General features: G+C 42.5%; 1 protein-coding gene and 1 pseudogene across 9 annotated transcripts; one reads left to right on the top strand and one right to left on the bottom strand.

Annotated features, from left to right (window-relative positions):
• Nucleotides 1-25,427: 25,427 nt before the first annotated feature.
• Nucleotides 25,428-30,755, bottom strand: LOC309857792 (thrombospondin type-1 domain-containing protein 1 pseudogene; annotated as a pseudogene). The gene is made up of 2 exons: nt 30,709-30,755; nt 25,428-28,545 (listed from the first exon to the last, which is right to left on the bottom strand). The product of its transcript is annotated as a thrombospondin type-1 domain-containing protein 1 pseudogene (transcript).
• An 8,786-nt stretch (nt 30,756-39,541) lies between these two features.
• On the top strand, nt 39,542-70,087 carry LOC309857793 (mitochondrial ornithine transporter 1-like). Of its 8 annotated transcripts, none has more exons than XM_082750554.1 (8): nt 39,544-40,196; nt 42,349-42,473; nt 59,058-59,434; nt 62,313-62,482; nt 63,433-63,591; nt 64,662-64,817; nt 69,379-69,446; nt 69,944-70,032. In XM_082750554.1, the coding sequence occupies exons 3-4, from the start codon at nt 59,229-59,231 to the stop codon at nt 62,431-62,433; spliced, it is 327 nt and encodes a 108-aa protein (XP_082606680.1). In that variant the 5' UTR covers nt 39,544-40,196; nt 42,349-42,473; nt 59,058-59,228; the 3' UTR covers nt 62,434-62,482; nt 63,433-63,591; nt 64,662-64,817; nt 69,379-69,446; nt 69,944-70,032. The 8 variants fall into 8 exon arrangements, 5 of the variants coding, with proteins under 5 accessions (XP_082606684.1, XP_082606680.1, XP_082606682.1 ...); XM_082750556.1 differs by having other exon boundaries at nt 42,349-42,643; XR_014307913.1 differs by lacking the exons at nt 69,379-69,446; nt 69,944-70,032 and adding an exon at nt 68,579-68,696 and having other exon boundaries at nt 39,543-40,196; nt 64,662-65,896.
• The last annotated feature ends 1,324 nt before the right edge of the window (nt 70,088-71,411 follow it).

Genomic DNA, 71,411 nt, shown 5'->3' with positions numbered 1-71,411 from the left:
TGCCTTAATCTGCTTGGACAAGAAGTTCCAGTTGGAAAACATTTACTGTGGGGATCATGCTAGAAGGACAGGAACATCTGGACTCTTCAATAGTAGAGTACAAACAGATGGTGACTTCTCAGAAGAACTGTGGCCCTTCGACTACCGAGAACTAGTCGTCCTATGTTTTTTCCCTTGTTTTCCTAAGATAAAGAAATATATAATTAGGAAAACAAGAAAACTTTCAGTGTCCCTATTGGCTTCAAAAATATTTTACTTTTCTAGAACTCTAAAGAAATTGTGCATTTGTATTATAGGGTGCCATAGCAATAAAGAATTGAATGTCAGTCAAAATAGCATTAAAGATCATATTAGTAAGGTGCCTAAGTGGCTCAGTCAGTTGAGTGTCTGGCTCTTGATTTCAGCTCAGGTGATAATCTCGGGATCGTGAGATCGAGCCCTGTATCAGGCTCTATGCTAAGCGGGGAATCTGCTTCTCTCCCCGCCCTACCCCCTCAAATAAATAAATAAATCTTAAAATCCTAAAAAAAATATCACATTCTTAGCTTTATGCCATGAATATTTCATTGGACTTTGAATGCCAGCTAGTGCTTTATTGGCTATCTCTCACCACCCTCACCCCACCTTAAAGAAAAGGCAAATAGCTACAACATAGTTTATTGGGTACATATGAACTTTGGAGCCTGACTGCCTGGATTTGAATCCTGATTTAGCCACTCACCAGCTATGCCCTTGGGCAACTGTTATTCAACTTCTTTGTATCTCACTCTCTTCATCTGTAAACTGAGAATAGTATGTCTAGCGTTGATGTCAGAATGAAATGAATGAATTCAATACATGTAAGCACCTAAACATAATAGGCACTCAACAAATGTTAGCTATTTTTATTTTATTAAGATCTTGCTGTAGATCTTTCTGGAGACTGATGATTTCTAGATGATGAAGTCACTATCTTTCTTGTTGGTGTCCAGTGTGATAGGAAATCATGTGTAGCCTTGGGGCCTAGTAGAAAGGACTGGCCAAAAGTGATGCTTCTTCAGTGGGAGCAATGGCTGTGTAACCTTGAGCAGGTGCTTACTCTGGAAGCCTCCCACAGCCATGCAAAAATCAGAGAGTTGCCTTATACCTATGCGCCTTGGCTAATCCACAGAGCTCACACAGTAAGCAGTTCTTGACTGGAAAGAGGTGTATCTGTAAGATCCTCTGGGAAATTACTCATAGCTAGCCCTTCTTTTCTAAGTTTCCACAAGTTAGAGCCCTCAACGAAGCTCTTCAGATAAACTAGATAAAAAAATAATACCCACAGTTTCTGAAAGCGTGGTTAAACCAATTTTGAATTCACATCTAGGTCACTTAGGTGCCTGAAGGATGTCTTCCTCTGAGTTCTGCTTCTTCTAAGCCCTGGGTTCCTGCCTTCAGTGTTTTCAGGGATTATGTAAATGAGTGAAGCAAGGTAATAGGGAGTGTTGGGAACTGAAAAACTGGATTGTAGAAGCTTCATCAAAAGAACTCTAATTTAAACTTTTTGTCTACATTTTATCTGTAGGCCAAAGTCAATCCTCAGGCAACCAGACCTCAGCTTTTGTTTTCATTTTTTAATTAGTATACCCAGCTGGAAGAGGTATACATTAACTAGTACTTCACCTTTAGCTTTACACAATTTTTTGCTATACAACTCTTACTATATTCTGTATGTAGTATCCGGAGTTATCAGTTTTTACAATTGTAAAAACTCAAGAAGCCCCACTGGTTTTCAAAGCCAAATATTATAGAGATTCATCTTTCCAGGGCCAGTCCCCCTGTGTCTGAGTATCTAGTATGCTGTTTGCTCCTCTCCTTTCTCTGTGCTTATGGGGTCTTTCCTGTTTGTGGTTGTTCTTATCAGGAGATTTTGTCCCGACCACATCTCCACCCAACCTACCCTTTTCAGTGTGGCCTCCTCTCTATGATGAACGATGGAAAGTCGGCTCCACCAGTTTTGGGGCGTTTTCAGACTTAGTTGCTCTGATGTGACTATTATCTCATTGTGTCCTTGGGATAAGGTAAGCTCAGGATCCTCCTGTTAGGTAGAAGCTAGACCTGGGCAGCAGAAAGAATGCCCGAAGGCAGAGTCCCAAATCCTTGAAGGGAAATGCTAGGGACAGGAGCTGGAGACAAGAACAGTGATAAATAAGCTAAACATTAGATGGCAGAGGACACAACATCCTGACCTTGTGGCTTCCAAGATCTTGGCGCTGACAGATCAAGAGCCTCAGGTATGGAGCATGCACTCTCCTCTTCCGCCTCTGTCCCAGCGTAACCCATAGACTCATTAAAATACATTTGTGTTATAAGTACAGCCCCACCCTACAGAGAAAGCCTGCTATGACAGTTCTGATACAAACATTTTGGGGTCAAAAACTCCGCTTCCAGGCCATCTGTACCCCAATGTTCATAGCAGCAATGGCCATGGTTGCCAAACTGTGGAAAGAACAAAGATGCCCTTCAACAGACAAATTGATAAGGAAGATGTGGTCCGTATACACTATGGAGTATTATGCCTCCATCAGAAAGGATGAATACCCAACTTTTGTAGCAACATGGACGAGACTGGAAGAGATTATGCTGAGTGAAATAAGTCAAGCAGAGAGAGTCAATAATCATATGATTCCATTTATTTGTGGAGCGTAAGAAATAACACGGAGGACATGGGGAGATGGAGAGGAGAAGGGAGTTGGGGGAAATTGGAAGGGGAGGTGAACCATGAGAGACTATGGACTCTGAAAAACAACCTGAGGGCTTTGAAGGGGCAGGGGGTGGAAAGGTGGGTGAGCCTGGTGGTGGTTATTATGGAGGGCACGTATGGCATGGAGCACTGGGTGTGGTGCATAAACAATGAATTCTGGTACACTAAAAAGAAATTTTTAAAAAATTAAAAAAAAACATTTAGGTAGGATCTGTGGACACAGGGAAGTGGAAAAACAACAAATGTTTTTGCTGATTTACAGAGAACTTGACTGATTATAGATATGTCCATTACACTGATCATTTTTGTAGTTCTTTCAGCTTTTTATCATGATGTTATACGACATTTTTCTGAAAAATTAATTAGTTTTCCTGTGCATACTTTCTCATTTTTTCTTTAAGAGACCTGGAAATATTTTAATTAAAACATTTTTGGAAAGCCCAGTATTTCATCTGAAACTATGAATAAAAAATCCATCTACCATGAAAAAAAAAAGCTCCCCTTCCTATGGGAGGAGTCCCCCAGATGACTGGAAGCACCTTTAGAGACTACCCCACTGTATGGTCACAGCTCCGCCAGCCCAAAGAGACACAACAAATATCCAATCCCCAAACAACCTAGAGCCTGTTCCAAACCTGGGAGGAACCTGCCCATCCTCCCACCTTGAGAGTATCCTTTTGCCTTAATAAACTGTTTCGTGCCTGCTACTTTCCTTCTGGCTGTCTTTATGGGAGCATGGATCCCCATGTAGATCTTTCCACAGGGAATCCAAGGACTGAGACCTTCATTCACGCAAAATGCAGGCTCTCCCACCAGTAACACTCGTACTCCACCATCTTCCCAGAAATCCCCAAGATATTTATTCAAGATTGGCCTTCCTCCTCCTGCACTAAGAACAATGCCAACACCACACATATCTTGTAGCTGTCTCAAGTGAGACAGTATTCAGGGATATGCTCCTAACTGCTCCTAAGAGCTAATTAAAACTCTGCCCAGTGGCATAACTGGAGTCACTCAACATTCATTTAACCGGTACTTACGGAGTGCCTACTCTAAGCATAACCAAACATCACAAAGGCAGCCAGGCAGATTTTTCTATTTTTCAGCCCCTATTTTACTAAAATGATTGGGATTTAGCAAATCATGCTATCACTTTCCTTTCTTATTTCTTTTAGATAAACGGCTGCCTTCCTATTTACCAGAAGCAAAACATTTTTTCCTCTTTACTTATAAGTAAGATAAGAGCAAATCTGTTTGTAATCTTGCCATTTCTGATCCTGCTCTGAAGTTGTTCTGAATTCTGTTCAAGTTGCCTCAGCCAACATACATGAAGCCCCAGATACTCTGTCCAACCATACACAGAGGATTATAAGGCTTTTCTTCCTTATGGGGTTTGCAATCTAAAATGACCACCTGTTACTCTGATAGACATAAAATGAAGACACAGAACTGTAACTGTAACACAAAAGCATGAAATACACAGAGCTGAGTTTGGAATGGTAAAGCTGGGTTGTTATAGCAGAGCTGTGGCTGTTACTTTAGTTACACTTACATCTCTTGTTTGAATTCAAGTCATTCCTCTCCTCCTTTCATAGATGAGGAAACTGAAGCCTGACCCATTAGCTACTCTGCAAAGTCCCCCCGGAACCAAGACAGAACTCTGGCTCCTGGCCCATAGGTTGTTCTCTGCAGTGCACACAGATGGCTTCCTTCTTTCTTCATTTAGTAACAAGCAACCAACTCTGGACCATCCAGAGACTGTTTCGAGAACATGCAAATTTAAGAATATCATGCTAAATGTGAGATGATGATGAATATTCTTTTTGTTCAATTTAATAAATTTGAGCGAAATCTGTGAGCCAACCACTAATCCTAGCTCTCGGGTAATAGTCGATTTTCTTGAGGAAGACGAACAGGTGAGAAACAAATCCCACTATATTATCAGAGCTCTGGGGCAGGAGGTGGGGGTGGGGAGGGGGGTTAGTGGCACAGGGGAAGTTCCTGGGAGTCTCTGCCAAGGAGTATCAGGGAGGACCTAAGTAGGAGTTTACCAGATGGACGAAGTACGGAAAGTCATCTATGCATCAAGAATAGCATTGCAAAGTCTAGGAAATGAGAGTTGTGGCTTCTTTAAGAAATTGCAAACAACATAGAGCATATTTGGGTGAATGTAGGAAATCTGTGCCAGGTCTTGAAGGGTCTTCCAGACCATGCTAAGAAGCTTGGGTGATTTCTTCAGACAGAAGTCACTAGAGACGACTCCCTAAGGGGAGTGTCATGGTCAGATTTGCATTTTAAAAAGAAAGTTCTGGCTGCCATGTGTCACATGAATTAGAGGAGGGCAAGACAGAGGTAGGAGACATTTATGAAATTAATGAAATGGTACAAATATTTTTATAATTTAAAAGAAATTATAAGGCAGTGCAATAGAGCTCGAACAAGCAGGGACAACATTGATATAGTTTTTGATGACCTTCTGCATGCAAGAACCTGGAGAAGGAAAGAAGTTCAGTCATTCCTACATTTCTGACCTGAAAGGAGGAGTAAGTTGGGTGGTAGAGCAGTTTGGGGAGAAAAATGGATGTTGGCACCCAGATGGGATGACCATTCTAGAGGTAGAAGTAGCCAAGAACTGGAAACACACGTTTGAGAATTTTCATCTTCTGGGTGGTGGTTGAAGCCCTGAGAATGGGAAAAGCTCTCTGGAAAAGTGTGGAGAGTGACAAGAGTAAAGTAGCAAGGGCAATACCAGGAGGACCAATATTTAAGAGTATGAAGAAGAAAAGAAGCTGATGAAAGGAAATAAGAAGTGGTCTGAAAATAGGAGGCCACCCAGGAGTGCATGTGATCATGGAACACAAGGAAACAAGTGTCAAATGTCACAAAGGACCAAGTGGGACACCACCTGAAAAGGAGAGAATGAGTTTAGAGCAAGAAAGTCACGTATTTGTTCAAATTGGTGAATATGCAGTAAGCACCTATTAGATACACATGCTATTCAAGGCATTGATGTGAACAAAGAGAAAATAAAAATCTCTGCATTTAGTCTTGTTTCTAGTGAGGGACACAGACAATGCAAGAATAAGTGTGTGAAATTTTAATAGTTTGTACAAGTACTATGCAGAAAAGTAAAACAGGTAAGGGGGTTCCAGGGTTGGATCTGGTAGAGGTGTGGGAGAGGTCTGGAGAGAGAGTGGTTAAAATGGTTTGGGGAACAAATGCAAAGGCCTTGTCAGCAAAGTGATTTTTTTTTGCAATTGGTTTCACTCTCATGAAGGAAAATACCGGCCAGCAACAAATTAAAGAGTGAACAGGAAGGAAGGAAAGAAAGAGTTGATGATAGAGTAGGAAATGGAGTGAATAGGTCTTTCAAGAAGTCTGCTGCTACAGGGTAGAGATGAGCTGCTAAGCACAGGTAGAAGGGACAGGAAAAACATAGACAAAGAAGGGTCTGGAAATGGAGAGTTTTATAGGTTGGAGGTGAGGAAGGGGGGCTGCAAAGTTGCACAACTCCTGGGGACACCGTTCACTTTGTAGGACTGTCTGTAGGACTATCACTCCCTTGTGTTATGAAATGGGGTGTTCCACCTCACCTCCTCCATTAACTTTAATTTTTCTCTGAATTAGGGTCTAAGAACACCTGTTTTCAAAAGAGAGAGCACTGGGGTATCCTGGAAGGTTGCAACTGGTTGGGACATAGATTGTAAAGAAACAAAAATGCAAAATATGTCAAAAAGAGCTGATGTCCATAGAAATGAAATTTGAATCTAGGGACCAAAAATGGTGGCCAAGTGGCATTGAGAGCTTGGAGGACAGTTGGGTCACTGGATCCTTCCCTCATATCATCTCACTTGATGTTACCAACAGTCTGGCAAGAAGAGATTATTCTTGCTTTATGGATGAGAAAACTTAAGCCCACAGCCCTGAGGTAGCACACACAACTTCACACAGCTGGGAGGTGACAGTGCCAAGATTCCAGAGACACTCAGCTTTCCCCTGCAACATACTGCTGGAGATACAAAGAGGAAAGGGATGCGATCCCTGCTCTCAGCTCTCACACTCTATTGGGAATAAAAATATTTAATAACTATAAAACAATGAGATGAATGCAAAACTGGTTTATGAGGCCCGTGCTGTGGGAATACAGGCTTGTAAATTCTCCCAGGCAGCTGTATGTTTATGGTTAGCCAGGAGGAGACCAGGAATGACAAAGGCAAAATATTAATAAATTCTTGTGATGATACAATGACTATCCTTCAATGCCACTTTATGTTAAAATGTGTGTCCAATATTTATTATTTAGAATCGGCAGTTTCTCTTCTTTTTTAAAGATTTACTTATTTATTTGAGAGGGAGGTCCATAGGGAGAGGGAGAGAGAAACCACAGTAGACTCCCCGCTGAGTGCAGATGCTGGGCTCAATCTCACAACCCTGAGATGATGACCTGATCAGCAATCAAGTGTTGGATGCTTAACCGACTGAGCCACCTAGGGCCCTAGAATCAACAATCTTTCTCTTTTAAGTTTTTATTTATTTATTTGAGAGAAAAAGATAACGAGAGAGCATGAGAGGGAGGAGAGGGAGAAGCAGGCACCCCACTGAGCAGGGAGCCTGACATGGGGCTCAATCCCAGGACTCTGAGATCATGACCTGAGCCGAAGGCAGACACTTAATCGACTGAGCCACCAAGGCACCCAGAATCAGCAATTTCTTAAGATTTATATGTGGTTAGTTACTATGATCCTTACATGTAGATGTTTAAAACAGACAGTTTAAGACTCATACCTTGAAAATGAAGTGATTCAGTATATCAAAACTTTCACATTCTGGCTAAAGAATGATGGAGATAAGAATATACATGCATAGATATACATATAGATCTTATTTTTGCATAAAGAAACAAAGAAAGGACAAACAGAAACCTCTCAGGTAGGGGTATGAGGAATGGGTTAAAAGGAATACGAATAGAAGTGAGACTTTCCTGAGTATATATTTTTCTAGTTTTATTTGTGATCCATATAAATGTTTTATAGATTTAAAAAAGAAACAGGGGCACCTGGGTGGCTCAGTGGGTTAAAGCCTCTGCCTTCAGCTCAGGTCATGATCCCAGGGTTCTGGGATCGAGCCCTGCATCGGGCTCTCTGCTCAGTGGGGAGCCTGCTTTCTCCTCTGTCTCTGCCTGCCTCTCTGCCCACTTGTGATCTGTCTGTCAAATAAATAAATTTAAAAAAAAAAGGAACAAGAGAATCAAAAAATTAAAAACAGACTGAAACAGGGCCACTTGGGTGGTTCAGACATTTAAGCTTCTGCCTTCAGCTCAGGTCATGATCCCAGGGTCCTGGGATCCAGCCCGCATTGAGCAGGGAGTCTGCTTCTCCTTCTGTCCTTCCCCTTGCTCATACTCTCCCTCTCTCTCCTTCTCATTTCCTCTCAAATAAATAAAAATAACTTTTGAAAATTTTTTAAAAAACAGACTGAAAGAAATCAACCAAACTATATGTCAAATTGGGAAGATAACCACATAGAGATAAGAATTTCGAATGAATTTTTTAAACACAATACTCTATTTATCTACCTAACTGCAATGTATTCCAAGGGCAAAAGGAATTTTGAAGAGATCATAAACTTCATCTATGTACTTTTATTTTGAATTGCAATTATAAAATTTCAAGATGATTTTGTGTATATTAAGTGTATAAAGCAAACAAATATTTTGATATTCTTAGGAACCAAGGGGTTTGGTTTAAGAAAAATGGTCTACAAATATCATATTATAGGAGTTTAAAATGTAATAATCTTAAAAATTGATCTTTTCATCAAAGGACACAATCAACAGGTCAAAAGATAACTTACAGAATGGAAGTAAATATTTATAAATTATATATCTGATAAGGGATTAATATCCAGAATATAGGAAGAACTCCTACAACTCAACAACAATAAAGCAAAAATAACCTTATTTAAAAATGGGCAAAGTTCTTGAATAGACATTTTTCTAAAAAGTATATATGAATGGCCAATAAGCATATTGAAAAGATGTTCAATATCACTGATCATTAGGGAAATGCAAGTCCAAAACTACATTGAAGTATCACCTCACACCCACTAGGATAGATACTGTTAAGAAAAAAGAAGAAAGAAAGAAAATAAGAAATGTTGGTGAAGATGTAAAGAAATTGGAACTCCTGCATGCGCTGCTGGTAGACAAACTAAATAGCGTAGCCAGCATGAAAAACAGCATGGTAATTCTCACAAAAATTAAACATAGAATTATCATATAATTCTGCGATTCCACTTCTGGGTATATGCTGAAAGGAATCAAAAGCAGGTTTTTGAAAAGATATTTGCACACCTATGTTCACCGCAGTATTATTCAAAATAGTCAAGCAATTTAAATGTCCATCAACAGAAGAATGGATCAACAAAATGTGGTATATACATATAATGGAATATAATCCAACCTTAAAAAGAAGTTTTGACACATGCTGCAACATGGATGAAACTTGAAGACATTATTTAAGTAAAATAAGCCAGTTAAAAACAAATACTGTATGGTTCCACTTCTCTGAGGCACAAGAGTAGGTAAATTCATAAGGCAGAATATAGAATGGTAGTTGTCAGGGCCTACGAGGGGGGAAAGAGAGGAACAAGGAGTTGTTTACAGGTATAGAGTTTCAGTTTTATTAGAGGAAAAAATCTGGAGATTGATTGCACCATAATGTGAATATATTTAACACTAGTGAACTGCACAGTTAAAAATGGTTAAGATGGTGAATTTTATGTTATAGCTGTTTTACCGTAGTTTTTAAAAATCTGAATCAAGATAGCATTATGACCTCATGATTTTTAAAAATGTATTTCTCAGTGCTGTCCCTTGAAAGGGTCAGAAGCAAGGGGCTCCCAGACCTTGTTTTGTTAAATACTATTTCCCACCAAAAGGAACCAGAACTTTTTAAAGAAATGGCAATTTCAGCCCTGGGCAGAGAAACACAAGTTAAACCCAGACAATCTTAATGTGCCAAAAAGCAAGGATGTTCTAAACTAGAAAGACTAACAAGGATGTGCCAAAAGGACACAGGATCCAGTAAGAACAGGCTCCCACTGCACAGATCAAACAATTTGGACATCAAACAATAACTGATTATAAACTATTTTTTAAACTTTATGAGTTCATAGATACAAAAATTATTATATTAATGACTTACTTTAAAATTTGATAATTAAGTGGGGAAAATTAGGTATTTATCCTACTTTTTGTAAAGAATTCTAGTTCATTCTCAGTGGGTGAGGGGAAATGCTACTAAAAACACAATTAAAAAATGAGGAAAAAGTAATAGAAACAGAAATTCACTATTTTGCCACCTTCAACAAATTGGTTGATTTGGACAGATTATGAAAGGAATCTAAAACCACTAGGTAAAATGATTTGGGGGAACAAGATGTCGACACAGTGTCAGGGCATCAACCACACATTACTTACTAATTGCAAAGGGAAATATCAAGAACTGTGAAGTTTCTGAGTAAACCCTACTTACAAACAAATTAGGATTATATATAAAAATATATATATATATATATATTTTTTTTTTGAGAGAGAGAGAGAGAGAAAGAATGTATGCAAGTGGTGGAAAGAGGCAGATGGAGAGGGAGAGAATCTTAAGTAGGCTCCACACTGAGGGATCAAGACTCTGAGATCATGACCTGAGCGGAAATCAAGAGTCAGAATCTTAATTGACTGAGCCACCCAGGCGCCCCAAGGCAATGTCATTTTTTAAAAAAGTGTATGTGCGGGGCGCCCAGTGTCTCAGTGGTTAAGCCTCTGCCTTCGGCTCAGGTCATGATCTCGGGGTCCTGGAATCGAGTCCCTCATGGGGCTCCCTGCTCAGTGAGGAGCCTGCTTCCCCCTCTTTCTGCCTGTCTCTCGGCCTACTTGTAATCACGGTCTGTCAAATAAATAAATAAATCTTTTAAATAATTTTTTAAAAAAATTAAAAAGATTATGTGGAGGGATAATCTAATATAAAAGAAGACATAATCAAATGAGACATATGAATTTTGACTGGATTCTGAATCAGAAATAGACATTTTAGGAACAAGTGGAGAAATCTGAATATGGACTGGATACTAGATAATTTTAGGGAATAATATGGGCTTTTTAAAAGAAAGTCATTTTTGGAAGATACACTTTGAAGGGGCGTGCAACATAGTTTCAAATCGGCAACACATACACACACACACACACACACACACACACATACACACGCACACAAGATTGAACTATAGGAAATTGTTTCTATTCAACCATTTTGTATTACAGTTTCATATGGTTCAACCTAACAGATAAATAAAACATGCATGTGGCAAATGTTAACAGTTTTGAAGTCCAGTGGTGGATAGACGACCTCTACTGTACACTCTTTCCATTCTTCCCCTTTGAACACTTCATTTATAAAATCTTGGGGGGGGGGAGGGAACCAACCAAATAAGAAAAAAGATCACCGTTTGAATGAAAAGTCATAGAGGAAGTGAATTCTGCCTTTGCCACTTAGTAGCCATATGCCAGCAATGATGCTGAGAAGGTTCTTGGGAAGGGAAGGGAAGGGGCACGGGGAGAGGCTCTAGTCTATCCATACGCTCCATGGAGCCCACACCCACACCACGCCAGTAAGCACAGTCCTTAGAGCAGCCTGCTTTCCCATAAGCCTCCTAAACAGTAGATTTTGACTCTTAAAGCCCACCAGCGAGAAGATCAGTGACCTGGGCAGCGTACTTCACTTCCCCAAGGACTTAAAACTGAGTAGATCTGAAGAATGAAGAGGAAGGAAAAGTTTAGGATGACTTCCAGATTTCTGGCCAGAGTGACACCACAGGAAGAAGAGGTGTAGGCATCCCTGGGGTTGGGGAAGAATTGCAGACCAAGGGACTCCTAGAGGCAAAAGGGACTCTTCTCTTCAGAAGTGGTATGAGGACTCAGAGTAACCTCATTTTAACAAAATGGGATTTGTTTTGACCCTGAGCTGATGAAGAGGAATGGGACAATTCTACTTTTCAAGGCTTCTATGTTGAGCTTATATGATGAGCATTTCTGCACTGTAAAGCTCAGAAACACCAAACACTGATACAAGGTTTTGTATATTTTGAACTATATTTTTAATTGAGTAATTATAGGATTATTAACTAAGTATCAAATTTTAAGTGCATGCATTTTAACATATAAAATACACTTATGTTAATCAATTAAGAAAAATTAGGAATGATGCTGCTTGATGGGTTTTGGCAGCCATCGAGGAGCAACTGACAACAGCAGTAATTCCACCATCTGGGTCACCGGCAGTGCAGGCAGGGGGTGGCATCCGGAGCCGGGGCGGGCTGTGAGAGACAAGTCCCACAGCTGGGGCCAGCAGACACAGTAGACAAGGACAGGACAGCTGGAGGTAGAAACCATCCAGGTTCTCCCAGGAAGGGAGAAAAAAAACAAACACACCCACAACCCAGGGTGGGGAGGGCAGAGGTCCAGCACCAACACCAGGAGCTACTTCTGCTAATCACAGCCACAAGGTGGCTGCTGAATTAAATTTCCGGCCATCAGCCATAGGTTACCCCTGACTCTCACACAACCCTGTAAGGTAGGTTGTTATACTGCGTTGTTTTTTTGTTAGAGTTAAAGTGGGGAGGGGACAATGGTACAGGAGTAATTACAGCAAGAAGTTCCTTGATTTCACTTCCAGCCTCAGTCCTATGTCGTAAGTACAACCACTTTTACATTCCTGGCTTTTCATTCCCGTGCTGATGCTCCCAACCACGCAGATAGGACTGAGCCACTGACACCATTTACTGACTCCTGCCATGACAGATAAACACAGAGCACTGAACATCCCCACCCACCTCCCCAGCACACACACACACACACACACACACACACACACACCACAATTTTTAGTTCTATTGTTTACATTTGCGACTTTAATTTCCTTAAATTTTGCTTTCTCTTCTTTTAAATTGAGACAGCCTCTCTTGTGCTGTAGAGGAGGGTTTTTGTGAGAGGATAGTATTTGTAGGGCCTCCTACTCACTCTTTCTTTCTTTCTTTCTTCCTTCCTTCCTTTCTTTCTTTCTTTCTTTTTAACTTATTTATTGAAGTAATCTCTCCAGCCAACATGGAGCTTGAACTCACAACTCCGAGAACAACAAAAGTCACATGTTCTTCCAATTGAGTCAGCCAGGTACACACTCCCTCCACTTCTCCCTCGAACCCTTATATTAAGGTGGGCTCTGACTTAGATTTCCATGACGGAGTATTTACATTCCATTCTGTAACCATATTGTCTTCTATAGTTTGTCCTTAGGGTAAATTCAGAGTCACTTAGACGGTAAGCAATAAGTGGCATTAACACTTCTCTTCACCACAGAGACGTGTGTGATTCCTTGTCTGTACTCAGTGTCACAGCCCTGTACTGCTCAATTGCTCAAAACCATAGTTAGTTTTCTTCTTTTTCTTTCCCTAGTGTTTTCTTTTCAAGGAAAATCTTTGCCATCTTGCCCATTCTATTCCTTGGAATCCTCCAATCTATGTTCTATAAAATTCCTTCCTTTCCTACAGTCCTACTCTTGTTCACATACAAAACATCACACAGCCGATACCCTTGTTTACATCTGCGATTTCCGGTTCCGTGTCTTCCTCCTGTTACTTGGCTCTTTCATTGGACTGCGGGTTCAAATAACTTCTCAAGAAAGGTAGATGGTCAGTAAGTTTTCCAAGACTTTTCATGTCTAACAAAGTCTTCGTTATTTTGTCCTCACAACGAATCTGACTGGGTATAGGTTTCTCAAGTCGAATATAATTTTTCTCCTGGATGTTGATGCTGTTACACAACTGTTTCCAGTGGAGCTACTGGAAAATGCCATGCCAGTAGGATTCCTGTTTCCGTGCTCTTCCTCCACCCAGGGAGAACTCTTAGGATCCTCTCTGTATAACTTGTTCTAAAACTTCCAAACAATGTGTGGTCTTTTCCACTCCTCCTGATCAAAACCCAGGAGGCCCTTTTTAATTAAAAGCTCGTATCTTTAGTTGTAGAAATTTTCACTGTATTATTTCTTTTTTTAAAAGAGTTTGTTAATTTATTTGCCAGAGAGAAAGAGAGAGAGAGCGCGCGCACAAGTAGGGGGAGCACCTGCCCGAGGGAGAAGCAGACTCCCCACTGAGCAGGGAACCTGATGAGGGACTCAATCCCAGAACTCTGGGATCATGACTCGAGCCAAAGGTGGATGCTTAACCACTGGAGCCACCTAGGTGCCCCTCATTGTTTGGTATATTTCTCCCTTAGTTTCTCTGTTCTTCCTGTAATTACTACTACTCTTTTATTGGATCCCCTTTTGGATCAATCTTCTGTGTGTTTATACTCTCATATTTTATATTTTCTTGCTCCAGATTTTGGAAGATTTCCTCTAATTTATCTTACCATCTTCCTTAAATATTTAATTTCCAAGGGTTCTGTCCCTTTTTTTTTTTAAGATTTTCTCTTTTTTAAGTTATCTCTACACCCCGTCTGGGGCTTGAACTCACAACCCCGAGATCAAGAGTCACATGCTCTAATGACTGAGCCAGCCAGGCACTCCATCTGTCCCATTTTCTGATTCTTCCTTTTTATGGCATCACGTTTTTGCTTCATAGAGAGAATGTCATTTCCCATCTCTTTAGTGACAAATAATTAATTGCAGGGGGGGTGTTATTTGACTCTTCTTATCTTCCCTGAATTGTATGTTTCCTTTGGGATTGGTTCTTGTCTCTTTATCTTTTTTTCAACATACCATAGACTTTTCTCAACTGTTGGTGATTCTTAGTTGTCAGGTTGTTCTTAGGGATGAGACAGGAGCAAGGCTGACCAGGGGATCTAAGCCCATGTGTGGAACCTGCTGAGTGGCAGGCTTCAATCTGGGGTGACTAGTAAGAGGCTTGATTTGGTTTCAAGGTAATGCTGGTCTCATAAAATGAGTATAGAAACATTCTCTCCTCTTCAATATTTCGGAAAATTTTGAGGATAGCTATTAAGTCTTTTTTGAATATTTGGTAGTATTCATCAGTGAAGCTATCCAGTCCTGAGCTTTTGTGTGTTGGGAGGTTTCTGATTACTGATTCACTCTTCTTACTAGTAATTAGTCTATTCAGATTTTCTATTTCTTTACAATTAGATCTTGAAAGACTCTTTGTTTCTAGGAATTTATTCATTTCTTCTAAGTTGTCCAGTTTGTTGGCATATAATTGTAGTCTCTCATTACCTTTTGTATATCTGGTATCAATTGTAACTCCTCTTTCATTTCTGATTTATTTGAGCCTTCTATCTTTGTTTCTTATTGAATCTAGCTGAAAGTTTGTCAATTTTGTTTCTCCTTTTTAAAGAACGAGGTCTTAGTTTTATTAATCTTTTCTATTATTTTTTAGTCTCTATTTCATTTATTTTTTGCTCTGATCTTTATTATTTCCTTCTGGTAACTTTGGGGTTTGTTCTCTTTTTTTTTTCTCTAGTTCCTTTAGGTGTGAAGATAAATTATTTATTTGACATTTTTTTTCTTGTGTCTTGAGTTAGGCCTGCATCACTATGAACTTCCCTCCCTTCCCCAAAAGAACTGCTTTTTCTGCAAAGATTTTGGGGGGCTTTGTTTCCATTTTCTCTTGCCTTTTGTACTTTTTGATCCCTCCTTTGATTACTTTATTGATACATTGGTTGTTCATTAGTGTGGTGTTTAATCTTCACATCTCTGTAATTTTTCCGGTTTTCTTCTTGTAATTAATATCATTTCATATCATTGTGGTCAGAAAACATGTCTGATATAATTTCAGTCTTCATATGTTTATTGAGATTTGTTGTATGCAAGTCTTATCTAAGATATCCTGGAGAATATGCCATGTGATGGTACTCTTGAGATGAATGTGTATTCTGATGCTTTTTGATGAAATATTCTATCTATTTCTATTAAGTCAATCTGGTCTAATGAGTCATTTAAGGTTGAGGTTTCCTTATTGATTTCCTGTCTGAATGATGTGTGTATTGTTGTAAGTGGGATTTTAGAGTCCCTTACAATTATTGTATTACTGTCAATTTCTCTTTTTAGGTCTGTTGATACTTGTTGATACTTGTTTATTCAGGTGTTCCTGTGTTGGGTGAGTAAATATTTATAAATATTATATCCTCTTATTGGATTGAAACCTCTAGCTATGTAATGTCCTTCTTTGTCTTTTATCACAGTCTTCATTTTAAATTTTATTTTGTCTGATATTAGTATAGCTATTCCAGCTTTCTTTTAATTTCCATTTGCATGAAAAATTTTTTTGCCTCTTTTCACTTTTAGTCTGTGTATGTTCTGAGATCTGAAATGGGTCTCTTCCAGGAAACATGTAGTTGAGTCTTCTTTTGTTTACCCATTTAGCCATTCCAGTCTTTTGATTGGAGAATTTAGTCCATGTATTTAAAGCGATTATTAATAGGTGTGTACTTGTTGCCATTGCTAATTGTTTTCTAGCTGTTTTGTCATTCCTCTCTGTTCCTTTCTTTTACTCTCTTCCTTTGTGAGATGGTGAATTTCTCTAGTGTTATGTTTTGATTCATTTCTCATTACCTTCTCAGTGTATGCAGTAGGTTTTTGTTTTATGGTTACCATTAGGATCACATATAACAGTCTCTGTATATATCCGTCTGTTTCAAGCTGGTAGTAACTTAAATTTGAACACATTCTGAAAACTCTATATTTTCACTCCCCCATTTTATGTTTTTGATGTCATATTTTATATCTTTTTATTTTGCGTATCCCTTAACTAATTATTGTAGTTATAGTTAATTTTACTGCTTTTGTCTTTTAATTTTTATATTAGCTTTAAAAGTAGTTAATCCACTAAACTCACTATAGTTTTGCCTTTACTAGTGAGATTTTTACTTGCATATATTTTCTTGTTACTAGATAATACAGTTTCTTTTCTGCTAAAGAAGACCCTTTAACATTTTTTGTAAGACTAGTCTAGTGGTGAGAAATTTTTGCTTTTACTTGTCTAGAAAACTCTTTATTTAATATTCAATTCTGAACAATAACCTTGCCTGGTAAAGTATTCTCGGTTGTAATTTTTTTTCTTCCTTTAAGCACATTGACTGTTTTGTGCCACTCCATTCTGGCCCAAAAGCTTCTGATGAAACATCACCTGGTTATCTTAAAGGGGTTCTCTTATACACAATAAGTTGTCATTCTCTTAATATTTAAAAAATTACTTAACTTCTGACATTTTAATTATAATATGCTGCCTTGGTGTGGATCTCTTTGGGTTCACCTTGCTTGGAAATTTGTACGTCCTTGTCCAGGGTCTGGAGGGTCATGGAGGGTCTGTTTCCTTCCACAAGTTGGGAAATGTTTCAGCCATTATTTCTTCAAGTAAGTTTCTGCTCCTTTGTCCCATTCTTCCCTCTCTGAGATCCATATTGTATAGGTTATTCTGCTTAATGTTGTCCCACAGTTCCTTTAAGTGATATTCTCCTTTTAAATTCTTTGTTGTTGTTGTTGTTGTTCTGTTTGGGTGAGTTCTATTGTCATGTCTTCTAGTCACCGAAATGTTCTACTTCATTAATCTGCTGTTGCACCCCTCTAGGGCATTTTTCAGATCAGTTATTGTACTCTTTGGCTCTATGAATTGTCTGGTGTCTTCCTTTAAAAAAAATCAAATATAATTAACTTACAGTGTTATATTACTTTCAGGTGTACAATGTGATGATTCAACAGCTCTGTACATTTGCTCAATGCTCTTCAGGATAAGTGTACTCTTAATCTCCTTTATTATTTCACCAATTTCCTCACCCACGTCTTTGGCAACCACCAGTTTGTTCTCTCTGTTTAAGAGTCTGATTTTTTTGTTGTTGTTTATTTATCTCTTTCTCTTTATTTATTCATTTGTTTTTTTCTTAAATTCCACATGTGAATGAAATTATATGGTATTTGTCTTTCTCTGACTAACCCATTTCACTTAGCATTATATTCTCAATTCATCCATATTGTTGCAAATGGCAAGATTTCATTTTTAATGGCTGAATAATATTCCTGTGTGAGTGGTGTGTGTGTGTGTGTGTGTGTGTGTGTGTGTGTGTCATTTATTCTTTATCCATTCATCTACTGATGGATAATTGGATTGCTTTAATATCTTGGATATTATAAATAATGCTACAATAAACATTGGATGTGTATATCTTTTCAAATTAGTGTTTGTGTTTTCTTTGGGTAAACACCCCAAAATGGAATAACCTGATCATATGTTAATTCTTCTTTTAATTTTTTGAAGGATCAGACTGTTTCCCAAAATGGCTTCACTAATTTGCATTATGACCAGCAGAGCCTGAGGGTTTCTTTTTCTCCACATCCACTAACACTTATTTCTTGTCTACTTGACTTTAGACATTCTGATAGATGTAAAGTGATATCCCATGGTGGTTTCCATTTGCATTTCCCTCATGATTAGTGATGAAGAGCATCTGTTGACAATCTATATGTCTCTTTGGAAAAATGTCTACTCAAGTCCTTTGCCCATTTTTAATTGGGTTATTGTGGAAGTAGTGTTTATTTGTATAAGTTCTTTATACATTTTGGATATTAAACCTTTATCAGATATCATTTGCAAATATCTTTTCCTATTCAGTAGGTTGCCTTTTTGTTCTGTTGATGGTTTCCTTAACTGGGAAAAATCTTTATTTTTGTATACTCCTAATGATTTAATGTTGTTTTTGTTTCCCTTGCCAGAAGAGATGTATCTAGTAAAATGTTTCTCCAGCCAATGTCAAAGAAATTACCTCCGATGTTGTCTTCTAGGAATTTTATGGTTTTATGTCTCACATTAGGTCTTTAGTCCATTGTGATTTTATTTGTGAATAAGGTGTAAGAAAGTGGCCCACTTCTATTCTTTTATATGTAGCTGTCCAGTTTTTCCATCAGCATTTGTTGAAAAGACTCTTTTTCCCATTGGATATTCATGCCTCCTTTATTATAGATTAAGTGACCATACAAGTGTAAGTTTATTTTTTAAATCTTTACTTTTTTCCATTGATCTATATATCCATTTTCGTGCCTGTACCATACTTCTTTTATTACTACAGCTTTGTAGTATATCTTGAAATCTGGGATTGTGATAACTCCAGCTTAATTCTTCTTTCTCAAGATTGCTTTGGCTATTCGGAGTCTTTTATGGTTCCATGCAAATTTTAGGATTATTTGCTCCAGTTTAGTGAAAAACACTGTTGGTATTTTGATAGAAATTGCATTGAATCTGTTGATGGCTTTGGGTAGTGTGGGTATTTTTACAAGATTAATTCTTTCAATTCATGAATATAACATTGTTTTATCTTTCCATTTGTGTCTTTAATTTCTCTTAAAGTTTTCAAAGAACAGGTATTTCACCTCTTTGGATATGTTTAGGCCTATGTGTATTTTTCATTTTTGGTGGAATTGTAAACAGGAGTGTTTTCTTAATTTCTCTTTCTGCTACCTCATTATTAGTGCATAGAAGTGAAATAGATTTCTGTATATTAATTGTGTATCCTGCAATGTTACTGAATTCATTTATCAGTTCTAGTAATTATTTGGTGAGGTCATAAGTGTTTTGTATATATAGTATTGCGGCACATGCCAATAGTGAAATTTTACTTCAGCCTTGACAATTTGGTTGTTTTGTATTTCTTTTTCTTGTCTGATCACTGCGACTAGGACTTCCAATACTATTATGAAGAAATGTGGTCAGAGTGGACAATCTTATTTTTTTCCTGATCTTAGAGTAAAAACTCTTAGTTTTTCACTATTGGGTATGATGTTAGTTGTGAATTTTTTATATAATTTTTTATATATAGCCTTTATTATGTTGAGGTATGTTCCTTCTAAACCGTTTTTGAGAGTTTTTATTATGAATGGATGTTGTACTTTGTCTAATGCCTTTTTTTTTTTTTTTGCATCTATTGAGATGATCATGAGAATGTCCTTTCTTTTATTAAGGTGATGCATCACACTGATGGATTTGTGAATAGTTAAGTATCCTTGCTTCCTTGCAATAAATCCTACTTGATTATTAGGAGTGATTTTTTAATGTATTATTGGGTTTGATTTACTAATATTTTGCTGAGGATTTTTGCATCTGAGTTTATCAGAGCTCTTGGCCTATAGTTCTCTCTCTCTCCTTTTTTTTTTTTTTCGTAATGTCTTTATCTAATTTTGGTATCAGGGTAATAGTGGACTTAGGGAATGAATTTGGAGCTTCCTTTCTCTATTTTTTGGAATAGATTGAGAAGAACAGAAATTAACTTTTCTTTAAATGTTTGGTAGTATTCACCTGTTCATCCATCTGCTCCTAGCCTTCTGTATACTGGGAGTTTTTTGATAACTGATTGAACTTTTTTGCTAGTAATCAATCTGTTCAAATTTCCTAGTTTTCCCTTATTTGGTTTTGGAAGGTTATATGTTCCTAGGAATATATCTTTTCCTCTAGGTTGTCTAATGTGTTGATACATAGTTTTTAATAATATTCTTCTACAATCTTTTGTATTTCTGTGGGGTCTATTATTTCTCCTGTTCATTTCTGATTTTATTTATTTGATTTCTTGTTCTTCTTTTTTCATGTGTCTGGCTAAAGGTTTATCAATTTTGTTGTTCTTTTCAGAGAACCAGCTGCTGGTTTCATTGATCTGTTCTATTTGGTTGTTTTGGTTTTTTTGGGGGGGTCTCAATTTTATTTATTTCTGTTCTCATCTTTATTATTTCCTTCATTCTGCTGGCTTTGGCCTTTGTTTTTCTTTTCTAGCTCCTTTAGGTATAAGGTTAAGTTGTTTATTTGCAAGTTTTCTTGCATCTTGAGGTAGACCTATATTGCTAAGAACTTTCCTCTTAGAACAGTTTTTGTTGCATCCCCAAAATTTTAGACCACTGTGTTTAAATTTTCTCTTGTCTCCATTTTTGAAATTACCTCTCTTATTTCTTGGATGACTCATTCATTTTCTAGTAGCATGTTATTTAGCTTCCATGTATTTGTGTTCTTTCCAGATCCTGTCTTGTGACTGGTAACTAGTTTCATACTATTGTGGTCAAAAAAGATAGATGATATGATAATCTTTTTAAATTCTATTGGGTCTTGTTTTGTGGCCTAAAACATGAACTATTTGGAGAATATTCCATGTGCACTTGAGAATAATGTGTATTCTGCTGTTTTTCAATGGAATGTTCTGAATATATCTGTTAGGCCCATCTGGTCCAATGTGTTATTCAAAGCTACTCTTTTGTTGCTGATCCTATCCAGATGACCTATTTATTGATGTAAGTGGCGTGCTAAAAAGTTTCCTACTATTATTGCATTACTATCCATTTTTTCCCTTATGTCTGTTAATGGTTGCTTTTCTAAAAACTTTTATATTTTTTTCATTTTTTTATTAACATATAATGTATTATTAGCCCCAGAGGTACAGGTCTAATAGTTGCTTTATGTATTTAGGTGTTCCCAGGTTAGGTTCATAAATATTTACCATTGTTTCATCTTCTTGTTGGTTTGACCATTGTCTTTTGTTACAGTCTTTTTTTGCAAGTCTATTTCCTCCAATATAAGTATTGTTACCTCTGCTTTCTTTTCACTTTCATTTGCATGGTAAATGTTTTTCTATCCCCTCACTTGCAATGTGTATTTAGGTCTGCAGTGAGTCTCCTGCAGACAGCATATGGATGGGTCTTGCTTTCTTATCCATTCAATCATTTTATATCTTTTGAATTGAGCATTTAGTCCATTTATATCCAAAGTAATTATTGACAGGTAGGTAATTACTGACATTTTATTTGTTTCATGGGTTTTTTTTATAGTTCTTTTCTGTTCCTTTCTTCTCTTTCTCTCTTCCCTTGTGGTGATATTCCCTTCCCTTATTTAGTGATATTCTTGGATTCTTTTTATTTTCTGCATATATATTATAGGTTTATTTTTATTTTATAAAGGGATGAGGGGGTGAAAGGGCAGAGGGAGAAAGAGAGAGAATCTTAAGCAGGCTCCATATCAGCTTAAGCCTGATGTGGGGCTCAATTTCACAACCCCGAGAATCTGATCTAAGCTGAAATCAAGAGTTAGATGCTTAAACGACTGAGCCACCCAGGTGCCCTTATTTAGGTTTTTGATTTGTGGTTACCATTAGGTTCACTTGTAATATTTTATACATATAGCAATCTATATTAAGTTGATGGTCACTGAAGTTTGATCTCTTTCTAGAAAAACTAATCATTTTCTCAATCCTCACCAACATTTTATGTACATGATGTCATACTCTATATCCTTTTATTTTGTGAGTTCCTTGACTGATTTTTATAGCTATAATTGATTTTACTGCTTTTGTACTTTAACCTTTGTACTGACTTGTAAGTGTTAATCTACTTTTTATTTACTTTATTATGTTTATGTTTGCCTGTGAAATTTTTTCCTTTCATAATTTTCTTACTCTTGATAATTGCCTTCTCTTTTCCTCAAAGAATTCCCTTTAATGTTGCTTGTGAGTCTGGCTCATTGGTGATGAACATGTCTTACTTTTGTTTGTCTGGGAAACTCAAGATGTCTCCTTCTATTCTGAATGATAGCCTTTGTGGATATAATATTCTGATTGCAGGTTTAGCATTTCAGTGCTTTGAATATATCATGCTACTCTCTTCTGGCCTAAAGAGTTTCTGAGGAAAAATCAGCTAATAGGCTTGTGGGGTTTCCCTTATATGTAACTATTTTCTTTTCTCTTGCTGCTTTTAAAATTTTGTCTTTAAGACTACTTTTTGTAATTTTAATTATTGTGTCTTGGTATGAACCTCCTTGGGTTGATTTTTTGGGGGAATCTTTTTTTCTCCAGGATTTAGATGTCTGTTTCCTTCCCCAGATTTGGGGAGTTTTCAGCTATTATTTTTTCAAGTAAATTTTTTGCCCCCTTTTCTCTCGCTTGTCCTTCTGATAGCACTATAATACAAATATTATGCTTGATGATGTCACTGAATTCCCTTAACCTATTCTCTTTTTTTATTCTTTTTACCTCTTGCTATTCAGTTTGATTGTTTTCCATTACTCTGTTCCAGCTCACTGCTCCATTCTTCTGCCTACTCTAACCTGCTAATGAGTCCCTCTAGTGTATTTTTTCAATTTCAGTTATTCAGTTCTTCATCTCTATTTGATTCTTTTTAATATTTTCTATCATTTTTTAACATCTCCCTGAGGTCCTCCACTCTCTTTTTCCAAATCCAGTAAGTATATTTATGACCATTACTTTATATTCTGTATCAGGCATATCACTTATCTTTCATTTAGCTCTTTTGTTGTGGTTTTGTCCTATTCTTTCACTTGGGACATTTTCTTCTGTCTCATTTTTCTAACTTTCTGTGTTTGTCTATGTATTAGAAAAGCCAGTTATGTCTCCTTATTTGGAAAGTAGTATCCTTATGAAAAAGAGGTCCTGTGGTGCCCTGTAGTGCAATGCCCCTGCTCACCAGAGCCAGGGAATCCTGGTGTTTCCTGTATGAGTTGTGTGCACCTAATTGTGGCTGAATCTAGTTTGCCTTCAGTCTAGTCATCTACAGTGACCCATTTTGCCTGTTGGTTTGGACCCTATACTGTTAGGGAACCAGCTTGGGGTTGCCGTGGGTTTGTAGTTGGGCAGTGTCAGTAGTCAGACAGGATGACTGCCCCCAGCACATTTGCTGTCACTGCTGTCACACCAAGCCACAGAACACTCTCCCTTCCTCATCGTTGAATGGCTTTCCTTGTTGGATAGGGCCTGCTCTCAAGCCAGATGCCTGCCCCCCGTCTGTCTGTTGGGGCTGCAGTAGCACCAACCTGTAGGATATTCTCCCTGCCTAATCCTCTGAGAGGATTTTATTGGTGGATGGAGCTGATAGACAGACCAGATGCCTGTCCCCACTCTTCCAGGGCTGCAGAGGCCCAAACTGCAGGACTTCTTCTGTTTACTGTTGGGGCTGCAGATGTGCAGATCAGCAGGACACTCTGCACTGCCAGGTATAAGGTCTGACTGCTGGGACTGTGAGTGCACTCCCCAGGGCAGAAGTGGCACTTTGGAGTGCCACCAATTCCTCCCATAGCTGTTTGCAGGATAAGATGAGGCAGAGGGACTTTGGTGGGACTTTTGCTGAGTGCAGCAGGTTGGCTTCAGGAGATCTTCAGAAGAATGTGGGCGTGGGAAATGTGGTGTTCGCAGAGTAGGCTGAATGCTCATACTGGTGTCTGCAGGTATCCAGGTATCTATGCTGGGGTGCAGGGGAAAGAAACGTTTGACTACTAGACATTTGTTCTGGGAGAAGTTGCTTAAAGATCCCTGCTTCCCAGCACACATTCTGAGATGAGTAAAAAAAAAAAAATCCTCAGATATACCCTAGATACTTTCAAACTCCTGCTTCTATGCTTTGTCAGTGAGATTGTTATTCTGGCGCTTAAAGGACAGGGACTCGGTTTCTTGTGGCCCTCTCGCTCTCAAAGAGCTAAGCCTACTGATTTTTAAACTTTTTTTTTTTGCCTCCTAATTTTTAAAGAACCGGGCGTTAAACCCTGCTGATATAAAAGGTCATGTAATTAAGCCCCACTGGTTTTCAAAGCCAAATATTATGGGGCTTCATCTTCCCAGTGCAGGTCCACCTTGTCTAGGTTGCCTGTTGTGGGATCTGCTCCTCTCCCTTCTTGCTGCTTGTTGTGTCCCTCCCATTTGTGGTCTTGCCGGGAGTTTTGTTCCCAACCACATCTCTGCCTCTCCCACTCTTTTCAGTGAGGTCTCCCCCCTACCATTAACCATGGAAAGTCTATTCTACCAGTCTTTGGGGTTATTTTCTAGGTTAATTGCACTGATATGACAGTTATCTAGGTGTTTCTGTGGGATGAGGTGAACTCAGGACCCTTCTACTCTACCACCTTCCCTGAAGTCTGTTTGGTATTTTCATGAACACCGTGTTCATCCATGTTTATCCCATTTTCAGATAGTATCTTTATGACTCTTACTTTGAAATATTTATCAGGTGATTACTTATATCCATTTCATTAAGGTCTTTCCTGAGGTTTTTTCTTGTTCTTTCATTTGGAACACTTTACTCTGTAGGATATTATTTCTAATGAAGCTTATCACTTATCCACCAAGGAGAAGGCTGGAGCAACTACCTTTCTTGTTCTCAGAGACAAATTAGAATAACTGAATTGTAGTGATTGCCTGTTGATGAGAGCCACAGAAAACTGCTAGGTAGATGGTGAACAGGTTGTACACTGATATTAATTCACTGTTATACTAATTTAGATGCATGATATACTGGGGAAGAACATGATTTAATAGAAAATCTTTCCATTTGTAGCATTTTTCTCTAATTTTCACCTTCCTTGCAGCTGTTTTGGTCTTAGTCTGACACTGTAGGGAAATTCACTGTGAAGTGTGGAACAAGTGAGCATGTATCCTCTGTCCTCAAAAGTTCGCATGCAAGCTTGTGAACTTGGAAAGAGAACAAAGCTTTCTAATATGGTAAACCAAGAAAGTGTAGATTAAGAAGTCTGGTTTCCTCTTCTTCACATCAGCACATAACAGCTGTCAGATACCACTGAATAATCTACTCCTCCTGTTCCTGAAAGGTAGATAGTTATAATTAAGGCATTTCCCAAAGGAAGTATGTTTTAATTTTGAACAATGGCACAAATGAAGTGGTAATACAACAATATAAGAGAAACTTTAATAGGTATAGTATTTGCATTTATGATTCTTTTTTGTCCCGCTTAATTCCACTCTCTCCAGTGGTCTCTGAAACCTCACTAGCAGGCTCACATCCTGATAAACTCTAAAAGGAAGAAGAAAAACAATGTAAAAGGCAAGGTGGGTGTGGCAGCTAGAGAGGTCACGGTGAACAAAGAAGGAAAGGGCAGCTACCCAAGCACAGGCAGATAAGGCATTAGGTTCAAGAGCTGAAAGGAAGTATACCAGATTGAAGAGTGCTCACAGGGTACCTGACACCAGACTGCAAGGAAAGAGCCCAGGCTTTAGGTCCTTGTTTAGCCCTCACTTCCAAATAAAGCAAGTTGCAAGACCAGTCCTAACATCCAGCAGCAGAAAGCTTCCTTCCTTCAGGAAAATCCAGTAAAGGCATCTTTCTGTGACTTCTTGCTAAAAGGGCCAGCTTTCTCCTGAAGTCCCTGCTGTTAGAGAAGACTTGTAAAGGCTGCGATGGCATTGTACAGAGGAAGAGGTTATTAGAATAAAAATGTGAGTCCATGTTCATCCAGATATCCCTGCAGGAGTTAATTCCCCTCCCTGAGTGTTAAATTCTTCACCTGGAAAATGTGGTAGGCACAAAGGAAAGCAAAAGATTTGTTTCTAAAGGAATTATTTTCTCTGTTCCTTCTTTACTTCATTCTTCCAATTTAAAAACTTAGCTCTAAAATCACAATCTGGTCTACCTGCTTTCCATACTGTCTGAGTAACAAGATAAAGTCATCTTTAGAAACATAAACACACTGGTTTCAATATGACACCCTCTAGGGTCTTGGCTGCCAGTCTGATCCAGGAATGCATAGTCAGCATCCTAATACCAGGCAGTGTCTTTGCCAGCATCCACTGTCCGTGTTCTATTTGATTCTCTCAGGAGATAATACTTTCCTTTCTAAAATGTACACTTTTTGCACCAAACAATTATGAGTATAGGGCTAGGTCTTCAGATGACTCACTACCTGAACAATCAGCTTCTTATTATTTCTCCAAAACTGAATTAACTCACATAATTTTGTGTCAAGGCATCAGAACTCCTTGTTGCATAAAAAAATTAGAAGATATCACCCAACTCTGGCATAAAAGTTCTCCTGGAATATAATCAGCCTTTCAGCTAAACATGAAAGCCATTCAGTACTGCCCATGTAGGAGTTAAATTCTTAAGTATTTATAACTTAGTAAATTATAATCCAGAGCTCTGTTGGCAAGTTAACTTTGTTCCAGCCCTTACTGTTGTGGAGACTCCCAAATTTACTTCATGTTGGACACTGCCAAGAAAGTGTTCAAAGCACTTCATGCTTAAAGTCACCTTTGCCCTCTTTCATACCCACATGAGAGACCGAGCCCTATTTCACTCTTGTTTAAATTTTATTATTGTACTTATTAGTAATAAACCAAGGGAACTGGGATAACAAAGGGAAAAGTTCAGGCTAAGTAACTTCTTCTTTATGAATTAAAACACATATGCACACTTGAGTTACCCCCCCCATGTACAAATAGCTACATAATATAGTCCATAGAACACTGTGAGCCACTGATACCAGGAGCCAGGCAAAGGCCCCCAGTTGTGTGAAGTCTCAGGCTGATCTGGGTCTAGATGACCAGCTTCTCCACGCTGAGTGTACTTGTGGTTTCATCCTCTTCGTTCGACCCAAAATAGCCCGGGAGGTCCAGCATCCTCTGCTCTGCCTCGGTAAGGCCGAATGACGTATTGTCATAGAAGGCGAACTCAGGCTGGGCTGGGAAGCTCTGACACTTGTCTTTCCTACACTGAGAAGGGCTCAGAGGGCTCACCCTCTGGTAGCTCTCTTTGGGGGCCGTGGGAGAAGGCTGCTTCCTCGAGACACTCCTGTGACTGGGGGACGGGCCCCTCCGGGCTCTGTGCGGCTCCGTTCTCTCACCGCTGGCCGTCAATCCTGCCTGGCAATCCCCCAGGTCTGGTTTCCTCGCGGGCTGCCCCAGGCTGTAGGATTTAGGGGGAGGACTTAATGGACTTCTGGTTGCACCTGCCCCGTGGAAATGGTCCGGTTTCTCAGGGGACGGGGCGGCTCCTCAACTCTGAGGCCGAGATCGCTCCTCCGCCTGGTCCCAGGTCCGCGTCCTGGAACCGTAGGCCGGGGCCTGCCGGGGGGTCAGGGTGGACATGCTCCGCTCCCGGAACGGCCGGGCCTGCCTGGCTTCGTGGAAGCTCGCGGTCCTCCTGAAGTGGGAGCCCCTGGGGTGGCTCCTCTCGGGCAGCGCCCCTCTGCCGCCCGCGTGCCTCAGGGCCGACTTGCGGATCACGGTCTGGCTGGGGCTGACCGCGCAGCTGGCGGCACAGACCCGGAGGTCCAGCCTGGAGGGGGGCCTGGCCGCCGCCTGCTGCTCCACAAACGGGGATTTGAGCCGGAACTTGTTGGCCGCGGCCTCCTCGGGGCCCTCCAGGTCCAAAGCGGGGCCGGTGGCCGCGTCGATGGCCGTGTCGGTCAGGGGACTCTGAGACACGTGGTACACCTTGGTGGTTTCCGTCAGGCCCTTCTTCTTCATCTCCTTGAGCTGCTGCTGGGCGAGGCGGTAGCTGAACAGCGGCGGGATGATCTTCTGCGCGCTGGACTGCACGCTCTCACTGCCCGAGGCGTCGTCCTCCGCGGACAGCGGCCCGCCGCGCCTGTAGGTCAGGGGGATGCCCGCGTCCCCGGGGCCCCCCGCCGGCCCGTCGCCCGCGTCCGAGAAGCTCCCGCGCTGCTCGCTCAGCTCGCAGATGTTCTCCTCGTCCGAGTTCTTCCGGAAGCTGGGGGAGTGGATGGAGCTGTGGCGAGCCGGGGTGCTGCATTTGGGGGCACGGCCGAACTTCCGCCACAGCGTGATGAGCACCGTGGCGACGATGATGAACAAGCACAGGGAAATGCCCGTGACCGTCACGACGTTGTTGGACTTCCCGGGGCCCTGGGGCTGAAGAGGAGATGCGCTGGATGGCTGGAGGGCTACGACGAGGAAAGAAAGAACAGATGGGTATTCTCTAGTAGGGCTCCCCTGCGTGGTTTTATGGCTGGGAGAGGCTGGCTCTGATGCTCTGGCAGTTCTAGAAAGAATAAACAGGGACTGGGATTTCTGGCCTTATGCAGGCGTCCCTGCTGGCAGCTTAAAGCAGACCAGAACACAGGACCCACAGAGAGGAGGTGAGCAGGTAAACCACGATCGGGGCGGGGTCGGGGGGGGACCCCTGGGCTCTCCAGCTCCTGCTGACAACGTGTCCCAAATGTTCCACCAAGCAGCAGCATAAGGAAAGTTTCCTGGTAAAATCAAGGTTTTTGCCTAAGATAAGGTAAACCTGGATAGCTTTAGTTCAATGTACTTTGAGATGCACAGCGGGAAATTCTACCAAGTATAAAACTTGACATGCAAAGTAATTCAGATAGGTTGTACCTAAATTTTATATCTTGGGAAATTAATAGGTGAAAATCAGTCTTTAGGTAATGTAATGCAACTCACATTTAATAACCAGGAACTGTATTTCCTGAGGGTTGAAGCGTCTGTTTCCCAGTCTGTTTCCAGCTGTCCAGTCCCCTTGCTTCCTTCTATGGGACCGTTGATTTGTTTTTTTTCTTCCCTGCTTTCTCCAACTGGCTTGTCCAGGGTCATCAAAATGTCTCATTAAGCCTCAAGATGCCACCCGGGATCCAGCCTGTCCTGCCACTGAAACACCTGGGAACCTGAGACCAGCTGATGCTACCACCCTCTCCTCTTTCCTCCTTGTCACTGTCCACCTTGCAAGCCCTTCCAGTCACCTGCCTGCACAGTTTTACCAGCACCAGTTCTCTGTGTCATGTCCATGACCATGACCTCCCATTGCCTACCCTCTTGGGTGGAAGCTGTGACACATACTTTGTTTCTAAGCAAACAGGACCAGCAGCTGGGACAGTTCCTCACTCTCCCCAGTCCTGATTGCCATTTTCAACTAACTCTTTCACCTCCATATAAAAACTCTTTTAATTAATCACTCTTAATTTTAATTAATTCTTTAAAAATCTATCTACCTGTCTATATATACTGACTGCATCTCCATGACTTACTTATTTTGTAACTATAAGTTTGTCCTTCCTAATCTTCTTTATTTTGCCCATCCTACCCACCTACTTCGTTCAGGCAACCACCAGTTTATTCTCTGTGTTTAAGAGTCTGTTTCTTATTTGTTTTGCTCTGTTTTTAGATTTCACAAATAAATGAAATTATATGGTATTTGTCTTTCTCTTTCTGACTTACTTCACTTCACATAATACCCTCTAGGTCCATCTATGTTGTTGCATATGACAAGGTCTCATCCTTTCTATGGCTGGGCAATATTCCATTGTCTATTTACACCATCTCTTCTTTATCCATTCAGCTATTGATGGGCACTTGGGTTGCTTCCATATCTTGGCTATTGTAAATGATGCTGCAATAAGCATAGGGGTGCATATATCTTTTAGGATTAGTGTTTTCATTTTGGAGGTAAACACCCAGTTGCAGATTACTAGATCATATGGTATTTCCATTTTTAACTTTCTGAAGAGCTTCCATACTCTTTTCTGCAGCGTTTGCACCAATTTACATTCCCACCAACAGTGCACAAGGGTTCTCCTTTCTCTACATCCTCACCAACACTTATAATTTCCTGCCTTTTTCATACTAGCCATTCTGACTACTGTGAGGTTGATATCTCATCGCCATTTTTATTTGCACTTCCCTGATGGTTAGTGATGCTGAACACCTTTGCATCGGCCTGTTGGCCATCTCTATGTCTTCTCTGGAAAACCATCTATTCATATCCTCCACCCATTTTTTAATTGGATTGCTTGTGTGGTGTTGAGTTGGAAAAGCTCTTTATATTTTTTGGATATTAACCCCTTACTGGACATATCATTTGCAAGTATCTTCTTCCAATCAGTAGGTTGCCCTTTTGTGTTGTTGGCGGTTTCCTCTGCTATGCAAAAACTTTTTATTTGGGTGCAGTCCCAATTGTTTATTTTTACATTCGTTTCCCTTGCCTGAGGAAAAATATATCCATAAATATGTCACTAAGGGTAATATCCAAGGTGTCTTCTACTCTTTTGATACCCGTGCCATCTACTCAAACCAGCCACCTACTCCCCTCTCAATACTGTCATCTCCCAACCTCATGGCAGCCATCAGTCTCTAGCACCCGGGTCTCAGTCTTCCTCATCATCCCCTAGCCGGGCCTACCTGTCCATCCAACATATCATACCTTCCCATTGTTTGCAACTGCTCCTCTTCCAAAATCTTAAACTTCATAGCTCACTTTTGAGCAGTATCCTCCTCTCTCACTTACTCATCCTTCTTACACTCACCCCACACTCATGATCCATCACGCAAACCATTCTCCTGCCAATAAGCTCAACCGTCTGACCTCTAGTACTGAGACATACCCCTTTCCCTGCTCTACACCAAAAGTCCATCCCTAGATTAACAAGACATGTGAATTATTAGCTGCTGCACCCAGGCCCTGAGACCTGGTGCAGAAAATAATACACCCATGCAGGCCAGGACCTCTATATACTGACAGCCCCCAAACCTGACCACCTGCAAATCTTTAAATGGGTTCCTAAGCAACTCGCTTCCATCCCCTACACGTTTTACCACTTTCCCCAAGCACTCTACCTACCCTCTTTCTCAGAATTCCACTGGATCACAAAAAAAAAAAAAAAAAAAAAAAAACAGAAGCTCTCAGGCAAGTGTACCCCTCTCCTAGCTCCTTCTGCTGTCTTCTCCCCAATAAACTTAGGATCAGCCACACTTCTATTCACTTCTTTCTCTATGGAATTAGTGGGAGAAGTATCTTCCTACAAAGGCAAGTCTACCAAGTGCTCTCTAGGTCACCCTTCTCCAGGGGATCAATGCTCTGTACCAATGATCTCCAGCTTCTCCTCTATGCAGCTCCAGAGAAACATGTTCAAGCTCTTCTTACTTTAAAAAGAACTTTCTAGAACTCTCATATCTTGTTCCTGGTCTTCCTAGCCAAGCTTACAGAAAAAGGAGTCTGCATTTGCTGACTTACTGCTTCCACATCACCTCTGATTCCTGCAACCTGCCTCCAGGATTCCAGTGAAATGGCTTCTGCCAATGTCAGTAATCACCTAATAGCTAAATTCAAAGAAGTTTTGTCTGGGCATTCCTTGACCTCTGCAGTATAGGCTACTGCCCAACACTTTCTCTGACCTTTTCTCTTCTTGGTTTCAATTATACTGCTCCTTCAGAGAGAAGAACAGGAATTTTGGAGCAAGGAGATCTAGATCTCAACCTCGGCCCATTAGCTCTGCTCTCTCCACTGATGTCCTAACAACACCTTCACCTCCACATGCCCAAGACTCATCAATTTTCCCCCAGAATCTGTGCCTCATCCAATATATCCAATCTCAAGAAAATGGCACAAGTGTCCATGCAGTTGCCAGTACTAGAATCCTGGTTTTCACCTGTAATTCTTCCCTCTTCATCACTCAACATATCCAGAGTCTTTGAGTCCTTGTCTCCTCTGCATCCCTACGGCCATTCATTTTTCACCTGGGTTGCTGAAAAACTTAATGGCCTTGCTGCTGCCACTCCTAGCCCTTCCGATGTATTCTCCACACTACCCATGAGAGACATCCCTCTTAAATACAGGCCAAACCTTCAAGGCCCCTCAGGATCTGACTCCTGCCACCTGCAGGAGTTCATTTCTTACCACTACCTCCTGGCACACTATGCTCTAGACACATTAATTTCATTTCTCTGGGTCTCTTAATGTGCCATCTTCTTCTGTGCTTTTATCCATGGCTCCCTTTGCTGAAGTTCCCTTTCTCACTTAGCTCACTTAGGTGGCACCTATTCTGCTTTCACACTTAAGCTCAAATATCACCACCTCCAAGAAAGGAGGTGTTCCCAGCATGAATTTTCACCCCTGCAAGTTTCCCGAGCAAGCTGTGGATACCTTTCTCACTGCAGGCTCTACATTGTACTGTATATTATGCCTTTTTACATGCCTGCTGAGCAACTATGTCATAAGCACCTTCCAGACAGGAATATGTCTTATCTAGATATTCCTAGCCCCAGTCACAATAACTTATACACAGTTGGTATCCAATAAATGTTAGGTTAACTCATTGAAAAAGGGAATGGCCGCACTGGGGATAAAAATATATGTTTATAAAAAATAAAAAATTAAATTAAAAAAATGTATGAAAAAGGGAATGGCAAAATGGTCAATATCCCACCGGATGGAATGTGGGTGTAATGGCGATGGATTCTCCCACTCCTGTTTGAATAAGGTGGTCAAACTAACATAAAACTCGATGCAGACATTCTTTCAAAGACAAACAAAACTCCCAACTTGCAACTAAGTGAACACCATTGGATGGTGAAAGATTTGTTTCCTGACTTGTCACTTCTTCCATGTGCAGTGGTGTCTTATGTCCATGGGAAGCAGCAATGTACCTGTGCATGGTGGACCTCTTTACTCAGCTGTTAGCCTTCACTGTGGCTGGCTCCTCAAAAACATGGCTGGAGAAAAGACTGAGAGCTGCTGACCTTAGCCCTCTCTGCTTCATCGACTCCCTCCTTCACCTGAAGTAAAGGAGATTTCTTGATGCTAAGCAGCCTGAGAACAGATTTTAACATTTCCAAAAAGTGTGAAATATTTTAAATAGGGAGAAGAACACTTGGAAGAAATGATCATTTTTATCCACGTAAACATAACTCTAAGAACCACTTACATTAGAAGTAGGCATGCCTATAGCACTTAACCTTTTGCTAATTTATAATATATAACTTTCTAGTTCCCATTGAGTATTAAAGAATTAGGACATCAGAACATGAAATAATTTCACATATCCTCAAAAATTATTACTAATTCTAGGGTGTGGATGCTTCCAGAAAATTAAACTGGCCTGTGTAGAAAGGCAAGATATTTAAGATAGGTAGCTTAGTATGGGTCAGATCTAGTCTTCTGCTTTCTAGCTTGTTGATATTGGGCAGGTCAGTTACCCTCTCTATGCTACAGTGTCCCAAATAAGTGAGATAATGTATTTAAAGTGTTAGCACATAGCAGATGGTCAATAAAAGGTTGATATCATTGTCATTTCTAAAGATACAGTAGAAGTCAGTGACGATTGACCAAATTCGATTGCATTCGTTCATTCATTCATTATGGAACTCTAGATGGAATACCTTTTTAAAAAGATTTTATTCATTTTTGAGAGAGAGAGAGCTCAAATTGGGGCAGGGGATACAGAGGGAGAAGCAAACTCCCTGCTGACCAGGGAGCCCAATGTGGGACTCGATCCCAGGACCCTGAGATCAGAACTGGAGCTGAAGGCAGACAGTTAACCAACTGAGCCACTCAGGTGCCCTAGATGGAATACCTTAACACAACATGACATCCCAGAATTGAGAGGAATGGGTGTATTTGAAGGTAGTTATACCCAAGAAAGGAGCTGTGAAAGTGAGGGAGACTTCTGAATGAAGAGTAGATGGAGAAAAGAGCCTTAGAAAATAATATGACATATAACCAGAGGAACAAGAGATTCAGGGTGTGGTCAAGGGATTATGAAAGAAGCAGGACAGAGTGAGGGCTAGCAGAAGAGCCCAAGTCTGATGAAAAACAGAAGAAGGAACACCCTCGGGATGCTGGAATGAAGGGAACAAGGCCTACAGCACTGGCTGGAAAAATGAGCTAGAAAGAATGCACTTCCTAGGCCACAGGCAGGGACACTGGCCAAGATGTTGCTGCCAGGTAGTTTTGGCTAAAAGATGGTCTGAGATCCAAACACAAAAAAACATCTGACTCCTCAGACCCCAACGGACAAGGAACTAGGGACGGTTTTCTAACCTCGAATTGGAGAGCAGAAGAAGTGACAGAGGACTTTATCTAAGGGTCAGGAACAGAGCAAAGGCCAGCAAATTAACTGCAGGGACTGGCTATAGATCAGTTGGTGAGATGGTATGTGGGAAGAGCAAGGATTCTTATTACTGTGACCTGTAGCAGATGAATGGAATTCAACTCCATAAGCTGAAGCAAACCAAACGAAGCCATGTCAGCATCACATCTATAAACCATTTACATCAAATCCTCATGGAGCACCTACTGAGTGCCTTCAAGATGTTGAAAGGATGAAGGGAAGGCCACTTTCTAGGTGATGACAAGAAGAAATCTCCGCACCTTCTCCTCCCTAGGTAGGGGTAGTAAACATAGGGCCTTCAGAAGATAAGATGGCGTGACTTGCCCCATTTTGACAAATAACGGTCTACGTAGTCCCCTCAGGCTTCTCTGAGATGATATGTTCTTCTGCAACTTTGGTGGGGAGAAGTAAATGAAGGATAAATAAGAAAACAAAAAGAAAACCAAAAATATCTTAGGAAGAAATGATCATCCCCCTGCTTGTATTTTTAAAAATGTTTTCAGATGTCTGAATCTTTAATTTAGAGAATTTGCCTCTCATTGCCTTATCTTCCACATTGGTCAATCCCCTGTCATCTCACTGACGAGATACTCCCAGTCAGAGACACACTAATGAACACAGTCTTAGTAAAGCCAGGAGTACTAAGAGAGTGTCAGTGAATTCAGGTTGCTGATTTTCAGGCGGGCATAGATTCAACAGTCCCTCTGGGGAAAGAATCCCAAAGAAAGAAGGTACCTACCAGCACACTCCTCCAGGGAACACAGGTAGGTCTCCGAGGACATTCCAGGGCAGCCAGGTCTGGAGGGGAAGGAAGTCAGGCACACGTGGCGTCGCTCTCTGACACCATCCCCACACGTGGTACTACATTGGCTCCACGGCTGCCACAGTCCCCAAGTTTCTGCAAGGACATTAGCCATGCTTTTAATGCTAGTTCATTTGAGAATCAGGATTTAACTGCACTCAAATGAAGCAGCAAACTTAAATCTCAGGCCTTGAAGTCAGTAAATAAAAACATGCCCAAAGATGTGGAAAGCTGGAAAGAGTGTTTAATAAGCCTTAAAACAAAAGAAAGCTATATAATTTACAAAATGTTAACCTTTTTGGAACCTATCCTAGAGTAAAGCTCACAGGGCAACCAAATGGCCTGAAATGTTAGGAAAGTCAGGCTCCTCTAAGGAAAGACAGGATGCAAACCCAGCTTCTTTGGGTGGACACCAGGCCTCATACAAGCTGGTGAGAAGTCATCTAAAAATATAATGAACTGCTAGAATCCTGGTGTGGGCTAGCATGAGAAACAAAAGCCCTGGGAGCCACAAACCCAATGGGAATTTGTACCCACTTGCAGGCTCTTCTTCATGGATCTCACCAAATGCTCACAAGAAGGACTGAGGGTAGGTCCAAGACCAGAGAAAGCCTCTCTTGTGGTGGAGGTCTGAGGCTGGAAGGAGTGGAACTGTGGAAAACACACAAACCTTACCTGGATCCTTCTCCCCATCTGCTCTCCCAGCAAGAGCCTCAACCACTGGGAACAAAGCAGAAGCCCCGTCATTCTGAGAGCACCAGTTGAGATATAGTACTTCTAAGGAATGGAAAAAGAAGGAAATCCTTCACCCCTGGAAGGAGCAAAAAAATATACTGGGGCCAGACTTTTAGAGAGCTTCTATCACTGGAGAGGGGCAAGATCATCAAGAAGGCCCCATCTCTGAGACTCAGGGGCACAGCATTTGTCTAAGATGAACTAAGAATGAACTGGAACAAGAAAAGGCTCTCTAGCTCCCATCACCCAACCCCTAGCCTGCAGCATGCTAGTAATTTCCAAGTATCAATAACAACAACCTACTGCTAGGGCAAGGGCAAGAGTGACAGGTGAAAACCTCTCTTATGTGCAGGCTCAAGCCTAAACTGAGGGTGCAACAGAAGCATGGAGGAAAATCCTCTGGTAAGCCAACTCCTACTCTGACTGCAAAGCAACATTAGAAAATTCTAAACTCTGTCATTCCCCAAGGATGACAGAGCAACAGCAAAACCCCAACACAGCTTAATTCCTTAGTACATTGACCCAATCCCCACACTAAATGCCTAGCAAAAACAGGTGTATGCCCATTTCCTCACACAAATACTATTTATTGGTGTCTACAGTTCTAAATTAAAACATCCAATTTCAACCAAAAATTATGAGACAAAGAAGCAAGAAATAAAAGCTATCAAGAGATAAAGTAATCAAGAAACCTGGCTCTAATGTGACCCAGACATTGGAACTATCAGAGAGAGAAGTTCTGATAGCTATGATTAATATTAAAGACTTTAGTGGAAAAGGTTGGCAAGATGAACAGATGAAAAATTTCACTAGAGGGGCGCCTGGGTGGCTCAGTGACCTCTGCCTTCGGCTCAGGTCATGATCCCAGGGTCCTGGGATCGAGCCCCACATTGGGCTCTCTGCTCAGCAGAGAGCCTGCTTCCTCCTATCTCTCTCTCTCTCTGCCTGCTTCTCTGCCTACTTGTGATCTCTGTCTGTCAAATAAATAAATAAAATCTTTAAAAAAAATTTTACTAGAGATTTGTAAATTGAGAAGAGGATATGGAATGCTAGAAGTGAAAAACATGGTAACAAGGCTGAAGAATGCTTTCTCAGAGAATGTTCATCAGTAGACTCAATGCAGCTGAGGAAATAAAGAGTAAATTTGAATATAGATCCGTAGAAATGACTCAGACAGAGACACAGAGCTCAAAAAGAAAGAGTGAATAGAAAAGATTACCCAAGAGCTGAGGGGCAATATCAAAGAGGCTATCATCCATGTCATTAGAATCCCAGAAGAAAAAAAGAGAATCAAATAATGACCAAGAATTCTCCTAAATTAATGAAAGATAGTAAGTTAAATCAAGATGCTCAGAAAACATCGGGTAGGATAAAAAAAAAAAAACAAATAAACAAAAAATTAATCATACTATATTTAAATAGTTAAAAACCAAACCCAGAAAACGTTGAAGGCTGTGGCAGGGAAGGAAGATGGAAGGTGGAAATACATTGCATGCAAAAGAATAAAGATTAGAAATCCAGTAGGCTTCTTGTCATGCAAGCCAAGGATGATGGAGTAATAACTCTAAAGTAATGAAAGAAAATAATGACCAAACCAGAATTCTATATCTAGTGAAAGTATCTTCCAAAAATTAAGGAGAAATTGACTTTTTAGAGAAACAAAAATGAATAAAATTAATTACTGGAGATGTTCACCAGAAGAAATGTTAAAAGAAAATCCTACAGGCAGAAGGAAGATGATACCAGAACAAAAACCCTGCATCTGTACAAAGAACTGAAAAGTGCTGGAAATGGCATTTATGAAGGTAAAGGTAAAATTCATTTTTTTCTTATTTTTAAATGCTCTAAAATAGAATTGCTAAAGAAAACTAGTATTATGTGTTCACAGCATATATAAAGTAAAATTTATGAGAACAATCACACAAAGAATGGGATTAATGAGTTAGAAATATACTGTTAATAAGGTCTTTATATGACATGTGAAGCAAAATATTATTGCTTAGATAGATCAAGAAAAGGTAGATTATTCAAAGGCTGATCAAGAAAAGTCAAAGATATATACTGCAAACTCTAGGACAACCACCTAAAAATATTTTAAGGTATAAGCCACTAAAAAATATATAAGGTATAAACCTTAAAATTGAATATTCAATTATTACTAAAGAAGGCAGAAACAAGAGGAAAAAGAAACAAAGAACAGATGAAATAGACATAAAACTACCCAGATAGTCAATAATATATTGTAATAGGATTGTATGGTGACAGACGGTGTTAAAAATTTGCACAAATGTTTCCTGGTTATTTGTGAGTTTACACATAAACTGAGGCTAAGGTTGTTGAGGAAATGTGAGGGAAAAAAGAAACGTAGCAGGAGTGGTGAGAGTCTGGAGCAGCTTTTGTGAGAGTAGGAGAAGGGACTCAAGGGAGACAACACAAAGAATAGGGTTGGCTGGCTGCCCTATGAGGGCGTGACAGTGACCTGGAGTAGAGCCTGCCCTCCCGATGGTGGTGGATGGCGCCAGCTGGCTCCCAGAGCAGCAGTGGCCCTTGGTGTGGATTGCCCCAGCAGGATCACGGAGATCAGAGGCCGTGATGCAGTTGCGGGAAGGCTGGGGTTTGAAAAGGTTAAATGGTTCACTAAAGGTCACCCAGATTTTTACATAAGCATCCTGGCTCCAACTCCTGTGCTCTTTCCAGTCTGTACCTGCAGACTGGCTCTGTCCTTAATAAGGTTTCCTTTAGTCTCAAGTTTCTAGCTTGCTAAAGCCACTGGACCAGGGGATACTGAAAGTCCTTGAGTCCTCTAGAATGTTGTAATGGTAGATTTTGCTCCTGAGTCTGCTTCCCACCAGTTAGGTCACAAGTCCCCTTGGGCAAGTATTTCAAACTCCCTGGCTTGTTTTCTGTAATTAAGTTTCAGAAATTTGACTTCTAAAGTGCTGATTTTGGGAACCTGGGTGGCTCAGTGGGTTAAGCCTCTGCCTTTGGCTCAGGTCATGGTCTCAGGGTCCTGGGATAGAGTCCCACATCCAGCTCTCCACTCAGCAGGGAGCCTGTCCCTGCCTCTCCCTACTTGTGATCTCTCTCGATGTGTCAAATAAACAAACAAAATCTTAAAAAAAAAAAATAAAGTTCTGATTTTGTGAAAAGTCAGTTTGTGCTGTTTTTCTGAGTGTCCCCATTTACCAGGAGCGCTGATGGCTTCACAGCGCCTCCTACCTATGGAAAGTCTGTTCAGTTGTACCTTCAAGTTAAGCACTTGCACTAACACAAGTCACGGGGTATATTTAAGTCTCCCCTCCCCCCATCACTTAAGTGATATTGTCAGTCATCCAACACCGCAATCAAACAGGGCAAAAACAAATTGTAAAAGGAAAAGATTGCACAGTTTAAGGAAGAAAATGCAATATAGAAAATGAAAATAAATGCATGAAGACTGAGCCAAAGAAATCCGAAGGCCACGACTGAGTTATATGGAGCAGCTAGCTGTCAGTAACAGACTCAGAGCTTTCCAGTTGAGTGGGTGTTAGCTCTCTGTCTTAGCGAACTGGAGAAAATTCCTTTACTGGCCATATACAAGATTCTTTGAATAGTGCTTTGAGAGCCACAGAGGTAGCCTATAACTCATTAGGAACTGAAAGATCAGAGAAGCCCGATTTAGAGCCAGTTTTCATCGGTGGGTGGGACCTTCTCCAATGTCCTAGGCGAGGATGGATTTCCTTGAGGTAGGCAAAATAGGGAACGTTTGTTTTGTGGGGTTTTTTCTCTGGCAATAAGCGAATATATTTTTCATCACCACGCCTCCCGTACTTCTGTAGCCAAATATAAAATAGAGACCTTGAGTCCCAGCACGGTTCACCAGCCCAAAGACTTCAGTAGGTCCTTCCAACACCCCCAACCCCGCCCTGAGTTCCAGCTGGGGTCGAGCCTCTCCGGAGTCCTCCGGGAACCTGGACGAAGGGAAGCAACTCCGGGGGCCCGGGCTCCCTGTCCTCCAGGTCCTCCAGCTCGCGGGCGCGCGGGCCGGGGGTCCCGTGACCTGCGCGGGGCCGAGTGCGCCGCCTAAGCCGAGGACTTCCGCTTCCCCGCGCCGGCCCCGCGCTGCCAGCCCCCGGCCGCAGGGGAGCTCCGGGCCCCGGGGGCCGCCGCCCTTTGCGCTCCCCCGCGGGTGGGCGGGGCGGAGGGCCGGCCCGCGGCGGACGCGGGTGTTAAGCGGCTGCCCCGGCGGCGCAGCCAGAGCAGCACGCGCGGCCAACTGTCCTGGCGGTGAGCGCAGCACCACAACCGCCGCTCCGGGGGCGGCCGGAGGGAGCGGGGCGCGAGCGGGCCTATGCGGGGGGGCGGGGCAACCTTACCGGGCAGCCGGCGGGCTTCTGGGGTCCGCGGCCCGCGCGCCGTCCACGCGCCCAGGTCGTTAGGGGCGCCGAGGGCCGGGGCTCGCCGGACACTCCGGGGCTCCGCGGCCTCCTTTCCGTAGAGTCACCTGCCGGGAAGGGTGTCCTCTTTGCCCCGCGGAGTGTCATCAGGCCTCTGGGCACCGCGCCGCCCGTGCCCGGGCCCGAGTGGGGGCGGTTATGAATGGGAGACTCTTGCAGGTTGTTGGGCTGGAGTCCGAGGACGAGAAAGCGGGAAGCAGTCTCCCTCGCGGGTCCTGTGCCCCCGGGATCCGGAGCCTCGGAGCGCGATTGCCTGGCCGGCGTGTTAGCGGGCAGACGGGCCGGCATCGCAGCGCCTTGGGTCCGGCTCTAGTCCTGGGCGGAGGGCGGCCGGGCTCGCTTGAGCCTGTGCTGCAGTCTTCTCACGCTTGGTGTTGGGCGGTGGAGCAGGGGGCCTCAGAGCGTTCTCCCAGGCGAGAGACTCATTTCCCCCCAGAACAGAAGGCTGTGTGGCTGGCGATGTTGTTTCTCTCTCCTGGAGTCGGACCCACCTGTGCTTGCAGGAGAGGTAAAGGGGCGCGAAAAGGATTCAGCTTTTTAACTGGCTCAAGACTGAGTTTTAACGTTTGCTGACCAGTCTTGCCTCCCCCAAACCGAATGTATTTTTCCAGACTTCTTGAAGCCACCTTCTTAAACACACAATAATTTGAGTCAGTTGCTGAGTTAATCTGTTAGTTCACATCACTGTTTATTTAGTGTTTTAGCAATTCTATGAGTCTCTACTTGTGGGATTTGATGCGTTTAAGTTTGACTTACCAGAGGGGGTTAAATTCACAGCGATGACACATAGTAGGATCTGTGCCTTTCTTATAAACTAAGAAATGTTGGCACCCCAAGAATTCAACCGACAGAGAAGCCACATGGGTTAGGCCCTGTGTGACTCTCCCCGCTTGCCTTCAATTTTCCTTGAAAATGCAGGGTTCGGTGCTTGTTTTTTGCATTTCTTTTTGGTCAGGTTGGAATACTCTGGAATTAAGCATTGCTCGGTAGGCACAGACCCAAAAGGCAAGACTTGAGTCCTCTGACTACTTGTATGACCTTGGAAAAGCTTTTGCTTTGTGGCCTCAGTTTTCCATCTGGAAAAGGAAGAGATTGGATTAAGACCCTCATAGCCTTCTCTAGGTACAGGATGGCCACAACCTCGTCAACTGTAGTTACTGATACTGCCTCTCCTGTCCTATCAATACCGTAAAATGCATGTCTTGTCTGTTTCACTTAGTTGCTTTTTCAAGTCCAGTACTATGCTTTTGTGGTTGCTGGTTTTAAATTTTTTTTTTTTTTTGCAAAGAAGGAAGATTCTTGGTGTCTGATCATTCACAACAGGCGTCAAGTGGTTAAAAAAGACTTCTTAGTGGATAAAATGATTTTCCGCTGTTGTTTAGGTCCACGTTGGCATTCATTAATAACTCAGCTGGCCCACCACCCTCCAAGAGGTGGCCTGGTGGGAGCACAAAGGTCTTTAGTGTGATGAATAAAAATTGTTCTTTGGTATTGACGGATAAGTCACTTATTTAGTTTGAAAACCACACAGAATAGGTTGCTGAATTGATTATCTTGATATTAGTGTTAATGAGCCACCTTTCCTTTTTAATAAAAATCTGTATTTTTATATTTTTAAAGCCAATTTCTCTGTTAGTTGATTTTTGTCTAACAAGAGGAGTAGACTCTAGTTTTGCCAAACTTTTTAAGCTCTAGCCCAAACATGCTGAAACATGCATGAAAATTTCATGGGGACATGGTGGGCGAGTAGAAGGCAGGCCAATTGCTAAGCTGCACTGATACCTTGACTGCCTTTTTCTTTCTTCCTTCCTTCCTTCCTTCCTTCCTTCCTTTTTTTTTTTCTTTTCTTTCTTTTTTTTTTTTTTTTCAAAAGGGAGAACTGATCTCCCAGCTCTCAGAGGTTGAGGTCCCAGTAAGCAGGCAGCAGTTCTAGAGAAAGACTGCAGAGGCTTCACTGATGGTGAGCTCTGGTCTCCTTTCAGGGATATGAGACACCTGTCATAAGCTCTGGAGAGTTGCCTTCCACAGAGACCAGCAGAGGAGTGGGCCAACATGAAGTCCAGTCCTGCCATCCAAGCTGCCATTGACCTCACAGCGGGGGCTGCAGGTAATTCCAGGGGAAACCCATCCTCTAGTCTTGGAGTACCTGCTACAAGTGGGATCCAATGAAGGGGTGGTGAAAATACTGCTTTTGCAACTCCCAGAAGCAACATGCTTTCTCCTTGGAGGGAATCCATGTAATCGAAGAGTAATATCGTCTTCTAAGAACGGCAGAAGGTAGAGCAGTTCCCTTACAATAAAACTCTGAGTGTGGGTGCAGGGTGGGAATGTCCTCAGTTCACAGCTGGAAAACCTCACAGCTCAGAGTTGAAGTCCTTTGTCCATTGTCACACAGCTGGCATGTGCAGGTGACGTGGGATTTCACTCTAAGCCTGGCAGTCTTCAGAGCCCTTGTAGTCCAGAATCCTACTATGCCGTCTGTCCAGGGAAGTCCTACTTACTATCCTTATTGCTGCCAAGGAAAGAAAGGAGGACACTCTTTAGAAATGTCTTTGGTAACTGAGGCTGATTTTTGATGGTTTCTAAAGCCCTAAAAAGAAAAGAGAGGCCCTCAGATTTGCCAGAGAAGAGTGGGCTGGGCAGGGGTTGAGCCCCAGGGCAGACTATGGCCTCAAAAGGCACAGGTAAATACTCCTGGGCAGTGCTTGCAACACACAGGCCAGTCTTTAGAAATATCACCTTTACTCAGCCTGAGAGCAGTAATTGGAAGTCTGTGCGTGGTGACTTGGTTCTCTAGGTTCCTGTGTTATTTTAGCGCCAGAGGAGTGCTGGGATGCTCCTATTTCCCAGATGAAACCCCTGGTTTACCCTTGCCCCTTACACTGATTCCCTTTTTTAAGAAGAAAAAAATTTTTTTATTAACATATAATGCATTATCAGCCCCAGGGGTACAGGTCTGTGAATCGCCAGGTTCTTACACTGATTCTTATAAGGGCCTCAGCTCCTGGGAGTGGAGAGGCCAGAGGGGTGAGTTGCCTTTTCTCCTCTTATCCAGTGGGTCCTCCCGGGTCAACAGATCAGGTGCAGCCAAGGGCCACCCTGGTCATCCCATCATTCCCTTAACTGTGAAAAAGAAGTTACAGTTTAGAGAACAAAGTATTTTCTCCTGAACCAAAGGTCGATGGAGGTAGGCTAATTGAGAAAGGCTATAGACCGAGCATTACAGACTGATAAGAAGTACAGGCACCAGCTCCCGGTTTAGAGACCACAGGAGTGTCCTGGCACAGGAGGAGGGGAAACTAAGCGTGGCCTAGGTGTCCACTGGCTTCTTGCCTGCTGAAGGCCTTGGGTCAGTCCGTACCAGCTGCAGCTGGTAACCCATGGTCCAACCAATGGCCCCATTCACCACTCCCACCCCCATGCCAACCCCCAGGCCACATTAGGATGACCCTGACCATGGGAACAGTGGACCCATTTGCCTGCCTCTGGCACCCTCTTAACGGTCCTGCAAATGCTCTGGGCTCAGTTTTTGTCTCCACCTTAGGGTGGTATTTAACCACAGGAGAGATCCTTAGCTTTTGGAATTAAGTGTCTGTCAGTCTGCCAAAGACGTAGAATCTGATGTGATCGAATTTTCTTTTTCCTGGAAAGGCATTTCTGTGTGGACAGGTATTTGGGTGTGACTTATGTGCTTTATAGTAAATTTTAAAGATACAGATAGCAGTTGTATTGTTGGGAGTCTGGTGTGTAAGGCATTGGGGCATGTTTTTTTAAAATATTACCATGTTTTGGGCCCATCTACATATGGCCTTTAATTCTCCTGATAAGTAGTTGGGATTTCTTCCTGCCCTGGTCTCAGGGGGTCACCCGTCACTGATGTAGCATGGCCCTGCAGCATCTGACTTTGGGGGACAACAGGCTCCTTGGCAGGGGTCCGTGCCAGGTGGACCTGGCAGGTGAGGGGTGAGAGGTGAGGGACTCGTTGGCTGGCAGGGGAGGCTTGTGTTCGTGACCTGAGAACTTCTACTGGGAGGCGCTTGGCATGCAAACGGGAAGCCAGAGCCCCCTTTGGATGGGTGGCAGTCCCCCAGTGTGGAGCTAGGAGGGCCTGCAGAGACCTTTGGCTCTGATGCTCACTGTATAGTGTAAAGGACACCCTGAGAGGCCGAGTGTATTTGCCCATGATTGTGCAGCTAGATGGTGTCCAGAGACAGGGCTAGGACGTTGGTTCCTTGGTTCCTTGACTGGTGCTGTTGTTTGGGTCTTTGTTTTAAAACTCCATAATGGTGGCTCCGTTGCTCAGGGGTTAGAGCACTGGTCTCGTAAAACTCCATAATGGGCAATGGCCCTCCTGGGGGTGGAGGTTAATTAATCTCAAGCCTCTGCTGCCAGCTGTCTGGATTGGGACATTGGGCCATCGTGGACTGAGGTGATCTCGGTGTAGTATACACATGTTATTTTCCGTGTCCCTCCTTTTCTTTGAAATAGACTTCCCCTGTCCAGCAGGTTTTAGGTCCAGTTCATCTGCTATAAAATGCTGGGAAGCTGGCACTGCCTGTCTGCTAGTGTAGGAGAAATTCCAGAAATTCCAAGCAGCTAGAATGGGGGAGGATTTGAAGAAGATAGGTCACTGTATAATGTTGAAATGAGACAGTGTGGAGCTCAAAAGTTAAATTTCTTCATGAGGAATCTTGGTCTCCCTTTAAAATATGGTAGGTTTTTTTTCTTCTTTCTTTTTTAAAAAATTTTTTAAATACAGTAGTATTTTGACCACTATAACTCGCTCCCCGTTTTGACTTTGTTGCTGTATGCCTTAACTAGCCTAGCTTCTCAATGTGACCTAGACCATTGATGTTTATTCTCTCGTGCCAAAATTCATGATTCTCTTGGCCATCTGGATGTCTTCTTTGGAAAAATGTCTATTCAGGTTTTCTGCCCATTTTTAAATCACAATGTTGAGTTATTTGTTGTTATTGTTGTATTGTGGTGTTGACTTACAGAAGTTCCTTATATGTATTGAATATTAACCCCTGGTCAGATGCATCATCTGCAAATATCGTCTCCTGATGCATCATTTGGAAATATCCCCTCCCATTCAGTAGGTTGTCTTTTTGTTTTGTTGATGGTTTCATTCACTCTGCAGAAGAGTTTTATTTTAGTGTAGTCCCAATAGTTTGCTTTTTTTCCCCCCTCACTTCAGGAGACCTATCTAGAAAACCGTTGCTAGGCCAGTGTCAGAAGTCTTACTGCCTATGTTTTCTTCAGTTTTATGGTTTAATGTTTGTGTTATGATCAGTTTTATGCAGTTTTATGGTTTCAGATCTCACATTTAGATCTTCAATCCATTTTGAGTTTATTTTTGTGGATGGTGGAAAAAAGTTTCATTCTTTTGAGTGTAGCTGTGCTGTTTTCCCAATACCATTTATAGAGGAGACTTTCTTTTCCATCATTGCATATGGCTGCTGCTTCTCTTGTGGAATAATTGACTCTATAAGTGTGGGTTTATTTCTGAAACTTTTTAGTTATTTGTTTTTAAAGATTTTATTTATTTATTTGACAGAGATCACAAGTAGGCAGAAAAGCAGGTAGAGAGAGAGGGAAACAGGCTCCCTGCTGAGCCGAGAGCCCGATGCGGGGCTTGATCCTGGGACCCTGGGATCATGACCTGAGCCAAAGGCAGAGGCTTAACCCACTGAGCCACCCAGGCATCCCTGAAAAATTTTTTTAAAAGATTTTATTTATTTGATAGAGAGAGAGAGAGAGAGAACACAAGCAGTGGGGAGTGGCAGGCAGAGGGAGAGTAGAGGCAGGCTCCTCACAGAACATAGGAAGCCTGATATGGGACTGGATCCCAGGATCCCGGGACCATAATCTGCAATCACCCAACAAACTGAGATACCCAGTGCCCAGTGTGAGTTTATTTCTGGGCCTCAATCCTGTTCTTTTGATTTATGTGTCTCTTTCTGTGGCAGTACTGTACTATTTTGATTACTACTGCTTCGTGGTGGTTTTTTTTGGGGGGGGGAGAAGGAAAAGGTTTAATATAAAGATTTAAGATTCACATCAATATAAATGATAAAGTTACCTTTCTCTTGATAAGAGCTCAACTTTTGCCTTTCTCGTTTTAACGTTTCTTGCCATATTTTTCCCTGTGTTTTTCTGTTACTTTCACCCCATCTCCTCCTGTCTATGATCGTATTGACGGATTCCCTCCATCTCCGCAGTAGTTTACACTCAATCTTTAGCAAAAGGCCAAGAGGTGATCCCCAGTAGTTTAGAAACTAGACTTGTACATAAGCTACAATGATTAAATTCATTTTAACACACTCTTTAACTTTACTAACATCTAGGTAGTATCCGTAACCTTCTTTTCCTATATTCCCCAAGAGCACTGTTAGCTGTTCATCTTCCTGAGTAGAAATGTGGCATTTTATTTTCCTGTTTTCCTTTTTTGATGTGGGAGAAAGATAATCTACATTTTGTGTATGTGTTTATAGTCACCCTAGATTGCTAAAGTATATCCTCCAGTGATTCTTTCAAAGAGGGTATGCAAGAAACAAACTGAATTCTTTCATATCCAAAAATGTCTTTGTTTTCCTTCAAAATAAAATGCCACTTTGGATGGATGTAGTATTCGAGGTTTACATGTTTTCCCCTGCAGAAATTTTATGTTACTGCCCCATTTCCTTCTAGCATCCAGAGTGTCCAGTAAGTCTGCTGTCAGTCTGATTCTTGTTCCTTTGTAGGTTCACGCTCCTCTTTCTGGAAGACTTTATGATTTTTTTTTTAACTTTTTATTTTTTATAAACATATATTTTTATCCCCAGGGGTACAGGTCTGTGAATCACCAGGTTTACACACTTCACAGCACTCACCAAAGCACATACCCTCCCCAATGTCCATAATCCCACCCCCTTCTCCCAAACCCCCTCCCCCCAGCAACCCTCAGTTTGTTTTGTGAGATTAAGAGTCACTTATGGTTTGTCTCCCTCCCAATCCCATCTTGTTTCATTTATTCTTCTCCTACCCACTTAAGCCTCCATGTTGCATCACCACTTCCTCATATCAGGGAGATCATATGATAGTTGTCTTTCTCTGCTTGACTTATTTCGCTAAGCATGATACGCTCTAGTTCCATCCATGTTGTCGCAAATGGCAAGATTTCATTTCTTTTGATGGCTGCATAGTATTCCATTGTGTATATATACCACATCTTCTTGATCCATTCATCTGTGGATGGACATCTAGGTTCTTTCCATAGTTTGGCTACTGTGGACATTGCTGCTATAAACATTCGGGTGCACGTGCCCCTTTGGATCACTACATTTGTATCTTTAGGGTAAATACCCAATAGTGCAATTGCTGGGTCATAGGGCAGTTCTATTTTCAACATTTTGAGGAACCTCCATGCTGTTTTCCAGAGTGGCTGCACCAGCTTGCATTCCCACCAACAGTGTAAGAGGGTTCCCCTTTCTCCGCATCCTCGCCAGCATCTGTCATTTCCTGACTTGTTGATTTTAGCCATTCTGACTGGTGTGAGGTGATATCTCATTGTGGTTTTGATTTGTATTTCCCTGATGCCGAGTGATATGGAGCACTTTGTCATGTGTCTGTTGGCCCTCTGGATGTCTTCTTTGCAGAAATGTCTGTTCATGTCCTCTGCCCATTTCTTGATTGGATTATTTGTTCTTTGGGTGTTGAGTTTGCTAAGTTCTTTATAGATTCTGGACACTAGTCCTTTATCTGATATGTCGTTTGCAAATATCTTCTCCCATTCTGTCAGTTGTCTTTTGATTTTGTTAACTGTTTCCTTTGCTGTGCAAAAGCTTTTGATCTTGATGAAATCCCAATAGTTCATTTTTTCCCTTGCTTCCCTTGCCTTTTGCGTTGTTCCTAGGAAGATGTTGCTGCGGCAGAGGTCGAAGAGGTTGCTGCCTGTGTTCTCCTCAAGGATTTTGATGGATTCCTTTCGCACATTGAGGTCCTTCATCCATTTTGAGTCTATTTTTGTGTGTGGTGTAAGGAAATGGTCCAATTTCATTTTTCTGCATGTGGCTGTCCAATTTTCCCAGCACCATTTATTGAAGAGGCTGTCTTTTTTCCATTGGACATTCTTTCCTGCTTTGTCGAAGATGAGTTGACCATAGATTTGAGGGTCTATTTCTGGGCTCTCTATTCTGTTCCATTGATCTATGTGTCTGTTTTTGTGCCAGTACCATGCTGTCTTGATGATGACAGCTTTGTAACAGAGCTTGAAGTCCGGAATTGTGATGCCACCAACGTTGGCTTCTTTTTCAATATCCCTTTGGCTATTCGAGGTCTTTTCTGGTTCCATATAAATTTTAGCATTATTTGTTCCATTTCTTTGAAAAAGATGGATGGTACTTTGATAGGAATTGCATTAAATGTGTAGATTGCTTTAGGTAGCATAGACATTTTCACAATATTTATTCTTCCAATCCAGGAGCATGGAACATTTTTCCATTTCTTTGTGTCTTCCTCAATTTCTTTCATGAGTACTTTATAGTTTTCTGAGTATAGATTCTGTGTCTCTTTGGTTAGGTTTATTCCTAGGTATCTTATGGTTTTGGATGCAATTGTAAATGGGATTGACTCCTTAATATCTCTTTATTCTGTCTTGCTGTTGGTGTAGAGAAATGCAACTGATTTCTGTACATTGATTTTATATCCTGACACTTTACTGAATTCCTGTATAAGTTCTAGCAGTTTTGGAGTGGAGTCTTTTGGGTTTTCCACATATAGTATCATATCATCTGCGAAGAGTGATAATTTGACTTCTTCTTTGCTGATTTGGATGCCTTTAATTTCCTTTTGTTGTCTGATTGCTGAGGCTAGGACCTCTAGTACTATGTTGAATAGCAGTGGTGATAAAGGACATCCCTGCCGTGTTCCTGACCTTAGTGGAAAAGCTTTCAGTTTTTCTCCATTGAGAATGATATTTGCAGTGGGTTTTTCATAGATGGCTTTGATGATATTGAGGTATGTGCCCTCTATCCCTACACTTTGAGGAGTTTTGATCAGGAAGGGATGCTGTACTTTGTCAAATGCTTTTTCAGCATCTATTGAGAGTATCATATGGTTCTTGTTCTTTCTTTTATTGATGTGTTGTATCACATTGACTGATTTGCGGATGTTGAACCAACCTTGCAGCCCTGGAATAAATCCCACTTGGTCGTGGTGAATAATCTTTTTAATGTACTGTTGAATCCTATTGGCTAGTATTTTGTTGAGTATTTTCGCATCTGTGTTCATCAAGGATATCGGTCTATAGCTCTCTTTTTTGGTGGGATCCTTGTCTGGTTTTGGGATCAAGGTGATGCTGGCCTCATAAAATGAGTTTGGAAGTTTTCCTTCCATTTCTATTTTTTGGAACAGTTTCAGGAGAATAGGAATTAGTTCTTCTTTAAATGTTTGGTAGAATTCCCCCGGGAAGCCATCTGGCCCTGGGCTTTTGTTTGTTTGGAGATTTTTAATGACTGTTTCAATCTCCTTACTGGTTAAGGGTCTGTTCAGGCTTTCTATTTCTTCCTGGTTCAGTTGTGGTAGTTTATATGTTTCTAGGAATGCATCCATTTCTTCCAGATTGTCAAATTTATTGCCGTAGTGTTGCTCATAGTATGTTCTTATAATAGTTTGTATTTCTTTGGTGTTCGTTGTGATCTCTCCTCTTTCATTCATGATTTTATTTATTTGGGTCCTTTCTCTTTTCTTTTTGATAAGTTGGGCCAGGGGTTTATCAATTTTATTAATTCTTTCAAAGAACCAGCTCCTAGTTTCGTTGATTTGTTCTATTGTTTTTTTGGTTTCTATTTCATTGATTTCTGCTCTGATCTTTATGATTTCTCTTCTCCTGCTGGGCTTAGGGTTTCTTTCTTGTTCTCTCTCCAGCTCCTTTAGGTGTAGTGTTAGGTTGTGTACCTGAGACCTTTCTTGTTTCTTGAGAAGGGCTGTACTGCTATATATTTTCCTCTCAGGACTGCCTTTATTGTGTCCCACAGATTTTGAACCGTGGTATTTTCATTATCATTTGTTTCCATGATTTTTTTCAATTCTTCTTTAATTTCCCGGTTGACCCATTCATTCTTTAGAAGGATACTGTTTAGTCTCCATGTATTTGGGTTCTTTCCAAACTTCCTTATGTGGTTGAGTTCTAGCTTTAGAGCATTGTGGTCTGAAAATATGCAGGGAATGATCCCAATCTTTTGATACCGGTTGAGTCCTGATTTAGGACCGAGGATGTGATCTATTCTGGAGAATGTTCCATGTGCACTAGAGAAGAATGTGTATTCTGTTGCTTTGGGATGAAATGTTCTGAATATATCTGTGATGTCCATCTGGTCCAGTGTGTCGTTTAAGGCCTTTATTTCCTTGCTGATCTTTTGCTTGGATGACCTGTCCATTTCAGTGAGGGGAGTGTTAAAGTCCCCTACTATTATTGTATTGTTGTTGATGTGTTTCTTTGATTTTGTTATTAATTGGTTTATATAGTTGGCTGCTCCCACGTTGGGGGCATAGATATTTAAAATTGTTAAATCTTCTTGTTGGACAGACCCTTTGAGTATGATATAGTGTCCTTCCTCATCTCTTATTATAGTCTTTGGCTTAAAATCTAATTGATCTGATATAAGGATTGCCACTCCTGCTTTCTTCTGATGTCCATTAGCATGGTAAATTCTTTTCCACCCCCTCACTTTAAATCTGGAGGTGTCTTCGGTCTTAAAATGAGTTTCTTGGAGGCAACATATAGATGGGTTTTGTTTTTTTATCCATTCTGATACCCTGTGTCTTTTGACAGGGGCATTTAGCCCATTCACATTCAGGGTAACTATTGAGAGATATGAATTTAGTGCCATTGTATTGCCTGTAAGGTGACTGTTTCTGTATATGGTCTCTGTTCCTTTCTGATCTACCACTTGTAGGCTCTCTCTTTGCTTAGAGGACCCCTTTCAATATTTCCTGTAGAGCTGGTTTGGTATTTGCAAATTCTTTCAGTTGTTGTTTGTCCTGGAAGCTTTTAATCTCTCCTTCTATTTTCAATGATAGCCTAGCTGGATATAGTATTCTGGGCTGCATGTTTTTCTCGTTTAGTGCTCTAAAAATATCATGCCAGCTCTTTCTGGCCTGCCAGGTCTCTGTGGATAAGTCAGCTGCCAATCTAATATTTTTACCATTGTATGTTACAGACTTCTTTTCCCGGGCTGCTTTCAGGATTTTCTCTTTGTCACTGAGACTTGTAAATTTTACTATTAGGTGACGGGGTGTGGGCCTATTCTTATTGATTTTGAGGGGCGTTCTCTGAACCTCCTGAATTTTGATGCTCGTTCCCTTTGCCATATTGGGGAAATTCTCCCCAATAATTCTCTCCAGTATACCTTCTGCTCCCCTCTCTCTTTCTTCTTCTTCTGGAATCCCAATTATTCTAATGTTGTTTCGTCTTATGGTGTCACTTAATTCTCGAATTCTCCCCTCGTGGTCCAGTAGCTGTTTGTCCCTCTTTTGCTCAGCTTCTTTATTCTCTGTCATTTGGTCTTCTATATCACTAATTCTTTCTTCTGCCTCATTTATCCTAGCAGTGAGAGCCTCCATTTTTGATTGCACCTCATTAATAGCTTTTTTGATTTCAACTTGGTTAGATTTTAGTTCTTTTATTTCTCCAGAAAGGGCTTTTATATCTCTCGAGAGGGTTTCTCTAATATCTTCCATGCCTTTTTCGAGCCCGGCTAGAACCTTGAGAATTGTCATTCTGAACTCTAGATCTGACATATTACCAATGTCTGTATTGATTAGGTCCCTAGCCTTCGGTACTGCCTCTTGTTCTTTTTTTTGCGTTGAATTTTTACGTCTTGTCATTTTGGCCAGATAAGAGTATATGAAGGAGCAAGTAAAATACTAAAAGGGTGGCAACAACCCCAGGAAAATATGCTTTAACCAAATTAGAAGAGATCCAAAATTGTGAGTAGGGATAAAGGGGATAAAAAGAGGTTCAAAAAGAAAGAAAGAAAAAAAAAAAGAAAAAAGAAAAGAAAAAAAAAAGAAAAGAAAAAAAAATTTTTAAAAAAAGAAAACACCTGAGAAAAATGTAAAAAAGAAAAAATATATATATTAGATAAACTAGTAAAAAATCTTTAAAAAAGAAAAAGGTAACAGTTAAAAAAAAAAAATTTTACCCGAAGGCGAGAAGAAAAAGAAAGAAAAAAAAAATGAAAAAGAAAAAATTAAATTAACTGCAAGACTAAAAAAAAAATCACAGGAAAAAAGCCATGAGTTCCGTGCTTGGCTTTCTCCTCCTCTGGAATTCTGCTGCTCTCCTTGGTATTGAAACCGCACTCCTTGGTAGGTGAACTTGGTCTCGGCTGGATTTCTTGTTGATCTTCTGGAGAGGGGCCTGGTGTAGTGATTATCAAGTGTCTTTGCCCCAGGCGGAATTATACCTCCCTTACCCGGGGCCGGGGTGAGTAATCCGCTCGGGTTTGCTTTCAGGAGCTTTTGTTCCCTGAGCGCTTTCAGTAGAGTTCCGGAGGACGGGAACACAAATGGCGGTCTCCTGGTCTCCGGCCCAGAGGAGCCGAGAGCCCAGGGCCCCACTCCTCAGTGCGCCCTCAGAGAACAGCGCCCAGTTACTCCCGTCTGCCTGACCTCCGGCCGCGCTCCGAGCTCACCAAGCCTGCGATCGGTTCAAGGTAACACCAAGCTGTGAGCTTACTGTCGGCTCCGTCTCTGCAGTTGGCTTTCCCGTTCCAATACCCGCAAGCTCTGCGACACTTAGACACCCCCGATCCTTCTGTGACCCTGTGGGACCTGAGGCCACGCTGACCCCGCGTGGGCTTCGCCCCTGTTTAGCCTCTGGAGCGATGTCCCTCAGCGGAACAGACTTTTAAAAGTCCTGATTTTGTGCGCGGTTGCTCCGCCGCTTGCCAGGAGCCGGCCCCTCCCCCCGGGGTCTATCTTGCCGTCGCTTTGGATTCACTTCTCCGCCGGTCCTACCTTTCAGAAAGTGGTTGTTTTTCTGTTTCCAGAATTGCTGTTCTTCTTCTCTTCGATCTGCCGATGGATTTTCAGGTGTTTCCAATCTTTAGATAAGCTATCTAGCTGATCTCCGGCTCTGAAGCAGTCTCAGCTTGCTACTTCTCCGCCATCTTGACTCCTCCTCCAAGAAATGAACTTTTAACAATATGACTTTCCCTTATTTGTAGGTCGTGTATGCAGTGTTCAGGAACATGACAGTGCAAATTCCTCAACTATCATCTTTCCAGGCATTAGCATATTCAATTTTTACAGAGATCTAGAAGATATAAAACAGGCCCTTTCTCTTTGGCTCTTTGTAACTCCAGTAAGACTGACTGTGAAAGTGATGGGGTTTGGGAATATAGGTGAGGTTAGATGGGGTAAGTCTGGAGCTGATGGCCAAGAAGGGATTTATGATTTTTTTTATCCCTGGAATTCCCAGATATCTAGGAGTCTCTATTCATCAATCTTACTGAGTATTTGATAAGCACTGACAGTCTCAAGACTTGAATTTTTCTTGGCACCTGAGTGGCTCAGTTGGTTAAGCAACTGCCTTTGGCTCAAATCATGATCCTGGAGTCCTGGGATCCAGTCCCACGTCCCGCTCCCTGCTCAGAGGGGGTCTGTTTCTCCCTCTGACCCTCCCCCCTCTCATGCACTCTCTCTCTCTTAAATAAATAAAACCTTAGAAAAAAAGACTTGAATCTTTCTTTAGCTCTGGGAAGTTTTATTCCATTCTTAATTATTTCCTCTGCTTCATTCCCTTTATTATCTTTTCCGGGAATTCCTGTCAAATGGATGTTGGAGCTTCTGGATCTCTCCTCTATCTCTGGATCTTTCTTTATTATCTCTTTGGCCCTTTGCATTGTAACCTTAGAACATTCTTCATGTTGATCTTCTAGATCATTCCTTGTCTCTTCAAGTATGTCTCTTCTGCTATTCAGAGCATCTATGGAGTTATTTCGAAGACATCTGGATGATAATTTTTAATATTTCTAATCTCTTTTATCTCTTTGAAGTTATTAATCCACTTCTTCTAAAATTTTCTTCTCTTATATTATCTGTTTCTTTAGGTGTTGGCACCTTTGTTTGCAGAATTTTGTGTCTGTTTTCCTTCAAACTATGGTAATTCCTGATGGGAGTCAGGTGATTCCTCATGGGAGTACTGAAATTTGTACATAAATGCCTATTCTGCTTACCAGAACGTATCTCTAGTGACTTTGAGGGAGAAGCCAAACACAAGGTTAGACAGACTGTCCCAATTCCTTGATTTATGAGCATATCTGTTTCCTCTTTATTCTGGAGTTTTTGTTCCATCCAAGGTTTCACTAATTTTCATCTGAGTCCCAAGCCACATAATTTTTGCAATTTCTTTAAGTCCATTGGAGGCCTCTCTTTTCTCAGTCTGGAAGGCAAGTCTTTACATGTTCTACTTCAGAGTCCTCTCCTTCATCCCCCTATAAACCTACTTCCATTTCCGACCCTGAACTTTCTTCCTCCTCTGGCTCAGAATCTTCTACTTCTTTAGTTACAATAACCTCCAAGACATCTTTGGTCATTCCCTCAACTCCATGCTTCATATTTACCACAGTATGGCATTGGAAGATGGAATCCTTTCCTCACATTATTCCAAAGCCACCTCTTCTCCCTTCTTCCGTGCCTTCAAGCCTCCTTCCTCCCTCCTCTTCTAACTCTGAGCCGTCTTCCTATTGAGGGTTTGTTTTTCCTTCCAACTGAAGATCCTTCCTCCTGAGTCTCTAAGATCTTCAGCTCCTCTGGCTCAGCAACCTTTACCTCTTTAACAAATAGCTCAAGCCATCACCAGTTTCCTCCTCAGTTCCATGCTTTGAGCTTATTAGTTTTATCTACTTTTTCTTGAATTTGTATCTTCCTCCTTCCTTTTTTCATTTTGTGGGAGTGTATCTTTCAGTAATTCTTTCATAAATGATTTCTGGCTGGTAAATTTGATGCGGCTTTACATATCTGAAAAGGTCCTTCACCACCCTTAAGGCCTAAATTCTCATTTAACTGGATATAGAATTTAAATTCAAAATCACTTTCCCTTAGAATGTTGAAGACATTAACTCCATTGCTTACTAATATTCAGTGTTGCTGATGAAAAGTCTGCTGCCAATGCAAGTCTTGCTCCTTCAGCTTCTCTGGAGGTTTGTAGAATATTTGCTTTATTCTTTAAACTGAGAGGGATATTTTTCCCATCTTTGCTTTGACCAGTTCATCCTCTGCAATGTCTCTCTTCTCTCCTGTTTCTTCTGTAGGATGCTCTGTCTCTGCGTCCATCAACTGTATTGCTTATGGCTTCTTCCCCACTTCCCATGAGTTTGTGTTTTTGTGATCCATCATGGGGTAATTCCTTGCCTTGGTTTGTCTTGTATGCTTTAGCTTCATCTAATTTGCTAGTTACTTTTTTTCTTCTAAAAATCAAATTTTCAATATCCTCAACTATTTTAGAGTGTGCTGCTTCTGTTTTCTTAATCCTGTTTTTTATGTGACTATATCTTTTATTTGTTACTACTCCTTTTTGGTACAAGAATTCTTTGGATTTTTCATTCTAAAATTTCCTTCAGGTCCTATTTTAAAAAGGATTTTAAGTTATTTACTTGAAAAAGTGAATGAGCACAAGTGTAAGTGCAAACAGTGGGGGGAGAGGCAAGAGGGGCAGAGAGAGAGAGGGAGAAGCAGGCTATCTGCTGAGCAGGGAGTCCGATGTGGGCTTCAATCCCAGGACCCTGAGGTCATGACCTGAGCTGAAGGCAGATGCTTAACTGAGTCACCTAGTCTCCCCTCCTTCATGTCATTTTTAAGAAATTGTCTTATCTTTTCAACCACTAAGTCCAGGTTTTCTATCAAGCCTTTAAACTTCTTCATGACAACTACTGACGTGTCTCTGCATTTTCAGTCTAATACCTGAGCCATCTTTTGGTCACTTTCTGTCAACCGAATTCTTTCCCTATGGTGATATTTTCCTATTTCTTTGTGAAAGTCTAGTAATTCCTTCCTTCCTCTCAACATTTTACTTTTAAGCAATCTTTTTTCCCAATGTAGGGCTCGAACTCACAACCCTGGGATCCAGAGTTGCATGCTCTTTTGACAGCCAACCAGGCATGCCAAGTCTAGCAATTTCTGACTGCACATGAGACATTGTTGATAAGTATTCAAAACAGAAGTATTTTATTTTTCTGAAGAGTAATTTTTGTTTTTTCCGGCCCGCTCAACTCTCCCAAACTAAAAAATATTATATACATCTATATATACATATCATCCAGTGAGAGTCTTCATCTTCAAGGAAGTTATTTGCAGAGCAGTATTTGTCTTCAGCACAACTGTGTCTCAGTGCCTCAAAAAGGGATCCAGCCTGAGGACACATACACACGCACGCGTGTCCCTGCGCCAAAGGCTTTGTAGTATATCTAGAAATCTGGGATTGCAATAGCTCTATCTTTGTTGTTCTTTCTCGAGATTGCTTTGGCTACTCAACAACATTTGTGCTTCCATACAAATTTTAGGATTATTTGTCTATTCTTTGAAAAATGCTGCTGGTATTTTGGTAGGGATTGCACTGAATCCATTGATTTGCTTTGGGTAGCATGGACATTTTAACAATGTTTGTTCTTCTAATTCATAATCATGGTACAATGTTCCATTTGTGCTGTCTTCAATCTCTTTCTCATTGCTGTATAACTTGCAGAGAACAGGTCTTTACCTCCTTGGTTAAGTTTATTCCTAAGTCTTTTATTCTTTTTGTTGCAATTATAAGTGGGATTGTCTTCTTAATGTCTTTTTCTGCTACTTTGTTATTAGTGTAAAAGAATGCAGCAGATTTCTGTATATTTTGTATCCTCCAAATTACTTCATTTATCAGTATTTATTTATTTGACAGAGAGAGACACGTGGCAAGAGAGGTAACACAGCAGGGGGAATGGGAGGGGAAGAAGCAGGCTTCCCTGCTGAGCAGAGAGCCTGATATGGGGCTGGATCCCAGGACCCTGGGGTCATGACCTGAGCCGAAGTCAGATGCTTAATGACTGAGGCACCCAGGCACCCTCTTCATTTATCAGCTCTAATAGTTTTTGTTTTTGTTGTTGTTGTTTGTGAAGTCTTCTTTTTGTGAAGTTCTTTTTTGTGAAGTTTTATTTAAAGTAGACTTCATGTTCACTGTGGTGCACAATGAGGTGCTTGAATTCATGACCATGAGCGTAAGACCTGAGCTGATATCAAGAGTTGGATGCTTAACCAGCTGAGCCACCTGGTGCCCCTAAGGTTTTCTGTATGTACTATCATGTCCTGTGCAGATAGTGACAGCATAACTTCTTCCTCACCAATTTGAATGTGCCGCTTCCAGTTGGCGACAAGAGAAGAATTAGGCACAAACAAGTCACTGCAAAAGATTGGGAGCAGGGGACAGCAGTGGAAAAGGACTGCTGCCCCGAGCAACTCCACAGTCTCACTTTTATTGGATAGAAAACAATAGCCAATAGGATTGATGAAGGTCAAACGTTAATCTTGTCTTGCAGACAAGCAAGAAGGAGGGTAAAGTTTATAGTTAACCAAGCACATTCATAGGACTCCTCTAACTAACAACGGGCGCTTCTGGGAAGAGAAAGGAGCGACAAGGGATAAGGGAAGCAGGCGTTTTCGTGCCACCCTGAGCTGACTGGGCGTTCCCGGATACTAGGCTTCCCTGAAGCAGGCGGCATTCAGCCCTGGGCGGGCCGGGCGTTTCCAGCTGCCCGGCTTTGGTGAAGGGGCGGCCTTCCACCCTGAGCGAGCCGGGCATCCCAGCTGCCCAGCTTCATGGTCGTATATCGTCCTTCTCCCCAAAGACCTGTTGTCAGTATATGTATTTCTTAAGGCCATATCTAAATGTGCTTGGTAACTAGTAAAATCCTCCAGGGGTTACAGTTTAAGTAACAAATTGTTCTGAGGGGCAGCAGCATGAATGCCTTGTATTTCTCGTGTGATTCCTGTGGCTAGGACTTCTAGTACCATGTTAAATAAGTGGTGAATATGGACATCTCTGTCTTGTCTCTAATCATAGAGGGAGAACTGTCAGCTTTTCACCATTGAGTATGATGTTAGCTGTGGGTTTATTATGCTGAGTTGTGTTCCCTCTAAACCTACTCTGCTGAAATCCATCCATTTCATGGTGTACTTTGTCAGATGCTTCTCTGTATTTGAAATGATCATATGGCTTTTGTCCTCTTGCTAATTGGTGCATTCCACTGATCAATTTCAGAATATTGAAACCACCCTTGCATCCTTGGAATAAAGCCTGCTTGATCTTGCTGAAGGATTTTTTTTCCTGTATTGTTGAATGCCATTCGCTGTTATTTTATTGAGGGGAATTTTTGCAGCTGTGTTCATCAGACAAGTTAGCTTGTAATTTTTTTTCTACTATCTTCACTTTTGAGGTCAGGGTAGTGCTGGCCTCCTAGAATGAATTTGGAAGTTTACTATTTTTTTTGGAATGGTGTTTGAAAGATAGGGATTAACTCTCCTTTGTGTTTGATAGAATTCACTTGTGAATCCATCTAGTCCAATTTCGTTTGTTGGGAGGTTTTTGTTTTGTTTTTTGATTACTGATTCAATGTCATTACTAGTAATTAGTTTCTTCAAATTTTTTTCTTTTACTTTATTTTTCCTTTAGATTTTATCTATTTACTGAGCATAAGCAGGGGGATCAGCAGACAGAGGGAGAGGGAGAAGCTGTCTCCCCACTGAGCAGCAGCCCAATGAGGGGTTCGACCCAACCGTGGGATCAGGACCTGAACTATCCAGGTGCCTGACGGGGCACCTCTTTGACACCTTGAAAGTGAAGATGCAGACGTTCCCTGACCTGTACCGGGGCCTCACCGACTGCTGCCTGAAGACCTGCTCCCAGGTGGGCTTCCGTGGCTTCTACAAGGGGACCAACCCAGCGCTGATCGCCAACATTGCTGAGAACTCGGTCCTCTTCATGTGCTACGGCTTCTGCCAACAGGTGGTGCGGAAGGTGGTTGGATTGGAGAAGCAGGCCAGGCTGAGGTGATTTGTGGGTACTAACAATTTCTTCCTTTGTTTATAAAGAAAACGTTGTTGCCCAGTCAAAATTTGTATGATACCTTATGGGAAGAGTGTTTCCTTTTTTAAAATAACCACATTGTTTCTGATTGTGAAGTTGTCATGTAAAACTTGCAGAATGCTGGTCAGTAATGCACCGTGAATAAGGAGGTGCCCTTACGTGCTGGTGTTCTTCAGGAAGATGCTTTTCAGATGCCCTGGTGGTACTGCTTCTCTTGTGGGCACCAGGGCTGGACGGGAGCCACAGGTGCAACTTGTGAGCCGAGCTTTGGGTTCCCCTTCATCAGAGTGCAGAGGACTGGAAGAAGCTGCCTGAGCCAGACAGGCTGGAGAGCAACTTGGAATTTTAGGAGGAGCTGGAAGCATCTGTGAAGATGCGGATGGACTGACTCTTTGGCCAAGTCAGCCCAAACATCAGACTTCGGCTTGTGCTGCGTCCTCCCTTGCATATTTATTTACACAGAGACCATAGAGGATTCAGGAACCACTGGCATGTGTAGCCCTTCCTTTTTTGAACGTTGATTTATTTTAAGTCATTGAAAATTGTATCAGGTTCATGGTTGGGCAGATAGCTGTATGGGTTGTTTCGGTAGGAACTGGAAACCCATTTGCAACTCCGGTCCACCCGACTGTAGGCCCCTTTTGTGCAGAAGTGTTCTCTGGAGACGCCTAGTGATCTCAAAGACGTGCCCTTTTGTTCGCAGGAGTTTTGTCTTCATGGATGGAACGTGTTTTTTAATAGCTTGGGACTGGGTGGAATGACCCAGGGAGATAGCATCTATAGAGGGCTGCACATGGATTCCAGGACCTTCCACACAGAAGGGGTCATGAAGAGGAGGAGGAAGTAAAGAAATAAGCAGGAGAGAAACCAGGAGAGTGTGGGATCTCATGCTAGAGACTGACAGAAAGAACACTGTAGCGACTGTCACTCTTCCTGCTAGAGGGGGACACTTTCTCTGGGACAAGATGGGACATTTAGGTCCCCTGCGACATTCCCAGAGGAGGATGCCTTATGGAGAAGATGGAGGTAGGAAGCAGCCACATGAGGTCCTGGAGGAAGTCCTCCAGCCAAGAAGCCATTCTGTTTCATGTGGTCTCACCCCGTACCCTCCTCTCCCGTCCTGGTGAGGCAGGAGGGAGCTGCGTCTTCATCCCACAGAACGAACAGTGTTTGCTTATTACCTGGCAGGGAATGGCCACCTTAGAGTTGATGGAGCTGGAGCACCCACACCTGTTCTGTTTTGTTCATCCCTCCTCATGATCTGTGAGAGCAGCAGAGCCCCTACTGTTCTGTTTAAAGGTGGGGACTCCCATTTGCAGATACTGGCTTAGGACCCTATTACTTGAGCTCATAACTGAGCACAAGACCGAGTCCCCGTCCAGTACTCTTGCCGTAAGACCAGAGTCGGGGATCTGGACTGTGTTAGGATTCAGGTCTAGAGGAAGACCTGGTCAGTAGAGGCAATGAAAGGAAAGCCCTGCTTGGAAGAGCCTACGATGAATTTCAGCAATGATACCGTAAATATTTGCATGTCCTTGGCTTGAATGCCTCCTCGAGTTCAGTTCTCTTTTGACCTTTGTCCACATGGGGTCCTAAGAGCAGGAGGGTTCAGTTACATGTTTGTTGAATGGGAGATAAGCAGCCGATTCTTACCAAATCCCATCCTGTGTCCGCTGTGGTTTCTGTTCTGGGTCTAACACCTCTCCTGCAGGTGCAGCCTGGGGCCCCACGTGCCTCACTGGGCGCCCAGGTAGGGGAAAGGACTCAGAGTCCACTGCAGGTGTGCTTTGACTTTGATGTTGCACTAGAACAGCGTGCTCATACTCAGGCCCCCGACTCTTAGGCTGAAGGGCTTCCACACCGATCGATGCCATCTTTGTTCCCACAAACCTGGCCGTTCTGGCTGCTGGTCAGCAAATTGATGAAGGGTGCCCGAGGGAAATGAAGCCTGGATCTGCAGGCTGGCTGAAAGACTGCAGAAGCCACCTGAAGCTTTGGTCTTGACAGTCCGCTGGGTACGTGTGAACCATGTTGGACAGTTTCCATTCGCTAGAACCTGAGCACCAGCAGAGTTGCATGTCACTGGGTAATGGCCTCATACCCGATTCTCTGAAATGAGAAGCAAGTCTGGAACACAAGCAGGGTCTCCCTCCTGGAAGAAAGCCTCGCTCCCCACCAACTCTTCTGGAAGCAGACAGGCTTGGGCCTGCCCTCCGTCTACCCATGGCCCCGATGCCAGGTCACCGGGGACCAGAAGGTTGGGGCTGAGATTGGAGGCGTCCCTTGATTTTCTCTTCCTGTCTGATGTCCGTTTGTGTGACGGTTTAAAAGAACCCCGGACAGTTGCTTGTGCTCGGTCTGTAAGGCTTTTGCTCACGGTTTGGGGAAAGCTTGGGAGGGGATCTCCGTAGCTGGGGAGAGGGTTGCCTCACGGGGGTGTGGTGTCCTGGTGGTTAGGTGATGCAGGCTGCTGGCTTAATAGGTGAGAGTCAGGGAGCCAGTCATCCTGTGAGCAGCTCACTCTTCCTGCCCAGTCCCGGGTGCCAGCAGGGCTCTTGTGACCGAACACAAGTCTCTATCAATACACACTTTAATGATATTTCCTAGCTGTTGGATAGTTCAGGTGAGAACAGTTGTCCTAAAGTAATAGGATCTGTGCTTCTCTGAGATTTCCTACCTGCAGAAGCCTCATTTTCAGAATTTGGGCCCCTGAGTTTCTAGAATCAGCCATTCCCTGCCTGCCCAGGGTTTAGCCAAGCCTGCCACAGGGGTGGAAGTGCCAGCCTCATCCCCAGCCCCCCATTTCCCCTGCCCTAAGCACAGCTCCCTGTCTCCCTGCAGCACAGTCTGGTCCATGGGGAAGAGCGTCCTCAGGAAGGACTGCCCCTTGGGCTTCTACCACGGCCTCTCCAGCACCTTACTCCGAGAGGTGCCTGGCTATTTCCTCTTCTTTGGTGGCTGAGAGCTGAGCAGGTCGTTTTTTGCATCAGGAAGATGGAAGGATGAGCTAGGTAAGCATTTGGCTGGGCTGGGCCGGGCCGGGCCCCACACTGGCCTGCTTATTGCAGAGGCTGTGGGGGTCTGCTAGGCACGGAGGTTTCTGGAGGTTTGGAAAGGACCTTGGCACCTTCCTCTGGGTGAACTCATGTCCTTGCTACGAGGGTGAAGCTGTGCATCCCAGACTTCTTTACTGGAGTAACATTTTAGGGGAGAATATAGAAATTACTTTCCTGTTGGAAATCACCTGTAAAGCATTTTGCAATAAGCATAAAACTTGGTAACAAATCTTGAGTGTGTTTCCAGAGGACTGAAAAGTGTCATTCTTTCTAGCTTGTCCTGTGTACCTGCTTGACGCAATCATGTCAATGTTTGGCTTGCATGAATGATTACTTGTTAATTCTCAAACACATCACTTCAGTGTTTTTGGCTTATTCTGGGGTTAGGCACGCTCCCAGGCTTAACTGTCGTGTTTAATAAGACAACTTTGTCTTTCATGGTAAAGGAAGAATCAGGGCTGTGGGGCATTAACATAATGAAATACTGCAGACTGAGAGTGTTGGAAAAAACGTGACCCGTGTTTCAGTGGCCACTGTTCTCATTCCCATGGGGTGGGGGGCGGGTTGCCATGTTGCTGGGGGCCTGCTGGTTCTGTGTGGGCCAGTCCTTCGGAGGGCAGGCCAGCAGGGCCACAGCGCCACAGTGACCAGCACTGATCTGGTCCTGTGATGAGGGGCAGACCCAGAGTGCCACATGGAACCTTGTGTCCTCTGAGCAGAGAGCCCAAAGGGGGCTCTATCCCTGAGATCAGGACCTGAGCTGAAGGCAGATGCCTTACTGACTGAACCACAGGTGCCCGAAGTATCAGCATTTTTATTTGCATCTACCTGCACCCACTACCACCTTGACCTCTGGAAATGCTGTCCTTGAGACAAAAATGCTGTTGGCTGCTTTCCTCCTCCAGGCCCTGTCCCTTTGATGTTAAGCGGTGGAGTTGGTGGGATCTGCCTCTGGCTTGCTGTATACCCAATGGATTGCGTCAAATCCAGAATTCAAGTTCTTTCCGTGTCTGGAAAACAGGCAGGATTTATCGGAACCTTTATAAGCATTGTGAAAAATGAAGGTGAGTCTGCTCATTGCAGAAATGGAGTGGGTATGTCTAGACCGGTCATTTCGCTGTAACCCTCGTGGAGGTCGATCACGTGTGTGTGGTTGCTCTCTTCCCCTGCCCCCTGTCCTTCTTCTAGCGCCCCTGCCTTCGCTTGCTTCCATCCTCAAGAATGTTTGCTGTCCTTGTTCCTCACTTCTGGGCCAGGATTCTTTGTTCTAAATAGCCCGGAGGGAACTTTAAAACTCCAGATTGTGCCTAAGGGGACAAATGCTTGGAATTCAGCACCCCTTGTTCCATAGAGTATAGATAGTATCAGAAAAGGATCTCTAACAGAACCACTAAAGGACTTAAAAGAACATGCTGCAAGTCCATAATGCTCAGACTTCCTGAAGGTGATTGGCTCTGAATTTTGAGAGTTAACGTAGGAGTATCAAGATTTTCTAGGAGATGTTTGTATAATGCCCGGATCGTGCCTCTGGTGAGTAGAGACCTGTCCTTTCAGCATCCGCTCTACATCTTTCACCTCAGGATGTGAACTTCTCGGGCTTGATTTTCCGAGAGAGCGGTCACAGGGTGTGGAAACGGTTCAGTTCATACTCCAGAGTTGCATAAAGCCTCAAAGTTGTGCAGAGCCCTTATGCCTCCCTCATCCACTTGGATCTTCATAACAGTCTGGGCAGTGCCAGCTGTGGACACAGGACTGTGCTTTTGGCCCAGTGTCTTGTGATCCTTGTCCTCCCGAATGAATCTGTGAGGCTGCTGCCCTCCTGTGTTCTGGGGCTGCTTCTCTCTGCCCAGGTGAGGCCTCGTGCTGCCTGGTCCATGTACCAGGAGTGAGTCCGGGACTCGTGTGTGGTACCTGAGCGTCGCCAAGATTTGCTGGAACACTGGATGCCTGGCCTCGTTGCCGTGAGCCTCCATCCTTCCCGTTCGTCCAGGGACACCTGGACAGAAGCCTTCCGTCCCTTGTCGGCATTCAGTGTGTTGTCTGGATCTGTCGGTGTCCAGCCCTGGGCTCTGCGGCTTCACAGGGTCTCTCTGAGAAGGGGCATCTCAGTCTTTGATCACTTCTTGTCTTCTAGGAATAACGGCCTTATATTCTGGACTGAAACCCACAATGATCCGAGCGTTCCCTGCCAATGGGGCGCTCTTTTTGGCCTACGAATACAGCAGGAAGCTGATGATGAGCCAGTTCGAAGCCTACTGAAGTGTCCTGGCGAAACGAGGTCCAAGTCTAGGCACGTGACCATGACAGTTCCTCTCAGGGTTTCATGGAGTACAAGACCAATGGGGAATTAGTTTGGTTTCATAGGAGTTCTATTTTTTTGGTCTTCCCTTATACTCTAAATCTTAAACTTTGTGAAAAGGGCCTCCATTTTATCCTATTAATTTCTGCCCATAATCGTACTGAAATTGAACTCAGTTGCTGCTCTTGGATTTGGTGGGACATTTAGGGTGAGCCGCCGGCTTTGCACAGGATCTGAAAGGCTAAATATAGTTCGTTCAGGACTTTTCGTAAACCTGTATGTGTCCGTGCAGCTTGCATGGTTACATGTTAGTAAGGCGTCATTTGGTTCCATGTTTAATTCTCAGATCTCACCAGAAAAACTCTGAGGTAACCATGTTTCATGAAGATGACTATGAGTGATTCCTTACTCTAGATGTAGGCTCTCATTTAGAACCTTAGTACATGCACTGTGTGCTATGTGGCTGAAGTTCAGTTTTTCTGTGGTGCTTGACAACTGAAATATCTGTGTAGATTTTGTAGAGGAGAACATATCCGCAAACTGGTGTGGCTTCCATGTTCACGATTTAAGTTAGGAGTAAGCCTCTTGGACTTTCCCAAGATGTTGTACTGTTAAAATAGTGCCATTCACTTCCTAGGTGGGATCATCTTGACCCCTGACACATTGTGAGGTGTGGTGAGAGCAGCACGCCCCTCACCTGTGCCAGCTCCCCTTCTCTCCCAAAGAACTCCCCCTCTGCTGGGCCTTAGGTTGAGGGAGGTGCTGAGGGGAGGGGGCCCTGCTGCTGTGTTTTGTGAAGGCCCCTGACCGCCAGCAGGCCTGCTTCTTCCGTCTCTGGGTCCTGGCCTGGGTAGGATTGCAGATTATTTCTTTGGACCTTTTTTGGCCTGCTGATGCACTTTGGCCCACTCACTCACTCACTGCCTCCACCGACCAGAAACCCTTCCCGGGAGCAGAGTGCCAAAGCCAAGAGAAGCCCTTGTTCCCTGTCTGGTGACTGAAGGAGAGTGCTCGTGGGCAAGGTTCTCTTTCAGATGGAACTGGACAGAACCGAGGGCTTGTCCTCCACAGTGAGTGATGTTTGGGGTGACCCCTTTGTTTACATTTATCTCAGGATCGCTAACTGCCATGTTTCTTATTGGGTTGGAGCCTTTTACATTTGGTACTGGCAGTCCGTGGATTTTCAGGACTGTATATAGGGGGTGACTTTACAAAGCAATGAAACAAGCCAAGTAATTTTATTTAGCTATGCCATACGAATGCACTAACCACCACCACAAAACTCCAGGTCACCTGGTGGAAGAGGGTCCCTTCTTGTCCCCACTTAGGCAAGCCTCGTCACACTGTGCTGCTCCAAGACCAGCTAGGGCTCTCTCAGAAACCAGTGTTCTTAAGCAGGCTGACTCTGCTAACATCTGTCCCGTGTGTGTCTGTCCTTGTTGGCACAGTGTCCCCCTCGAGTGAAACCTCTGGTTTCCTGAAGCTTTTTGTTCTCTGCAGAGGCTCTGTGCTAACTCTAGCCCACGTGCCAGAAGCCAGAGGGTCGGGGCAGTGAGCAGCTGCTCTTTCTGTATACTGCAGCTGTGCAAGTTGGCCCACCAGCAGCATTCTTCTTCTGCCTGGTTGTGTGGATGGGGTTGATGTAGCAGGAAACTGTTCTATTTTTTAAAAATAGCTATATTTCCTATTATGTTTTGGATAATTCTATTCCAGGGTAGTCCGATCTATTTGAAAACAAAACAAAACAAAACAGTATCATTCTGATGTACCATGATGTAAGATTCTCGAGTTGTTCAAGGAAGTATTTATGTCAGGATGTAAGGAGGCAAGCCTGTAAATTGTCCTTATGTGAGCAAAAGCATAAGAGTGTAGCAACTCAATGGCCAGGAATTTGGATGCATCTTGGAGGGTTAGGGAAGAGGAACCCTAACTGTAATCTTCTTTCAAAAAGCAAGTCTTGAAAATTGGGGTTTTCTCCTTAGTGCCAGCTAAGTATCTACCCCCCACCCCTGCCCCCTGTCCATAAGTCTGCCACCTGGTCTGCCCCTCTGGCTTATGGCTGCGTGCATGTTCAAGGGAACAGTACAAACTGTTTAGCGGCAACATGTGTTTCTGTAACACGAATTACAGCAAGTAATGTAGTCAGAGCTTTTCCTAAAGAGCCTTTACATGGGCTGTTGCACTGGTAGCTGAGACCCTTTGAGGGCTATTTGGAGGGAAAAAGAGCACCTGCATCCAGGCATGTTCATAAATAAGGATATTTTATTTATATAATATATAAATATATAAGCATATACATAATGACGTTAAGGTACTTAGAATAAAACAACATACAGCAACGTAGAGCATAGGATTCCCTGTGGACACTGGACTAACCAGTGTTTATAGTGAAAAGATGATCTTCACAGAGTTCCCTACATTTAAGTGAAGTTGGCTGGGAGCAGAGTCTGTGTCAGGGGCTGTACTTTAATAGGCAGACATTTACTTTGACTTCACGGTGATGTTACAAAGAGAAAGAATCTGCTGTAATGTCTGCTTATGTTTACCCAGATTCTCTTGTCCTCCAAGGACTGCCTGTGTAATTGAACCTTGTATCACAAGCTCAGCAGGGACTGTTTATGGGAACGTTCCTATGGGCTCAAGCCTCGTACTTTGCCAATCGGAGGTTTGTTAAATAGCTTAGAAATGACTAAGTAGCAGGGACTACTTACCCAAAAATACATAATAAACCTCATGCAATATTGTGAGGAATCATTTTAAATGTTATTTTGAACTCTTAACTTTGGCACACAGTCCCCAGGAACAGTAGTTCTCTCAACTCTGGCATACATCCTTCAGGAAAGAAAAAGGACCACTAACCTTTTATAATGTATATACTTAAGGTGTCAAAAATGTGTATGTAAATGTACTGTAAGTATACATGCAAGGAAGGACGGTTAGGAGACCTAAATGTGTGGCAGGGATGGTGGAGAACAGGATTCTAGTATCTCACTTCATCAAAATACAGCTCGACTGCAAACTCCTCACGGTAGATTTTCCATGTTTTTTTTTTTTCATGGGGATTATCGATTTCATTTCGTGGAAGGTAAAGCCTAGGAAAGAAGAAACATGTTTCAAGCACAGAAGGCCAACCAGGGTTAGTCTTAGTCCCTCTCCTGTGCCTCCGTTGGCACATACAAGTGGAAGGGCTTGGTAACATCTGGGATGGCCAATGTTGGGGCAGTCAGTAAGGCTGTTTGTAATTCCCGAAATGCTCCTTCTGCCTCAGCTGTCCACTCTACCATAGTGAGTCCTCCCTTAGCCAGTTCACAGAGAGGTCGCACCATCTCCATGCACCGCGGTATCCACAGCTTGCAGCAGCCCACCGTCCCAAGGAACTCCCTCATGGAGACCGAAGCCTAAATAAGTGGCGTGGCTCTGACAGAGCTGTGTTTGTATTGCTGACACCCGATATCCTTTTCCCTGCAGAGTCTGCAAGAGAGCTCTTGTCCCCCACAAGCAAGACCCATAGTCCTCAGCGGCTATTTCTACTATTCCCACTAACTCAGTCCTCCTTCAAGTACTAGAGAACTAGAATTCTAGAGAACTTCCAGACTCAGGAACGAATTTTTAGATAGGGAAGAAGTTTCTCTGGAATAATAATCTTTAGTTAATAATAAAAAAAAAAAGATTTCCCAGTTTAGTCACTAGAAAGTTATTTTGAAATGGGAGACTATTGATTTTGTTTTTTAAAGATTTTATTTATTTGACAGAGATCACAAGTAGGCAGAAAGGCATGCAGAGAGAGAGAGAGAAGCAGGCTCCCTGCCAAGCAGAGAGCAGAGAGCCAGATGTGGGGCTGGATCCCCAGACCCTGGGATCGTGACCTGAGCTGAAAACTCCCAACAACTAACAGTATTGATCAAGTTAAAGTTTGTGCCCCCCTCCATCCCCTGCTTGCTCCATGTTATGGGAGAATCTGTTCAATAGTGAAATGGTATGTGTGTGGAAGCAAGTGACCTCGGTGGTTCCCATACCAGATGGCTCCCCTTTGATCCCTGAAGCCGGTCTGAACACTCACTCAGTCAGTGGTCTGAAGCAGGAGCTCCACTACAAGTAGTACTGGCCTGAGCAGTGTTGCTTAATTTTGTGATTTTCAAGGGCCATGAGATGAAAACTCTCTCATGTGTGGGTATTCTTGTCATTAATACTGACAGTCAACTATCAGTGTAACTGCTGCTTGTAGAAATGGATGAGGTCTTTGGACATAAAGTGGCATTGGTCTCCGGTCAGCATGATGTAAACTAGGTTGGAGGACTATTGTCTAATTTATATAGAAAAAAAAACACCTTTCCTTAAATTTTGATAGGAATGGCAAGAAAAAGCCATTTCTTAAAGTCTCCTTTGTGTCGTGAGCGGAGGGTTATAGAGGTTAAGTGCTGTGTGTCTAAGGGCTCTAATTGTTCAACATATATAGAAAGGAGGAAAAAGGAGAAATTTTAATCTCTTTGGAATTAGTTTTTAGTATCATTTTTACTACGAAAGTTAACTTTTTTTTTTTTTTTAATTTTAGGATCTTCCTAAATATGACAACTGTCCATTTTTCTTTTGGTTCCATACATCTTTTGTACAAAATAACAGGTATGGCTCTAGTAGAAATGGCTTAATCTCCAAGATCTGTGTAAGGCAGAATGGCACTCCTGCCCTCAATTTATAGAAACCAAGAAATCCTCAAGTCCCCCATTCTTCATTATGTAAAATATAGGGTTAGTGTTGAGAACCACTGTGGCCTTATCCTCAAAGTCCATGGATTGTCATGCTGTTTCCGCATCAAGAATGATCTCTGAATGTTCACACGGAACTCAGAACCGTAACCCTAGCTAATGGGTGGATAAATGGAGAAGTTTAGTTTGCTTATTGCGGCTTCCTGGATTTATCATTTACACTTGGTCTCAGAGTGCAGCCATTACACATATAATAAATGTGAATCATTGTTTCTATTAAGTTGGAATACTGTTTACATTTTTAAAAGGCCAACATGTTTGGAGGGTATGGTACTGCACTGCTGAAAAGTGAAATATTCCCTTTTCCTTCAGAATTTAAATGTCACTGTTGAACGTGTGTCATTTGATTTGCAGATGCCAGGACACACTACGAAGCTCAGTTTTAAAGTTGGCATTCACATTCAAAAAACAGTATGTGATTGGTCATGTTTTATTAAAAAGGTGCTTGCTGATGGTCTCATAGGCCTTGTCCATAGCCAACTACTGGATGGAGTGACCAAAGATTGGCCATGTTTCTGGAATGAAGGACTTTGGGGCTATCCTGAGTATTTCTTTGTAACTGATTGGCCCTTGCACAGTAGTGCAAGTGTGTGTGCAAGGATTTGTATACACGAGGAGCTCTGAAAGAGAACGCTGTGCAGACTGGGTGGTGTGGGGGAGGGAGAGGAAAGACATGGAACACATGAAACAGAAATGAGAGTGTTGAGTCCCAAGGGCCAGAAGGCACCCCGTCTACCTGGAATGGAGTCGGTAGGTCAAGTTACTGAAGGAAATAAGCTCAGGTCTCAGGTATGATAGGAAAATATCTTAAAAGGTTCAAGAGCCAGGAAATAAGAAAAATTGTGGAAGCATGGGGGTGGGGCAATTCCTATGTGACAAAGTGGCCCGACAGTTATCACCTATAACAGTGATTATAGCTCACAAAGCAACTTCACATACATTATCTAACCTAATCCTCACAACCCGGGAGATGTGGTTTTTATTTTGCAGATATACTGAGCCAAAGATACTGACTGGCTTTGACTAGAGGCACAGAGTGCATTGTTCTTCTGCTCCACTTACTGCTTTTCAAGTAGGAGCAGAGGAAGACCTGCATATTGCCGGTCTCTCGACACTGTATAGCATGAAGAGAAGGGACAGGTAGGGAGACCACTGTAGAAATCCAGGCATGAGCAAATGAGGTGCCGGACTGGGCGTGACAATGGGAACAGAAAGGAATGGAGAGAGTGGGGGAGAGATTCCCAAGGTAAAATCAATAGGAAGTGCTGACTGGATTTGGGGGCACGGCCAGGAGAGACTCCAGGATTCTACATCGTGAGGCCTCAGTGAGAGAATTCTGGTGTCACTTGCAGAAGCAGAGGGAAAGCTCATCTGACAAATCTGGATTGACACACACAGTTCCATCGTTGGGGCAGAAGCTGTCTAGGTAGGTGTCCTGCACCTACCACGTGGGGGCTGCTCATAAGTCTGTGCGAGCGGATGGAAGAAAAAATAATAGTTTGCGGCAGGGGAATGGATGAGCAGAACCAAGAGTAGAGTATGTGCAGAGATAAGAACAGAAGTCAAGGATCGGGTCTGGGTGCGTGCCTTCCGTGGGACAAAGGGCAAGGGGTGGTGGTGGGGAAGTAATAGGAGAAGAGACACAAACCTGGAGAGAGAATTTGGAGGGTTTGTATTTCTTAAGACCTGGTAAAGCTTCTTACTGCTTTAGGATAGTCCAAGGCACTTCAACATTTTGTTGGCGGCGATCGGGTGCGGACACTCACAATGCCCTCAAGGCCCCGGTGGGGGGCGGCCCAGCACACGTGCGGCGCCCGAATGA

The sequence above is a fragment of the Mustela nivalis genome (genome assembly GCF_964662115.1).
Source record: "Mustela nivalis genome assembly, contig: HAP1_SCAFFOLD_1290, whole genome shotgun sequence".
NCBI lineage: Eukaryota > Metazoa > Chordata > Mammalia > Carnivora > Mustelidae > Mustela > Mustela nivalis.
The sequence above is the reverse complement of the archived record's forward strand: the minus strand, read 5'-3'. Positions and strand labels throughout refer to the sequence as shown.

What these genes read in the sequence shown, in the direction of transcription:
- LOC309857793 (XM_082750554.1), top strand. Translation starts at nt 59,229, where the DNA reads ATGCAGACGTTCCCTGACCTGTACCGGGGCCTCACCGACTGCTGCCTG. An exon ending in GAGAAGCAGGCCAGGCTGAG is followed by an intron (nt 59,435 to 62,312) that starts GTGATTTGTGGG and finishes GTCTCCCTGCAG; the next exon opens with CACAGTCTGGTCCATGGGGA.